At 45.7% G+C, this 72,089-nt stretch overlaps 1 protein-coding gene across 1 annotated transcript; it reads right to left on the bottom strand.

Annotated features, from left to right (window-relative positions):
- Nucleotides 1–21,003: 21,003 nt before the first annotated feature.
- LOC145354239 (spondin-2-like) lies at nt 21,004–58,741 on the bottom strand. The gene is made up of 5 exons (XM_080205319.1): nt 58,561–58,741; nt 55,317–55,531; nt 44,646–45,147; nt 29,060–29,467; nt 21,004–21,143 (listed from the first exon to the last, which is right to left on the bottom strand). The coding sequence occupies exons 1-5, from the start codon at nt 58,739–58,741 to the stop codon at nt 21,034–21,036; spliced, it is 1,416 nt and encodes a 471-aa protein (XP_080061445.1). The 3' UTR covers nt 21,004–21,033.
- Between the last annotated feature and the right edge of the window lie 13,348 nt (nt 58,742–72,089).

The raw sequence follows: 72,089 nt of genomic DNA, 5'->3' as shown, positions 1-72,089 counted from the left end.
GTGGTAATGGTCGCACAATTATGTTTCAGTCATGTTGACTGATGGATCAATATTGACCAGGACATTTTGGAAAACCATTCCCAAAAACATTGCCTTGGGATTTCTGTTAGCACAGCTAAGAGAGCCTAAGTTTCACACGCCATCTGAAGATCGCATCTCTCACAATGCAAACACTTCCCCAGGGACATAAGTCCAGATTTTATATTGAATAAAGTAAAGCTTATTTATTAGGCACAAGTAGGCTTATATTAACATTGCAATGAAGTTACTGTGAAATTTCCCTGGCCACCATGCTTCAGCTCCTGTTCAGGCCAATGCACCTAACCAGACTGTCTTTCAGTGTTTGCATTGTGAGAGATGCGATCTTCAGATGACACGTGAAACTCAGGCCCTCTTAGCTGTGCCAACAGAGATCCTAAGGCAATGTTTTTGGGAATGGTAGGAGGAAATCGGAGCACCCAAGGAAACCCACGCAGACACAGGGAGAACATGCAAACTCCACACAGACAGTGACCCAGAATCGTGGCGCTGTGAGGCAGTGATGCTAACCATTGTGCCACTGTGCTGGAGTGGGACTTGAACCCACAATCTTCTGATTGTGACAGAGCTACCCAATGAAATACAGCAGACAATGGAAGGAAAAGTAGACAATATAATGCAATGTAACACCAGTCTGCTGAATCAGCTGCAGACTCAAACACAAGGCGGGTTAGACACATTCCATAGGCAGCAGTTAAAGCTGATTATCATCAATATCTCCTTTTGTGTGAATTCAGTGAAAATTCCTCTCTTGTGAAAACACTTCACATGAAGAATAATAAAGTCATTGCTTCTGTTGAACCTCGTCTTCCACTGTTTGACTTGCAACCATGCAAAGTTACCCAGTGCAATTGTTTTAAAATAGTTTTTAAACAGCGCTTTTTCTCTCTGCAACCTTGAATTGATCAAGTACTTTTCACATTCAAAGGGCAGCCCAGAGTGTATGACGGTCAGTGCATTTCTTTTCATTTTTAAGTGAATGACCAGTAAGGTTGTCCCAACAAATGTAAATCATAGAATCCCTATGGTACAGAAGAAGGCCATTCGGCCCAAAGTTTGGCCAGAATTCCGCCACACTCCGGTGCCTGTTTGGATACACTGAGGGAGAGTTTAGCATGGCCAATGCACCTAACCAGCCGTCTTTTGGAGCGTGGGAGGAAACCAGAGCATCCCAGAGGAAACCCATGCAGACACGGGGAAGACATGCAGAACCCGCCCAGACAGTGGCACTGTGAAATAGCAGTGCTAACTACTATGCCACCCTCCCAGGATAGGAAATCTTGATGCTGCTGGACTGGACTGGGTTAAAAGACTGGGATATGGGACCTTGTCAGAGAGCACCACAGAGATCATTCATATACCTGAATGGGGACGTTTAGAGTCCTGGTTTAATATGGCAACCACTGGAGAATACCAGACAAACAAAATCACAGTGGGAGAAAGACATGCTGGTTTTCAAGGAGGCTGGGCCTGAGTTACAATAACTACTCTATCTACAAGGTATGCTTGAAGTAATTAGGGAGACTATTAATGCCGCTCTCCCAAATCAACTGGAATCTACCAGTCAGCAGGTCCCAAATTGATCATCTGATCGATTTGTTAAATTAAAAAGATTTGATAGGGTAATGTGTGGGAGAACTAATTCAGGGAGTCAAAGGGGATGTAATTTTATAGTTAGTGAGAGGCCATTTAGTAGGGAAATCCAGAAGTGTTTTTTCACACAAAGAATAATGGAAATCTAGAATGTTCCTCGGAATGCTATGGATACTGGGAGAACTGGAGGTTTTATGAGAGGGGCTGAACTGCTTACTTCTGTTCCTAACATTTCTACAATAGCAGCCAGCATAATCAAGGACCCCACACACCCAGGACATTCTCTCTTCCACATTCTTCCATTGGGATAAAGATACAGAAATCTGAGGTCACATACCAACTGATTCAAGAACAGCTTCTTCCCTGCTGCCAGTAGACTTTTGTACCTTATGTTAAGTTGATCTTTCTCTACACCCTAGCAATGGCTGTGACACTCTCCTTTCCTTCTCTCCTATGTACTCTATGAATGGTATGTTTTGTCTAAATGGCGCGCAAGAAACAATACTTTCCACTGCATTCCAACACATGTGACAGTAATAAATCAAATCAAGTTAAATAAATAGGCAGTTTTCCTGATAGTACTGGATTGGAACACTGCTTCTCTCTGGACTCAGAATTTGGTATTTATTATTGCGATTTAATTCTCCACCGCTTTCCAATTTTGTTCCTGGGTAAATGGGCACTCCCAGGGGGCAAAGGTCACGAAAATCGGGACTAATACTCCAGATCTGTGTGGGTCAGAGGAGTAAGGTAAACAATGAGTACAGGTTAGCAACGACAAGAATATAAGATTATCGGGAAAGGGAATGTTTGATTTTTTTTATATTGCAGTGTTTTATCATAAAGGGTCAGTCCTAAGAAATGTGTGTTAAGTGTCTCACGGACAAACACATTATAGCTCTGCCATGTTTTAAACTTGGGGCCTCCAAGACAGGGGAATGTTATTGCTTACATGTATTTAGAATCGTTTTAAGGCTTTATGGTTTACACAAACGTACTAATAATACACAATTTCTGGAGAAACAGAGACAGATTTCTGCACTCCAGATTATGATGACCTCTGCTTGATTAATTTCTGATGTCAAGAAGTGTAAACAGCAGACACTATTTTTCAATTTCTCCATCCCCTGATGATGAGAATTTGGGAGACGAAATCTAAATTGCTTCCCTTCACTCTGCGCCCCCTCCACCATACACTCCTCGACTGCTTTATCAAACGGATAAGCATTCATAAACTGACCTTTGACTTCTGACCCATCAAATTCCCATCAAGACACTAACGGCAACCTTGTCTTCACAAAACCAGGCCGAAAGACTGTGCGTGCAGGCCAGAGTTTTACTGACAGATGACATCTCCCTATCTCTCCCAGTCTCTGTTGCTTCAAAACCGTGTGCTGGCTAACGTCAGATGAATTATCAGATTAATCTGTGCTGGGTTTAATCCTTGTTGAATATCTGACTGCCTGTAGGCCTCAGGCCTCTGCCCTGTATCAAGTAACTGAGTGATAAGGCTTCACCTGGGTGGATTCTTATACTGGTAGGGATGTGGAGGCTCTATCCCTTGTTAGTCACACCAAATTCAATACAATCATCTGATAATCTTATCTCTTCAACATTGTTTACAGCTTGCCTGAGAAAAATATGCACGGGCAAAGATGCTTTACATTGACATCATGGAACAAAGAAAACAGACACTGAAATCCAGGAAGCAATGTTTTTCTCACCAATGGATTCCCCTCCAATCCTGAGGACCTTATCCCGTCCCAGTGCAGCCAATATAATCTTGACAAAGTGTTGTTTGGGAGCCTTAGCTGGCAACATTGTTGGGTGCAGAGTTTTTTTGTAACATGAAGAAGGGTCAGTATTCGAAGAAGGGGTAGATGGACCTCACGTATAGCTGTTTCAGAAGGCTGGCGCAGCCGTGATATGCCTAGTTGCATCCTTCAGCAATGTAAAATTCTTCATTTGTATGCCTGGGCAATGAGTCAATTTTTTTTGATTTGGTTTATTATTGTCACATGTATTAGCTTGTCTTGTCCTATTGGCAGGATTAACCTCAAGGGGTGGCAACATAGTCCAGAGGGTGTGGCCCTGGGAGCACTGGGCATTGACTTTGGACCCCATGAAGTTTCATTTGATTTGATTTGATTTATTATTGCCATGTGTATTAGTATGCAGTGAAAAGTATTGTTTCCTTGTGTGCTACACAAAGCATACCATGCATACAGAATATCATCATAGAATCCCTGCAGTACAGAAGGAGGCCATTCAGCCCATAGAGTTTGAACCGACCACAATCCACCCTGGCTCTATTCCCACAACCCCATGCATTTTAACCTGCTAATGTCTCTGATGCTTACGATCAATTTGGCATGGCCAATCAACCTAACCCACACATCTTTGGAGGAAGAAAGGAGAGAGTGCAGAATGTAGTGTTACAGTCATAGCTAGAGTGTAGAGAAAGATCAGCTTAATGTGAGCTAAGTCCATTCAGGAGTCTGATGACAGCAGGGAAGTAGCTGTTCTTGAGTCAGCTGGTATGTGACCTCAGACTTTTGTGGTTTTTTTCCCACTGGAAGAAGGTGGAAGACAGAATGTCAGGGTTGTGGGGTCCTTAATTATGCTGGCTGTTTTCCGAAGCAGTAGGAAGTGTAGACGGAGTCAATGGATGGGAGGCTGATTTGAATGATGGACTGGATTTTATTCGCAACCCTTTGTAGTTTCTTGCAGTCTTGGGTAGAGCAGGCTGTCAGCAAACTGTTTATTTATGGATATGATTTTCCGGCTGCGTCACATAAGAACATAAGAACATAAGAAATAGGAGCAGGAGTAGGCCATCTAGCCCTTCGAGCCTGCCCCGCCATTCAATAAGATCATGGCTGATCTGTCGCTGCTCAGTTCCACTTTCCCGCCCTCTCCCCATAACCCTTAATCCCCTCTCTTATCAAAAACCCATCAACCCGCTTCTTAAAAATATTTAGCGAGGCAGCCTCCACCACTTCAACGGGCAGAGAATTCCAGAGATTCACCACCCTTTGAGTGAAGAAGTTCCTCCTCAACTCCGTTCTAAACCGCCTCCCCTTTATCTTGAGGCTGTGCCCCCTAGTCCTACTGTCTTTTTTGAGCGGGAAGAGTCTCTCCACCTCTATCCTATCCATCCCATTCATCATCTTATACGTCTCAATGAGATCTCCCCTCATTCTTCTAAACTCTAGCGAGTACAAGCCTAGTTTATTCAGCCTCTCCTCATAGCTCAACCCCCTCAACTCCGGTATCAGCCTAGTAAACCTCCTCTGCACTCCCTCCAGGGCCAAAATATCCTTGCGCAGGTGCGGCGCCCAAAACTGCACACAGTACTCCAGCTGCGGCCTCACCAATGCCCTATACAGCTGCAGCAAGACCTCCCTACTTTTATATTCAATCCCCCTCGCTATGAAGGCCAGCATCCCATTCGCCTTCCTGACCACCTGCTGCACCTGCAAGCTGGGTTTTTGCGACTCATGCACAAGGACCCCGAGGTCCCTCTGCACCGTCGCCTGCTGCAGTTTTTCGCCACGTAAGTAATAGTCCTTCCTACCATTCTTCCTACCAAAGTGGACCACCTCACACTTGCCAACATTAAATTCCATTTGCCATTTCCTGGCCCATTTGCCCAGCCTATCTAGATCCTTCTGCAGACTCTCCACACCCTCCGCACAATTTGCCTTTCCCCCAATCTTGGTGTCATCAGCAAATTTCGACACCCTGCACTCGGTTCCCTCCTCCAGATCATCTATATAAATGGTAAATAGCTGAGGCCCCAGCACCGACCCCTGGGGCACCCCACTAGTCACCAACCGCCAATCCGAATAGCACCCATTGACCCCCACTCTCTGCCTCCTATTTGACAACCAATCCTCTATCCACGCTAACACCCTACCCCCAACTCCATGTCCCCTGACCTTCTGCAATAACCTCTTGTGAGGTACCTTGTCAAACGCCTTCTGAAAATCCAGAAAGACCACATCCACCGGCTCTCCTCTATCCACTGCCCGAGACACATCCTCATAGAACTCCAGTAAATTTGTCAGACACGACTTCCCTTTAATGAAACCGTGTTGCGTCCGCCCTATCAAGCAATTCCCTTCAAGATGCCTCGCAATTTCCTCCTTAATGACGGATTCTAACATTTTACCTACCACAGACGTTAAACTAACCGGCCTATAATTCCCCGCCTTTTGCCTGGCACCCTTCTTAAACAACGGCGTAACATTAGCCGTTTTCCAATCTTCCGGCACTTCCCCGGAATCCAGCGACGTCTGGAAAATAACCACCAAGGCATCCACTATCACCTCCGCCATTTCTTTCAGAACCCTCGGATGCATTCCATCCGGTCCTGGGGACTTGTCCACAATCAGCCCCTCCAGTCTGTCGAGCACCACCTCTCTAGTAACAGTAATGTCATTAAGACTCTCCATTCCTACCACCTTTCCATCGCTAACACCTGGCAAATTATTCACGTCCTCCTCCGTGAAGACAGAAACAAAAAAGTTATTCAAGACCTTAGCCATATCCCCATCCCCTACCACTAGCTCCCCTTTCTCATCCTCTAAAGGACCAACGTTCACCCTAGCCAGCCTCTTCCTTTTTATATATTTATAAAAACTCTTGCTATCCTTTTTTATATTAAGTGCTAACCCAGCCTCATAGCTTCTCCTACCCTCATCTGGGCACAGAACATGTTCGTGTGGAGCGGGGCTGGAGAATGTGGGTGAGTGGTTTAACGTGTTCTGCACTGTCACGAAACCTCGTCAGTATTTTCCCGCCCACTGCTCCCTGACGTAATCTGTTTCCCGCCCAGTAAGAGAACCAGGAGTGGGGCTATTGAAGCCCCCAGTGGTTGGGGACATAGATGGGCATTGCCCACCTGGCAGTGGCAGCCGGATAGTGTCAAACTGGCACTACCAAGTGATACCCTAGCACTGCCAGATGGGCAATGCCAAGTGAGCACTGCCAGATGAATTGCAAAGGGGGTTGGGGCATGAGGGGGAGTCATGAAGAGGGCATTAAAAGGCATGAATGAGGGGGCCATGGGGGCATGAGGGGGTATCATGAACAGGGGGATCATAAAAGGGAGTCTTGCAGGGGGGAATGATGAAGGGGGACCCATTGGGAGGACCCCAATGCCCTGATGCCAGCAATCTTTGTTGAGGGGGGATGTCAGTAAACATTCTTTCAGTGGCTAAAGGTGGGGGTGGGGGGTTTGTTGTTGAAGGGGGGGGGTAGGTATTTAAATTTAGGGGCCCTCAATTTAACTTTGTGATCTGGGCGCTCTGTGAAGTGATGCCTGAGCTCGGTGAAGCCAGGCTTACTGATTCCCACGGCAGGTGGGATGGTAAAATTCCAGCCGTTAACACTCCCTCCACAAATGGGGCCAAACCTGCTGAGTTTTTTTCCAGCATTTTCAGTTTATATTTTAGAATATTTGCAGTATTCAGAGTTAGAGTAGGCGAAAGTAAGACATTAGACGGGGTCAAAGTAAGGGGGAAAGTTTCAGGATTAAGGTGCATGTATGTGAATGCACAGTGTGGTTAATAAGATTGATGAAGGACAGGCACAGTTGGCAAGTGGAGTTATGATATTATTGCTCTAACAGAGACCTGGCTTAAAGATGGGTAGGACTGGGAGTTAAATGTCATGCCTCACATGCCATGGCAGGCCGTAAGAATGGGACAGACACCTGGTCAGCCATGTTTGATGTTTTCTATGTTCTATGTTTAGGAAAGAGAGGAAAGGAAGTGAAGGGGCAAGTGACAGTATTGATTGCGGTATTGGAGAGAGAAGGATGTTCCTGAGGGGTCAAGGGCAGAATCTATCTGGCTAGTGGTAAGAAATAAAAAATGTGCAATGACATTAATTAGTGTCATATATAAACCACCAACTAGTGGAATGGATGTAGAGAAATACATTTGCAAAGAAACTACAGAGAACTGCAAGAACTATAGAGCAATTATAACAAGGGTCTTCAGGTATTCAAATACAGACTGAGATAGGAATAGTGCAAAGGGACCAGGAATGTGAGAGTTCCTGGAGTGTGTTCGGGATAATTTTCTGTGGTGTTACATTTCCAGTCCCGGAGAGAGCAGGCACTGTTGAACCAGGCCTAGGCGGATCAGATATCAGTGGGAGAGCATTCAGGAAACAGTGACCATTGTATCACAAGGTTTATGTTGGCAGCACTCAGGCAGACCACTGCATCACACTTAATTGACTTTTGAAGGTGATGGACAGGTCTTAAGGGGTCAAAATGCAGAGAACCAGCTCCTGTAGCAATCCTGTAGTTACAACGTTATACAGCTATTCCAGTTAAGCTTCTGGTCAATGCCAACCCAAGATGTTGATAGTGGTTCCATTGGTGATTAAGAGAGTTGAAGAGATTTGGGTCGGAATTTTATCATCCCACCTCCCCGGGAATTGGAGCGGGCGAGGGACGGACAATGGGAATGTCCGTTGATCTCAGGCGGGATTTTATGGTTTCAGGATGAGTGAGGCTGTAAAATTCCGTCCTTTATTTCCTGTTTGTGATGGTCAGTACCTGGTACTTACATTGCAGGAATCTTCTGTCTTTTTGTCAGATGAAGACTGGATGTTGTCCAAATCATACTGTAGGTAGCTCTGGACTACAGTAGTGTGTTAATAAAAGAACTGTGAATGGAACTGGACATTGTAGAATCAATAGTGAACAGCCCTTGTCCTGAAGTTATAAAACATAGAACATAGGGCAGTACAGCACAGTACAGGCCCTTCAACCCTCGATGTTGTGCCGAGCTTTGTCCGAAACCAAGATCAAGCTATCCCACTCCCCATCATTCTGGTGTGCTCCATATGCCTATCCAATAACCACTTGAAAGTTCCTAAAGTGTCCGACTCCATTATCACAGCAGGCAGTGCACTCCACACCCCAACCTCTCTCTGAGTAAAGAACCTACCTTGGACATCCCTCCTATATGTCCCACCATGGACCTTATAATCATGCACCATAGTTACATCCACATTCACCTGAGGAAATAGTCTCTGAGCATCCATTCTATCTATCCCCCTCACCATCTTATAAATCCCTATTAAGTCGCCATTCATCCTCCTCCGCTCTAAACAGAAAAGCCCCAGCTCCCTCAACCTTTCCTCATAAGACCTACCCTCCAAATCAGGCAGCACCCTGGTAAATCTCCTCTGCACGCTCTCCAATACTTCCACATCCTTCTTATAATTGATGGATCGGTGAAGATTGTAGAAACAAGGACACTTCACTGATGTTTTGGGTTTTTTTTAGTGATGTCTAACAACCACAACCATCCTCCTCTGTGTCAGGTATGACTCCAACAAATGGAGGGCTTTCTCTTTGGCCTTCATTAACCATCGATTTTATTTCAAGATTGAACGCTGCCTTTGAAGTCAAGGTAGTAATTCTCATCTCTTTAGCATTTAGTTGTCATGCCAACTCCTGAGGAAGGCTCATAATACGTTTCAGACGGATGAAAGAAAAGAGTGGAGATGGAGAGGCAGTGTTAGTAAAATAGGCAATGGATGCTGCAGACAGTATTGATGTACAGATGGAGGGAGAGTCAAAAGAGTTAGAATACAAGATGGGTTTGTTCCATCACAGTCATGAAATTTTCCAATTGTGGAAAGGAAATAGGGAAGGATATCCTCAGTTAAATTTAAGAGATAAGTAACAATATCAAAACTTTCATTCAGCAAGATTTTAATTATGCTTGTGTTGACAGACAGGAGCATATGATCAGGATAATGGGGTTATTGTATGAAGACCAACATGGTCACCCAATGCCATTACTTCTCGTCCAGAAGTTTAAATTTCTTCGCAGCTTCACTCCCCTCGATGACTATAACCTCCTCCAGTCCTTCAATGTTTTGGTGCAGGGTCAGAGGGGAGTTTAGGGGAACTTTTGTAACACGGCACGTTGTTGTGATCTGGAATGCACTCCCTATAACTTTAGTGGAAGCAGTGGTAACTTTCAAAATGGAATTAGATAAATACTTGTAAAGGAAAGGTTTGCTGGGCTGTGTGCAAGAGCAGGGGAATGTGAAATAACTGCGTAGCTGTTTCAAAGAGCTGGCACAGGTTCGATGGGCTGCATAGTGTCCTTAACTTCTATGGTACTAGCACACCCCAAAACTGATTTTGATTTGATTTGATTTATTATTGTCACATATACTAGTATACAGTGAAAAGTACTGTTTCTTGTACACTCTACAGACAAAGCATACTGTACATAGAGAAGGAAATGAGAGTGCCGAATGTAGTTTTACAGCCAGAGCTATGGTGTGGAGATGCCGGTGTTGGATTGGGGTGCATGCAGTAGGAAATCTCACAACACAGGTTACAGTCCAACAGGTTTATTTGGAATCATGAGCTTTCGGAGCACTGCTCTTTCACCTGTTGAAGGAGCAGCGCTCTGAAAACTTGTGATTCCAAATAAACCTGTTGGACTTTAACCTGGTGTTGTGAGTCATAGCTAGGGTATAGAGAAAGATCAACTTAATGCGAGGTTAAGTCCATTCAAAAGTCTGATGGCAGCAGGGAAGAAGCTGTTCTTTAGTTAGTTGGTATGTGACCTCAGACTTTTGTATCTTTTTCCAAACAGAAGAAGGTGGAAGAGAGAATGTCTGGAGTGCATGGGGTCCTTATTTATACTGGCTGCTTTTCCAAGGCAGCGGGAAGTGTAGACAGAGTCAATGGACGGGAGGCCGGTTTGCGTGATGGACTGGACTACATTCATGACCTTTTGGTAGGAGTCAAACCAAGCTGTGATACAACCAGAAAGAATGCTTTCTATGGTGTGTTTCTTTGATTCTGAGTTTTGTGCATTCTCCCTTCAGCTCACTGTTGGCAGCTGTGTGTGTAGTTGCCTATGCTTAAAGCTCTGGAGCGTTCTGCCTAAAACCCTCCAATTAATTCCCTCTCCATCTTTAAGACCCTCCATAAAATCCTCCTCTTTTGACAAAGCTTTTGATAACCTCTCCTAATATTTCATTGGTGGCACAGTGGTTAACACTGCTGCCTCATGGTGCCAGGGACCATGGTTCGATTCCTGGCTTGGTCTGTGTGGGGTTTGCACATTCTCCCCATGTCTGTGTGGGTTTCCTCTGGGTGTTCCGATTTCCTCCCACATTCTGAAAGATGGGCTGGTTAGCTGCATTGACCCAAACAGGCGCTGGAGTGTGGCGACTAGGGGAATTTCACAGAGACTCCATTGCAAAGTAAAGCTTTACTTGTAACTAACAAATAAACTTTATTTTAGTTTTGTCTCAGTGTTGATTTATTTCTGATAACGCCTCCGTGAGTGCCTTGAGCCCTCTTTCTACATGAGAGTGAGTATATATTGTGTAGTTGTGTAACCACTTTATAATTTGTATCATTGTTTCACTCAAATTACACACAGGAATAAACTAACAATAGCAACACTTTCATAGAATTCTATCACTCGTTTCCAACTTTTTTAGGAGGCTTTAGCCAAGGAAGATGAATGAAAGGTGTGGAGAAATCAAGGTGTGGGTTGTCCAATCTATTTGACTCACTAATCCCCTGAGAAACTGTAGGTGTTAAGACTAGTTCTTATGTTTGGTTCAAGGAATCCTTGGAGCTTTATGCCCAGATAGTATTGCAGCTGTACCATGAGCTGACAGTATGATTTGTTTGGACAAGGCCAAGCGGAGTTTACACAGCGCTGCACATTATTACAACCTGTTAAAGGTTGAAAAAAAATCTTACAAACGTAGAAATTAGGAGGAGGCCATTCAGCCCCTCAAGCCTGCTCCGCTGTTTAATAAAATCGTGACTGATCTGATTGAAACCTCAATTCCACAGCCGGAATTTTACCCCCTGGCTCGCCCCCCATTCCAGGGTGGGCGAGGCTCGCAGAATGGAATTCTTTGTTGGCCTCAGGTGGGATCTTACGAGCTTTCCGCAGGATAATGTCATCTACAGCTTTTCTCTTGTAATGATCACTCTGTGCCCACTTGCAGCAAGACTTGATCAATATTCCGGCTCAGGCTGTCAAGTTCTCACAACATAACTCATGGACAATGGCCACCTCCAACAAGAAAGAGTGGAAATATCTCCCCCGACATTCAATAGCATCACCACTGTTGAATCTCCCACAATCAACATCCTGGGAATCACCATTGACCAGAAGCATAATTGGGCCAGCCATATAGATAGAGATTGTGGCTATACTGATGCTACCACAGTCTGATAGATGAGGCCAGGTAAATGTAAAGTTAAAGTAAAGTTTATTCATCAGTGTCACAAGTAAGCTGACATTAACACTGCAATGAAGTTACAGCAAAAATCCCCGAGTCACCACACCCCGGCACCTGTTGGGGTACACTGAGGGAGGATTTAGCATGGCCAATGCATCTAACCAGCGTGTCTCTGGACTGTGGGAGAAAACTAGAGCATCTGGGTGAAACCCACATAGACACGGGGAGAATGTGCAGACTCCACACATACAGTGACCCAAGCTTTGAATCGAAACCCAGTCCCTGGCACTGTGAGGCAACTGTGCCACCCTGCTGCACTCATCCAGGCAAGTGGGGATTATACCTTCAAACTCCTGCCTGTGTCTTGCAAAGAGTGAACAGGCTTTGGGGTATCAGGATGTGGATTACTCACTGCTGGATATTCATACTCTAACCTGCCCTTGTAGCTGCAATTTCACAAGTTGAAAATGGTTGGATCCAGGGTGCTAGTCTGCAGAAAGACTTTAACGATGTCTTGGGGCTGAGACAATTGGCCTCCAACAACTCTAACCATCTTTCTCTGTGCTTGATATGACTCCAACCGGTGGAATGATTTACTCTTGATTACTGCTGACTTCAGTTTTGCCAGGGCTTCTTGATATTGCAGTTGGTCAAATGCAGTCACTCTCAACTCATCTCATCTCCTGAATTCAGCTCTTTTGTCTGAATTTGGACAAAGGCTGCAATGAGGTCTGGAGCTAATTGGTTTTGGTGAAACACAGAACATTGCTGAGTAAGATCCGTTTGATAGCACTGACAATAACACCTTCCATCACTTTACTGACCATTGAGAGTAGTCTGCTGGAGCAGTAGTTGACTGGAGTCGATTTGTTCTGCCCTGTCTTTTCTGAACAGAACATACCTGGAACAGCTTGGTAAGAAGTCTCACAACATCAGGTTAAAGTCCAACAGGCTTGTGCTACCAAAGAAACCTGTTGGTCTTTAACCTGGTATTGTGAGACTCCTTACTGTGCCCACCCCAGTCCACCACCACATCTTGGAACAGCTTAACTAGCGGCGTGGCTCATCCCAGTGCACAAATTTTCACAAATGCCCCAATCCACTGTTGTTGTTGGACATTGAGGTCCCACATCTAGATTAGATTTGATGCACCACAGAGCTTCTTCCAAGCTCTGTTCACCGTGGTGGAGTTCTGGTTCATCAGCTATGGGAGGGGGGTAGATGGCAATCTGAAGGATTGTTTGACCTGATGACATGAAGGCAGTACCGGACCAAGCTTAGAACCCCCGTCTCGCCATACAGGCCCCCACCGACTAAGGCAAGGTCTGTAAGACACGACAGGTCTGTAAGACGTGAAATCGCTGGCACCAACACACCTCTCCCTGATGAGCTCAATGCCTGTTTTGAACAAGAGGTCAGCGAGAACATGCCCTCCACCCTGGAAGCCCTGGATGAAATTTTATCTGAGGTTACCATTGCAGATGTCAGAGCAGCTTTGTTGTCCAACAAGGGGCATACACGCGGTGAGTCATGCAAGGGCTGCTCTTGGATGTTTTGAGAGTAGCCTAGAGCTTCACGTCATTAGTGTATGCTTGGACTGGACCAGCTGATGGGCAACACGACAGCTCAGTGACTATCACTGTTTGCTGTGCAGATACATGGATTTGGGCCAGTGTTTGTGGGAGTTTGCACATTCTCCCCGTGCTTGCGTGGGTTTTCTCCGGGTGCTCCGGTTTCCTCCCACACCCCAAAGATGTGCTCTTAGGCTGATTGGTGTAACAAATTGTCCCTAAATTAGTCTCCCCTCAATCTGGATTCCAATGTGGAGTGCCATAAGCGTAGACATGGGTCATGGGTGGAAGAGGGAACTCACAATGTTAAAATGGTGGCGCGGGCTCGTTGGGCCGAAGGGCCTGTTTCCCGTGCTGTGTTGTTCTTTGTTCTTTCTCGAAAGTCAACTCATGGAGAGCAACTGGTCCGGATGGGGTACCCGACAAGCAATCAGATCCTGTGCAAACCAACTAGCAGGAGTATTCACCAACATATTCAACCTCTCTTTACACCAATCTGAGATCCCTATCTGCTTCAACAAGATGACCATCATGCCGATGCCAAAGAAAAGCCAAGTAGCGTGCCTTAATGACTATTGGCCAGTGGCTCTGACATCCATCATTATGAAGTGCTTTGAAAGGTTAGTCATGGCACAAATCAATTCCAGCCTCCTGGATTGCCTGGATCCACTACAGTTCAACCATCAGCGCAACAGGTCCACAGTAGACACCATCTCCCCGGCCCTGCACTCAACCCTAGATAACAAGGACACCGATGTCAGATTCCTATTTATCAACTGCAGCTCAGTCTTCAACACCATTACTCCCACAAAACTTATCTCCAAACTCATGGCCTGTACCTCCCTCTGAGACTGGATCCTGAACTTCCTAACTCACAGACCACAATTAGCAAGGGTAGGCAACAACACCTCCTCCACGATCATCCTCAACACCAGTGACCCACAAGGCTGTGCCCTCAGTCCCCTACTATACTCGTTATACACCTATGACAGTGTGGCCAAATTCCCCTCCAACTCAATTTTCAAATTTGCTGATGACACCACCGTAGTGGGTCGGATCTTAAACAATGACGAGACAGAGTACAAGAATGAGGTAGAGAATCTGTTGATCTAGTGCAACGACAATGGTCTCCGTTCAATGTCAACAAAATGAAGGAGATAGTCATCGACTTCAAGAAGCGTAGTGGAGAACATGCCCCTGTCTACATCAATGTGACAAAGTAGAAATGCTTCAAATTTTTAGGTGTCCAGATTACCAACAACCTGTCCCAGTCCCCCCCCATGCTGACACTATAGTTAAGAAAGCCCGCCAACACTTCCAGTTTCTCAGAAGACTAAGGACATTTGGCATGTCTGCTATGACTCTCACCAACCTTTACAGATGCACCATCGAAAAGATTCTTCCTGGTTGTATCACAGCTTGGCATGGCTCCTGCTCTGTCCAAGACCGCAAGAAACTACAAAGGGTCGTGCACAAAGTCCATCACTCAAACCAGCTCTCACCCAGTGACATTGGGCAGTACAGTGGCACAGTGTTAGCACTGCTGCCTCACACTAGGGACCCAGTTTTGATTCCCGGCTTGGATCACTGTCTGTGTGGAGTTTGCACATTCTCTCCATGTCTACATGGGTTTCCTCCATGTGCTCTAGTTTCTTTCCACAATGTGCATATAGGTGGATTGGCCATGTTAAATTGCCCCTTAGTGTCAGGGGGACTAGCGAGGGTAAAATGCATGGGCTTACAGGGATAGGGCCTGCGATAGCGGTCGGTGTGGACTCGATGGGCCTCCTTCAGCACTCTCGGGATTCTATGATTCTACACTTTCCGATGCCTTGGAAAAGCAGCCAGCATAATTAACCTCACGCAGACCGGATATATTCTCTTCCGCCTTCTTCCGTCAGGAAAAAGATACAAAATCTGAGGACACATAACCAACCGACTCAAGAACAGCTGCCTTCAGATTTTTGAATGAATCTATCTTGCATTAAGTTGATCTTTTTCTACACCCTAGCTACGACTGTAATACTATATTCTGCAGCCTCTCCTTTTCTTCTCTATGAACAGTATGCCTCCTCTGTATAGAGCGCCATAAACAATACTTTACACTGTATACATGTGACAATAATAAGTCAAATCAAATCAAATCAAACTTCATGGGGTCCAAAGTCAATGCCCAATGCTCCCAGGGCCATACCCTCTGGGCTGTGCCTCCACCCACGATTGGTCTATCATGCCAGTAGGAGGAAGGCACCCCCAGGGATGATGATGAAGTAGTCGGGGACTTTGGCTGAAAGCGAAAGGTGTGATTATATCAACATGACAATGCCAGGTTGTTTCTCGACTAGTCTGAGGTCCAGTCCTCCCAATTTGGAGACAAATCACTAGGTGCTGGTGAGGTGGTTGTTGTGGAGTTAGGCTGAGTGCACAATTGTTGTGTCCAATGCACATAGATCAATGCTTGGGTGGTTAGTCTGGGTTTATCGTTCTCTTTGCTTTGCTCGGCCATTTCAGAGGGGCAGCTGAGAGTCAATGTGGGTCTGGTCAGGCCAAACTAGGTTTGGGCAGAAGATTTATTTCCTTGAAGGACATTAGCGAATAGTGAATCTATCACTCATCGTATCACAAGCAGCTCATTAAACATTGGGCTGTAAGATAAACAAATCACAATCCAACATTTTTCAGACAGATTTGAATTCAGGCATTTCAGTTACAAGCTGCTGCAAGCTCCTCACTATTTGAGGGTTATTGCCCGTGAAAACACACAATCCTCTATTCAGCTTTGGATGCCAAGGTGTTTGTTTCTCTGACTAATATTGATTGGGGAGTATTTTCCATTTGAAAGCGTGATTATTCCTTTCTCGCCTCACTGTAGGGTCAATTCGAAAGGTGGACAATAGCCCTAATTAAAATCGCTCAACACTGGTTAACTAAATGGACAAACCTCACCTGGTGAGTAGTTGACAATCTGTCATACACTGTACAGTCATAACTCTCGTTGAACAATATCCGTCAAACAGCACTGCAGGATATCACATTCGGTGTTTCCCAGTCATGGGCAGATGTAACATCAATGGCAGAACTGTGCATATAAGCGAGGAAGCAAGTGCTTGGAAACTGGTAATGTTATTGATAATGCCACGGTCCTGTGGGGAACACTCTGCTCTCCTCTGAGTCAGAAGGATTCATGCCCCACCCCAGATTAAATCTAGGCTGACACTCCATTGCACTATTAGGGTCCTGCGCTGTCAGAGGTGGGGTGTTTTTTTGGATGAGGTGTTAAATCGAGACTTTGGAGAGGCTCAAGAACAGCTGTCAGACTGCTGAACGGACCCACCTCACATTAAGTTGATCTTTCTCTACACCCTAGCTATGAATGTAACACTACATTCTACACTCTCTCCTTCCCTTCTCTATAAACGGTATACTTTGTCTGCATAGTGCGCAAGAAACAATACTTTTCACTGTATGCTAATACATGGGACAATAATAAACCAAATCAAATCAAATCAAATCCTCCAGGTGGAAAGTGACTCAAGATGGGAAGGTATGTCTTACCAGGTGTCTTGGTTCAATCTCTCAATCAACATCAGTAAAAAGCAGCTGATCTGGTAACTGGACACAGATGAACTCCTGAACTGAAATGATACTTCATTCTGATACTGCAATATTGCTTCATTGGCTGTTAAGCTTCTTAGGAAAGCCCTGAAATTTGTCAGAGGCGCTACATTAATGAAAGTATTGTCTTTGGATCTGGTAGTTGTCATTTTGTATCTTTTGTGAGGTTCCCGCTTGTTAATCTTTGGAGATTTTGCTCAGAAATGAGCTGGACCCGAAGTAATGAATTCGGTCTCCTGCAAACAACTGCAAGTCTGATCCTCCCCTTGCCCTGTGCGTGTGAGGGTGCATTCTCTCTCTGAGTGTGAGGGTGCATTCTCTTGTATCTGTGAGGGTACATTCTGTATGTGTGTAAGGGTGCATTCTCTCTCTGACTGTGAGGGTGCATTCACTGCGTGTCTGTAGGGTGGATTCTGTGCGTGTGTGTGTGTGTGAGGGTGCATTCTCTCTCTCTGTGAATGTGAGGGTGCATTCTCTCTCTGTGTGAGGGTGCATTCTCTGTGTGTGTGTGTGAGGGTGCATTCTCTGTGTGTGTGTGTAAGGGTGCATTCTCTGTGTGTGTGTGTGAGGGTGCATTCTCTGTGTGTGTGTGTGAGGGTCCACTCTGTGAGTGTGTGGATGCATTCTCCCGATCCCCCTGTGACCATTCATGTGACTGGAATATGAGTGGGCCTCGTTTTGCCCCTTCTGAATAACAGTTGCTGCAATTTAATAGTTTAATTGTTTTTTTTTACACACACATGCCCTGGAGTACTAAGGGCACTAGAATAGGGGCACTTTCTCTGCGTGTCGGCGTGGGTTTCCCCCAGGTGCTCCAGTTTCCTCCCACACTCCAAAGATGCACCGGTTAGGTTGACTGGCAACACGGTAGCACAGTGGTTAGCACTGCTGCTTCACAGTGCTAGAGACATGGGTTTGATTCCCGGCTTGGGGTCACTGTCTGTGTGGAGTTTGCACATTCTCCCTGTGTCTGCGTGGGTTTCCTCCGGGTGCTCTGGTTTCCTCCCACAGTCTGAAAGACGTACTGGTTCGGTGCGTTGGCCTGGACTGTGGTCTCTAGGGGAATTTAACAGTAACTTCATTGCAATGTTAATGTAAGCCTTACTTGTGACTAATAAATAAGCTTTTAACTTTAAATTGCCCCTCAGTGTCAGGGGGATTAGCAGGGTAAATGTGCGTGGATATGGGAATAAGGCCTGGGTGGGATTAGTCAGTACAGACTTGATGGGTGGACTGGCTTCCTTCTGTACTGTAGGGATTCCATGATTCTATGAATAAAGCTCCCAGTAATTTAGTGTACACTGAACAATCAGGTCGACAGCAGACAATTCGTTATATAGCACACTGCTGCTGCAACTTGCACAGTTCAGCCCATGTCAAATCCTCACTGTGGTGTGTTAATGTTCTCACCTTCCACTCAACCCTCACCCCTCCAAACATCCATTTCGGTAGGAATAACAACAGAATGGACTATTATTTAAATGGTATAGCTATAGATAGTCTAAGTGAGTGGGCAACGGTCTGGCCCTATCCCACAACCCCACACATTTACCCTGCTAATTCCTCTAACCTACACATCCCAGGGGCACTAAGGGACAATTTAGCCTGGCCGATAAACCTAACCACATCTTTGGACCGTAGGAGAAAACAGGAGCACCTAAAGGAAACCGACACAGACATGGGGAGAATGTGCAAACTCAACATAGACAGTGACCCAAGCCAGGAATCGAACCCTGAAGCTGTGAGACAGCAGTGCTAACCACTGTGGCACCCAAGTTGATCGTTATTGAATGACATCTTCAATTCTTCATTAAGAGGGAAATTCCAAGTGTTCCTGAGGCTGAAGTAGTCGGAAAGATGGTTTACCTGGAGTCACTGATTGTCTGCTGGTGAGGCAAACGGTTAAGCAATTGATGCTTAGGTTTTTCAGTAAACACCTATCAGTACTCTGGTTCGAGTGCAACCTTTGTCGAATAGCACAAATTGATGTTGGAATGATAGTCTTCCCATTATTTAAGTTTTTTGAGGCTATTTTTTGCTACTAAATTGCAATCGTGATCAGTGGAATTAACTTCAGTTACAAGCTGGCACATTGTTCCCGTGCTCACACTCCCAAATATTGCAAGTGAATTACAATCCATTCGTCCAGAGACCCAACTGTGAATCCATTGTCTTTTTGCCATTTTTGATTTGATTTATTAATGTCACATGTATCAGTATACAGTGAAAAGTATTGTTTCTTGCACGCTATGCAGACAAAGCATACCATTCACAGAGAAGGAAATGAGAGAGTGCATAATGTAGTGTTACAGTCATAGCCAGGATGTAGAGAAAGATCAGTTTAATGCGAGGTAAGTCCATTCAAAAGTCTGACAGCAGCAGGGGAGAAGCTGTCCTTGAGTCGGTTGGTACGTGACCTCAGATTTTTGTCTCTTTTTCCTGACGGAAGAAGGTGAAGAGAGAATGTCCGGGATGCGTGGAGTCCTTAATTATGCTGGTTGTTTTGCTGAGGCAGCGGGAAGTGTAGATAGAGTCAATGGATGGGAGGCTGGTTTGTGTGATGGATTGGGCTACATTCACGACCTTTTATAGTTCCTTGCGGTCTTGGGTAGAGCAGGAGCCCATACTAAGCTGTGATACCACCAGAAAGAATGCTTTCTATGGTGCACCTGTAAAAGTTGGTGAGAGTCATAGCTGACATGCCAAATTTCCTTAGCCTTCTGAGAAAGTGGAGGCATTGGTGGACTTTCTTGATTATAGTGTCGGCATGGGGAGACCAGGACAGATTGTTGACGATCTGGACACCTAAAAATTTGAAGCTCTCGACCCTTCCTACTTCGCCCCCATTGATGTAGACAGGGGCATGTTCTCCTTTACACTTCCTGAAGTCGATGACAACCTCCTTCGATTTGTTGACATTAAGGGAGAGATTATTGTTGCTGCACCAGCTCACCAGATTCTCTATCTCATTCCTCTATTCTGTTTCGTCATTGTTTGATGTCTGACCCACTACAATCGAATTGGAGAGGAATTGTGTGAAGAGCTTTCTGAGCTCAGCCCTACATTCAGCAGTTAGCCCCGTGTCCCCTTGTTCCATGCTGAGAGTTTAGTTTAAAGCATTGCTCTGGATTTCTCTTTTCCACTTGTTAACTGTCTATAGGCCTCCACTTACCTCTCAGGAGCTTCCAGAGGGCACAGGTTCTTCCAGTCCGTCCTGATCACTGAACTATGAGGATGCAGCCTCGTAGCTCTTGCCTGACCTACATTGGTGACTAGAATTGAGTGCAGCTTGGTCTTGTTGAGAAAAGCTATACCATGGGAGTGCAAACTTATGGGTGAATTTTCTCGTCCCGCCCACCACAGAAATTGAAACGGGCGAAGGGTGACCATGGACCTCGTGCAGGATTTTCTGGTTTCAGGGTGAGCGTGGCCAGAAAATCCTGCCCAAAACTCTACAATATATCCAAAGCCTGTGTCTCTGATATTATCATAGAATCCCTACAGTGCAGAAGGAGACCATTTGGCCCATCGAGCCTGCACCGACAACAATCCCACCCAGGCCCTATTCCCGTAATCCCACATATTTACAGTCCTAATCTCCCCCCCAACATGAAGGGTCAATTTAACACGGTCAATCAACCTAACACGCACATCTTTGGACTGTGGGAGGGAACCGGAGCACCCGGAGGAAGCCCATGCGGACATGGGGAGAATGTGCGAGCTCTACACAGACCGTCATCTGAGGCCGGAATTGAACCTGGGTCCCTGGCTCTGTGAGAGAGCAGTGCTAACCATTGTGACACCGTGCCGCGCCCACATGCTCCACATTTTTCAAGTTAACCGAAATCACACTCTACACGCAAATGCTTAACAAACAACTTTAATTATTTTCATCGTCTAGTTCATCAGAACCAGTATGGGGAGACTGAAGACTTCAGCAAATCGGGGAAATTCTTTATCCATCCTCTTCTGTTGCTGTGGTTGAGGTTAGGTTAGTGAAGGCCTGATCAGTAGAAGCATTTGGAAGTTCAATGGACTTAGCCTCTGAGATCTCCTGGCTTCCATCTGCAGGTGAGGGAGAGAGAGAAATATAAATATAATTAATTGTCATGTGAGCTGGAATAACCTCAGGGAAAACAGTGATGTAGTGATAAAGTCATTGGGCTTGTAATCCAGCGACCCAGGCTAATAAAACTCATAAACCTGCATTATAAAGGCATTTACACTGAAGCTGGTTCACTAATGCTCCTTAGGGAAGGAAATCCTTCTACATTGTGGCTTACTCTAACTGCTGTCTGCAATGGCACTCAGTTCAAATGGACAATTAGAATGGGCAGCAACAAATGCTGGCCCTGTCAGTAACACCTTCTTCCCATGAAAGAATTGAAAATGCTTTAAAGCAATAAACGGCCCTCAAATTTGAGTCATCTGTTACTGATATCCACGGGTGAAAGTACCTTCTAGTTTGGAACTGGTCTCGACAGATGTAACAAGGGAAAAGGTCATTTCCAGTTCGTTGCTTTTAATGAAATAAATGGCAGTTGATTGGATATTAGTCACAGTGAAAATTACTACTCCCGCAATCTGTCTGAAACTGCACAATCTATTGTGAATTATTATACAGTTAATGTCACACAGGGTTAGCATCTGGCCTGCTGTGAAGGATTTACACCATGTTGCACTCAAAATGGACTCATACCATACCTCGCTACAAAAATTACCCCAGGCCATTGTTGACGAGACTTGCAAAGTTCAGATAGTTCAAGGGTTGAATTTTGCCAGTGCACAGAATATGTTTTGCAGAATCATAGAATACAACATAGGAGGAGGCTGGTCAGCGCATCAAGTCTATAAAAGCTTTATTAATCCACTTAGTGCCATTCTTCCATTGCTTCCCCATATCCCCGCAGTATTTTCTCCTCCAAGTATTTATCCAGCTTCCTTCTGCGGCCTTTTATTAAATGTGTTTCCCCCCAGCCTATTAATCATTGCACTCCAAATCCTAACCACTTACTATGTAAAAATGTTTCCCTTGCCTGCTCTTGTATTAGATTGTTATCTGAAAAGGAAGAATGTGCAGGGTTACAGGGAAAAGGTGAGGGAATTGCTACTAGATGTGTTGCTCGTTCAAAGAGTTGGTGCAGACACAATGAGCCAAATGGCTTCTCTCTGCTGGTTTAATGCTGCATGGTGGGAGCGATGCTGGTAGATTCACAGAGTATATCTACAAACTACTTCAAATTTACAGTTTCATACATTTTTAGTCATTTTAGTTTTGATTGTCCTTGCTTATCTAATATTACTATTTAGTTCCCAGGTCCTAAAGTAAAGTAAACAAGGTCAACAGTCACTGCAGTAAAAGATAAATGTTTATTAAAAACTCTATTTTTCTTCCCCTGAAAATTCAATGGGTCAATGCATTGCCCATAAGGAATCTAAACCTGAAGACCAGAGTCATCCTGTTTCAATCTCAATCCTTGATCATGGAATCCTACAGTGCAGAAGGAGGCCATTTGGCCCATCGAGTCTGCACCGACTACAATCCCACCCACGCCCCATCTCCATAACCCCATGCATTTACCCTAGCTAGTCCCCCTGGCACTAAAGGGCAATTTAGCACAGCCAATCCACCTAGCCCACACATCTTTGGAGTGTGGGAGGAAACCGGAGCACCTGGAAGAAACCCGTACAGACATGGGGAGAATGTGCAAGTTCCCCATAGACAGTGACCCGAGGGTGGAATTGAACCCGAGTCCCTGGCATTGTGAGGCAGCAGTGCTAACCACTGTCCCAACCCAAGCTTGGGGCTTCAGATCCCCATGGTTCCTACTCTCCATTACTATTAACTGATCCCTGCTAGAAGTGCAATTGTACAGATATTGATTGAGAATTGACTATGTGCCTTTATGGTTGAACACTTGATTTTATTCACCAGCTAAACTTGTGCATAAAGAATAGCTATTTGGTTATAGTTGATGAGGCTGGTAGAACCAGAATTTGGTGGGGTCATAGAAGTAAACCTCTGGAGTGATATGAAACAAAGTTTGGTTATGTAAGTCTCAACATGGCAGCCATGGCTCAATGGGTAGCCCTCTCACATTTGACTCAGAAGATTGTGGGTTCAAATCTAGCTCCAGAGAGTTGAGAACAAGAGTTAGGCTGGCACTCTGGTGCAGTGTAAAGGAGTGCTGCACAGTAAAAAGGGTTGTCTCTCTGATGAGATATTAAAATGAGGCCCCATCTGCCCTTCCAGATGAATGTCATTGGCAGGGGAATTTTCCCCATAGAGCATGCCAATATGGATCCTGCAACCAACAGATGATCTGGTTATTATCATATTGAAGGAATTTCATAGAATCATAGAACCCTACAGTGCAGAAAGAGGCCCTTCGAGTCTGCACCAGGCCCTACCAGTTTAAAATAAGTTGAAAGCACTTTGTTCTTTGTAGAACTGTTTAAAGCATTTACTTATTGTATTTACTGCTTTAAGAATTGTGAGGGAGTGATTATCAGGCAGTTGTGGCCCATCAGCTTTAAATCAGCGCCAAGTTTAAAAGGAGGCCTGGTGTAGATAGCGGGCAGCGGAGTGAGAGGGAAGCAGAGTGAGCTATTAGGGCTTAATATCAAAAAGGGCTTGGAGGAAAAAAGGCCAGGTGGAAAGAACAAGGAAAAAAAAAAATTTTTTTTTCAAAACTACTACAGCAAAAAACAAGGAAAAAATTTTTTTTCCCACAACAAACTATATTGAATAATGGAGGGGCATGTGATGTGCGGTTCCTGTATGATGTGGGAACTGGTGGACCCCAGGGTCCTTCCCAGTGGCCATGTCTGCAGTAAGTGCAGGTTGCTGGAGGAGCTCCAGCTCAAGGTGGATGAGCTGGCCTCTGAGCTACAGACACTGAGGCTCATCAGGGGGAGAGAGGGTGTCATTGTCAGTGGGGTGCAAGTGACATCCACCCCCGCTAGACTGGCTAAATCTAAGGGTCAGGAACAAAAGGGGGCTGCTGGGAGGAGGAAGGGGGGTGAGGAGCGGAGGCCTCAGCCTCTTAATCTGCATAACAGGTTTGAGGTTCTTGCTTCCAGTCTGGAAGAGGACGAGGCAGGTGAGGTTGGTGAGCAAACTGCACACGGTACAGTGATGCAGCAGGACATAGGCAAAGAGAAGGGGAAAAGGAACGTAGTAGTGATTGGAGATAGTGGGGTGAAGGGTATTGACACTGTCCTTTGTCACAATGACAAAGTGCACAGAAGGGTGTGTTGTCTGCCTGGTGCTCGGGTACAGGATGTCGCAGCTGGGCTGCAGAGGAATCTGGAGTGGGAGGGTGAGAACCCGGTTGTGGTGGTACATGTGGGTGCCAGCGACGTAGGCAAAGTGCGGACTGAGGATCTGGGGAGGGAGTATGAGAAGCTGGGAATGGAATTAAAAAGTAGAACCGACAAGGTGGTCTTCTCTGGGCTACTGCCTGAACCGAGTGCAGACGGGCGTAGGGTTGACAGGATAAAGGAAGTGAATGGGTGGCTCAGAGATTGGTGTGGGAGGAATGGGATCGAATTTATGGGGCATTGGCACCAGTATTGGGGTAGGTGGGACTTGTTCGGGCGGGATGGGGTTGGTCTGAATCGTGCTGGGACCAGAGTGCTGGCGAATCGAGTAAAGAGGACTGTAGACAGGGCTTTAAACTAATTAGGGGGGGGGAGGGTGCGAGGGTAGGTGATGTTAGGAGGTCTACAGTTAAGGATAGGGTACAGGTAAGGGAAGAGGCTGAGGATGTCCCAAGTGGTGGCGTTACGGCAAATAGGGTCCAGAAGAAGGCTGGGATGAAAGCGCTTTATCTGAATGCACGAAGCATTCGGAATAAAGTGGATGAGCTGGTGGCGCAGATCGACACAAATGGATACGATCTGGTGGCCATTACAGAGACGTGGCTGCAAGGTGACAGGGACTGGGAGATGAATGTACAGGGCTATCAAGTGTTTAGGAAGGATAGGCAGGAGGAAAGAGGGGGTGGCGTAGCTCTGCTGATTAAGGACAGCATCAAGGTGGTAGCAAGGGATGATATCGGAGCCAAAGAGCAGAAAGTGGAATCGTTGTGGGTGGAGATTAGGAACAGCAAAGGGAGGAAGACGCTGGTGGGTGTCGTCTATAGGCCCCCGAATAATGATCTGGAGGTGGGGCGGGCTGTTAACGCGCAAATAAGTGCGGCGTGCAGGAATGGGACGGCAGTAGTTATGGGGGATTTCAATCTGCATATTGATTGGTCGACCCATGTTGGACGAGGTGGGCTCGAGGAGGAGTTCTTGGAATGCTGCCGGGATAGTTTCCTGGAACAGTGTGTGTTGGAGCCGACGAGGGAGCGAGCTATCTTGGATCTGGTGCTATGTAATGAGGCGGGTAGAATTAGGGACCTTGAGGTGAAGGATCCTCTTGGAGAGAGTGATCATTGTATGGTGGAGTTTCTGTTGCAGATGGAGGAGGAGAAAGTGGGTTCCCGGACACGTGTCCTTTGTTTGAATAGAGGGGAGTATGGTAGGATGAGAGAAGAATTGGCGAATGTGGACTGGGGGAGCGCGTTGGAAGGTAGGTCTGCTGAGGAGCAGTGGAGGATCTTTAAGGAGATCTTTCTTGGTGCTCAGCAGAAATTTATTCCGATGGTTAAAAAGGACAGTAGGAAGAGAGGTAATAAGCCGTGGATAACGAAGGAGGTGAAGGAAAGTGTTAAATTAAAAGCGGAGGAATTTAGAGTAGCTAAGAGCAGTGGGCGAGAAGAGGATTGGGAAAGGTTTAAATGTCAACAAAGATTGACAAAAAAGTTGATAAAGGAGGGTAGAAGAAGCTATGAAGCTGGGCTAGCACTTAATATAAAAAAGGATAGCAAGAGTTTTTATAAATATATAAAAAGGAAGAGGCTGGCTAGGGTGAACGTTGGTCCCTTAGCGGATGAGAAAGGGGACCTAGTGGTAGGGGATGGGGATATGGCTAAGGTCTTGAATAACTTTTTTGTTTCTGTCTTCACGGAGGAGGACGTGAATAATTTGCCGGGTGTTAGCGATGGAAAGGTGGTAGGACTGGAGGGTCTTAATGACATTACTGTTACTAGAGAGGTGGTGCGCGACAGACTGGAGGGGCTGATTGTGGACAAGTCCCCAGGACCGGATGGAATGCATCCGAGGGTTCTGAAAGAAATGGCGGAGGTGATAGTGGATGCCTTGGTGGTTATTTTCCAGACGTCGCTGGATTCCGGGGAAGTGCCGGAGGATTGGAAAACGGCTAATGTTACGCCGTTGTTTAAGAAGGGTGCCAGGCAAAAGGCGGGGAATTACAGGCCGGTTAGTTTAACGTCTGTGGTAGGTAAAATGTTAGAATCCGTCATTAAGGAGGAAATTGCGAGGCATCTTGAAGGGAATTGGTTGATAGGGCAGACGCAACACGGTTTCATTAAAGGGAAGTCGTGTCTGACAAATTTACTGGAGTTCTATGAGGATGTGTCTAGGGCGGTGGATAGAGGAGAGCCGGTGGATGTGGTCTTTCTGGATTTTCAGAAGGCGTTTGATAAGGTACCTCACAAGAGGTTACTGCAGAAGGTCAGAGGACATGGAGTTGGGGGTAGGGTGTTAGCGTGGATAGAGGATTGGTTGTCAAATAGGAGGCAGAGAGTGGGGGTCAATGGGTGCTATTCGGATTGGCGGTTGGTGACTAGTGGGGTGCCCCAGGGGTCGGTGCTGGGGCCTCAGCTATTTACCATTTATATAGATGATCTGGAGGAGGGAACCGAGTGTAGGGTGTCGAAATTTGCTGATGACACCAAGATTGGGGGAAAGGCAAATTGTGTGGAGGGTGTGGAGAGTCTGCAGAAGGATCTAGATAGGCTGGGCGAATGGGCCAGGAAATGGCAAATGGAATTTAATGTTGGCAAGTGTGAGGTGGTCCACTTTGGTAGGAAGAATGGTAGGAAGGACTATTACTTACGTGGCGAAAAACTGCAGCAGGCGACGGTGCAGAGGGACCTCGGGGTCCTTGTGCATGAGTCGCAAAAACCCAGCCTGCAGGTGCAGCAGGTGGTCAGGAAGGCGAATGGGATGCTGGCCTTCATAGCGAGGGGGATTGAATATAAAAGTAGGGAGGTCTTGCTGCAGCTGTATAGGGCATTGGTGAGGCCGCAGCTGGAGTACTGTGTGCAGTTTTGGGCGCCGCACCTGCGCAAGGATATTTTGGCCTTGGAGGGAGTGCAGAGGAGGTTTACTAGGCTGATACCGGAGTTGAGGGGGTTGAGCTATGAGGAGAGGCTGAATAAACTAGGCTTGTACTCGTTAGAGTTTAGAAGAATGAGGGGAGATCTCATTGAGACGTATAAGATGATGAATGGGATGGATAGGATAGAGGTGGAAAGACTCTTCCCGCTCAAAAAAGACAGTAGGACTAGGGGGCACAGCCTCAAGATAAAGGGGGGGCGGTTCAGAACGGAGTTGAGGAGGAACTTCTTCACTCAAAGGGTGGTGAATCTCTGGAATTCTCTGCCCGTTGAAGTGGTGGAGGCTGCCTCGCTAAATATTTTTAAGAAGCGGGTTGATGGGTTTTTGATAAGAGAGGGGATTAAGGGTTATGGGGAGAGGGCGGGAAAGTGGAACTGAGCCACGACAGATCAGCCATGATCTTATTGAATGGCGGGGCAGGCTCGAAGGGCCAGATGGCCTACTCCTGCTCCTATTTCTTATGTTCTTATGTTCTTATGTACCCCCATATCCCTACATATCATACCCATTAATCCCTCTAACGTATGCATCCCTGGACACTAAGGGGCAATTTCTTAGCGTGGCCAATCAACCTAACCTGCACATCTTTGGACTGTGGGAGGAAACCCATGCAGACATGAGGAGAATGTGCAAACTCCACACAGACAGTGACCCAAGCCGGAAATCAAACCCAGGACCCTGGAGCTGGGAAGCAGCAGTGCTAACCACTGTGCTACCGTGCCACCCACAAATTGCCAAATGCAAATTGGTTGCTTTATTAAAATTGATCGGATATTAGTCACAGTGAAAATTACTGCTCCTACAATCTGTCTGAAACTGCACGATCTATTGTGAATTATTATACAGCGAACGTCACGCAGGGTTAGCACCTGGCCTGCTGTGAAGGATTTACACCATGTTGCACTCAAAATGGACTCATACCACACCTCTCTACAAAAATTACCCCAGGCCATTGTTGATGAGAATTACACAGGTTCAGATAGTTCAAGGACTGAATTTTGCCAGTGCACAGAATTTGTTTTGCAGAATCATAGAGTACAATACAGAAGGAGGCTGATCAGTGCATCAAGTCTATAAGAGTTGGGCTGACTAACTTCCCACTGGTTTGAGCTTGAACATTCTGGCATGCACGTTTCCACATTCATGGTGGAACAATGGTTAGCATTGCTGCCTCATAGTGCCAACGATCTGGGTTCAATTCCTGACTTGGGTCACTGTCTCTACAGAGTCTGCACGTTCTCCTCGAGTCTCTGCAGAGTCCGCACGTTCTCCGTGGGTTTGCTCCGGTTTCCTCCCACAGTCTGAAAGACGTGCTGGTTTGGTGCATTGGCCGTGCTAAATTCTCCCTCCATTTACCCGGAGTGTGACGACTAGGGAATTTTCACAGTCACTTTGACAAAGGGAAGACTCAAAATGTCAGCTCTTTTCTCTTCTTATAGATGCTGCCAGACCTGCTGAGATTTTCCAGCATTTTCCCGTTTGGGTTCACAGTAACTTCATGGCAGTGTTAATGTTAGCTTATTTGTTCAGTAATAAATAAACTTAAACATTCAATGCACTTGTCATTTTGCAACAGGTACAGAAACAAGAAGACGAATATTACTATTTACTTCCCTAGAGTCAAATGTCCAGGTCAATAATCACTGCAGTAAAAGAGAAATGTTTATTAAAAACTCTATTGGCCTTTCCTGGTGTATTTGATCCAGGAAAGAAGGGCAGAAGTAACTTACTTGTGAGTTTCAGGAATTGGTTTCTTTCTTGGCCTTGCATTGAGTCAGGGTAAGTTTGTGCTGTGATAGTCTCTGGTTCAGCGGCTGTTTCGTTTTGCTGTGGTAGGGGCACTTTCAGTAAGTTAGAGTCTCCGCTTTTGTTCAGGTTCGTCCCAAAGTGTGTCTTTGCAGCTCCTTCTGTTGGCTGTGAAACACTGACGTTGCCGTTTGTCGGACAAGGAGATTCCTCGCACTCTTCCTGGATCAGCAATGGTGGGCAGCTCTCCCCATCATTGGCAGGATGCTGCAAGATGAACCGTGTCCTCTCCCGGATGCCAATCCCACAGCTGTGACTGCAGAGACCCCAGGAAGACCAAACAGAGACTTCGCAGTCCAGGGGTGTGCTGATGAATTCCTTTCCTTGGGAATCTGAAGGGTAACAAAAAAAACACCCTTGTTACTTCTACCTTACAATGTAACTGCATTCAGTCTTTACTGCTCAGAGCTTGGGTGTGCATTTTGACTTCCCAGTAAGGTGCTATTGTTGCGAGTTCACAAGGGATTACTTTGACACCTGGATTTATCACTTAAATTCCCAATTCAATAGAATGCTTTAACCCAGCGTTGTTCAATGCGTTAGTCACTAGTTACATGTAGCTAATTGGGAATACAAATGTGCCTAATTGGATTTCTGGTAAATAAAGAAAAAATGAGTAATAGTAATCACAATTGGTTCACAAGAGGTGTGAAACCGAAAGAGAAAATGTTGGTTTGGGAGCATCTGTAAGGACAGAAAAGAGCTGACGTTTCGAGTCCAGATGACCCTTTGTCAGGCTGAATGCCTTTGACTGCTGAAGTGTTCCCCAACAGGAAGGGAACACTTTTGCCTGGTGATTGTCGAGCTGTGTCCATTCATCTGTTGTTGTACCATCTGCATGGTCTCAGGGCATTCAGCCTCTGATCTTAGAACCATAGAAAATTTACAAAGAGAACAACAAAGAACAACACAACACAGCACGGGAAACAGGCCCTTCGGCCCAACGAGCCCGCGCCGCCGTCCTACTATCTCAGTGACCTATTCATGATTTTAGTCTACGCCTAACGTGCGAGGATCAGGGAGGTCCAATTTAGGGACAATTTTAGTACCCAATCAATCAGCCTAAAAGCACATCTTTGGGGGATGTGGGAGGAAACCGGAGCACCCGGAGGAAACCCACGCAACCACGGGGAGAACGTGCAAACTCCCACAGACACAGGCCCAAATCCATGTGTCCGCACAGCAACAGAGATAGTCTCTGAGCTGTCATGTTGCCCTCGAGATGGTCCAGTTTAAGCACACTAACGACATGAAGCAATAGGCAACTCCCGAAGCAACATCCAAGAGCAGCCCACTACAACCTGCCGCCTGCATGCCCCTTGCTGGACTTAAATGCCTGTGGAGACAAAAAAATTCATTATTAAACAGGCAAAGACTAACATTCCTGAGGCAAAACATATTCCCAAGCCTACAATGTTCAGTAAGGCCTACTATATCCCCCTATATGTAGCCTGCTCATATGGCTGTCTAAGTGACTCTTAAACAACCCTAGCGTGCCTGCTTCCACCACCTTACTCGGCAGTGCATTCCACCCCCCCACTACCCTTTGCGTGAAAAACTGCCCTCTAATATTTGTCTTATACCTAGCCCCCCTCACCCTAAGCCCGTGACCCCTCGTTCTATCCATTTCTTGTAGCGGAAAAAGCTTACCACCATTTACTCTATCTATCCCCTTCATAATCTTATAAACCTCTATTAGATCCCCCCTCAGCCGACGTCTCTCAAGGGAAAACAGCCCAAGTTCATCCAATCTTTCCTCGTAAGACAGCCCTTCCATACCAGGCAACATCCTGGTAAATCTCCTCTGCACTCTCTCCAGGATCTCTACATCCTTCCGGTAGTACGGCGACCAGAACTGGACGCAGTACTCCAAGTGAGGCCTAACCAACGTTCTATACAACTGCAACATCAGACTCCTACTCTTATATTCTATACCTCTTCCTATGAAGGCTAACATACCATATGCTTTCCTCATCACATTCTGCACCTGTACCGACACCTTCAGGGACTTATGCACTTGCACCCCCAGGTCTCTCTGCGTATCTATACTCCGGATAGTTCTACCTTTTATCGTATAACTCCCCTCCACATTATTTCGGCCAAGGTGCATCACCTCGCATTTCTCCGGATTAAATTCCATTTGCCATCTATCTGCCCAATCTACCAGCCTGTCTATGTCCTGTTGCATTGCCAGGCACTGCTCCTCAGTACCCGCCAATCCAACCATCTTGGTGTCATCAGCAAATTTGCTGATCACACCACCTACCCCCTCTTCCAAGTCATTAATATATACCACAAATAGAAGAGGTCCAAGTACTGAGCCCTGCGGCACACCACTGGTGACAGGCCTCCAATTGGAAAAGGAGCCTTCCACTACTACTCGCTGTCTCCTCCTCCCAAGCCAGTTCTCCACCCATCTACATACCTGGCCTTGTATCCCATGAGCCTTCACCTTTTCTATCAGCCTACCATGAGGGACCTTGTCAAACGCCTTACTGAAATCCATATAGACAACATCAACGGCTTGTCCTTCGTCAACCGTTTTTGTCACCTCTTCAAAAAATTCCACTAGATTCGTAAGGCACGACCTCCCTGTAACGAAGCCATGCTGCGTATCCCTGATCAGATTGCAGCGCTCCAGATGTTCATACATCCTATCCTTGAGGATCCTCTCCATTAGCTTGCCTATAACTGAAGTCAAGCTCACCGGCCTATAATTCCCTGGGTTATCCCTCTGACCCTTCTTAAACAACGGTACTACATTTGCAATGCGCCAATCCTCTGGGACCTCACCTGTGTCCAAAGAAGAGACAAAGATTTGCGTCAGAGGCCCAGCAATTTCATCCCTCACCTCCCTTAACAGCCTGGGATAGATGCCATCAGGCCCCGGAGATTTATCCGTCTTTATACTGTCTAAAAGTCCCAACACCTCTTCCCTCGTGATGACTATATCCCTCAACGGATCCTCAAACTCCTCAAGCACAGCACCAGACATCAGGCCCCTCTCCTGCGTGAATACCGACGCAAAGTATTCATTCAGGATCTCCCCCATTCCCCCAGGCTCCAAGCATAGTTCCCCTCCTCTGTCCCTGAGAGGGCCAATCTTCCCTCTAACCATCCTTTTATTTCTAACATAGGAGTAAAATGCCTTAGGATTTTCTTTAATCCTACCCGCCAAAGCCATTTCATGGCCCCTTTTTGCCTTTCTGATGCCCCTTTTAAGTTCTCTCCTACATTCTCTGTATTCTTCTAACACTATCTCTGTCCTCAAATGCCTAGATCTAATGTACGCCTCCCTCTTCCTCCTGACCAGGTCCTCAATATCCCTAGTTACCCACGGCTCTCTAATCCTACCCTTCCCATCCTTCCTCTTGACCGGCACGTGCCTTTCCTGCAAAGATTTTAGTTTTCCCTTGAGAGACTCCCACATACCCAGCGTCGACCTGCCATCAAGCAGCTTACCCCAGTCCGTATCTTTAAGATCCTGCCTAATCCGGTTGTATCTAGCCCTCCCCCAGTTTAACACCCTCCCCTTAGGACAGGCTTCATCTTTATCCATTAATATCTTAAACCAGACAGAGTTGTGGTCACTGTTAGCCACCTGCTCTCCTACTTCAACGTCAACCACCTGCCCAGGCTCATTCCCCAGAACCAAGTCCAGTATAGCCCCCTCCCTGGTCGGGCTATCCACATACTGCTCCAGGGATCCTTCCATTACACACTGTACAAATTCCTCCCCGTCAGCACCCTCTGATCTCGGCACCTTCCAGTCTACCCCGGGGAGATTAAAATCTCCCACTACCACCACCCTATTCTTCCTGCACTTATCTAGAATGTCCCTGCTTATCCCTTCTTCCACAGCCCTCGGGCTGTTGGGTGGCCTGTAGTACACACCCAACATAGTAACATCTCCCTTCCTATTCCTCAACTCCACCCATAGCGACTCGATTCCTATATCCTCTATTCCTCCCTCCCTCTGCACTGCTATGATGCAATCCTTAACTAACAACGCCACTCCCCCACCTCTCTGCAACCCTCCCCTATCACGCCTGAAGCACTTATACCCGGGAACATTCAACTGCCAGTCCTGCCCTTCCTTTAACCAAGTCTCTGTCACCGCCACCACTTCCAACTTCCTTTCGAACATTATTGCCTTCAGTTCATCTGTTTTGCCAGTCACACTCCTAGCATTGAAACACATGCACCGAAGACCCTCAGAAACAATCCGATCCTTCTTCCTACCCTCAGAAACAGCTCAGAAACAGGCCTTTTGGCCCTCCTTCAGGTAACCGTTCTCCAAGGTGGCCTTCAAGACACACAACAACGCAGAATCGCTGAGCAGAAACTGATGGCCAAGTTCTGCACACATGAGGACGGCCTCAACCAGGATCTTGGGTTCATGTCTCACTATCTGTAACCCCCACGACTTGCCTGGGCTTGCAAAATCTCACTAACTGTTCTGGCTTGAGACAATCCACATCTCTTTAACCTGTGCTTAACCCTCTCTCCACTCGCACTGTCTGCACCTGTAAAGACTTGACTACCTGTTAAGACTTGTATTCCAACCATTATTTGGTAATTGAGCTTGTGTCTATATGTGCCCTGTTTGTGAATCCAACTCTTCATTCACCCGATGAAGGGACAGCGCTCCGAAAGCTCATGATACCAAACAAACCTGTTGAACTTTAACCTGGTGGTGTCAGACTTCTTACTGTGCCCACCCCAATCCAACGCCGGCATCTGAGGTGTTAAACATGTTTGTCACATTTAATTATTGATGTATTCTTTTAAGGCCAGTAGTCTAAAACTCAGCGTGGGTTTCCTCCAGGTACTCCAGTTTCCTCCCACAGTCCAAAGATGTGCGGGTTAGGTTGATTGACCATGCTAAGAAATTGCCCCTTAGTGTCCTGGGATACGTAGGTTAGAAGGATTAGTGGGTATAATATGTAATAAGAACATAAGAACATAAGAAATAGGAGCAGGAGTAGGCCATCTAGCCCTTCGAGTCTGCCCCGCCATTCAATAAGATCATGGCTGATCTGAAGTGGATCAGTTCCACTTTCCCGCTCTCTCCCCATAACCCTTAATTCCCTTGTCTATCAAAAACCTATCTACCCGTGACTTAAATATATTTAGCGAGGTAGTCTCCACCACTTCAACGGGCATAGAATTCCAGAGATTCACCACCCTTTGAGTGAAGAAGTTCCCCCTCAACTCTGGTCCTGCTGTCCTTTCTGAGCAGGAAGAATCTCTCTACCTCTACCCTATCCACCCCCTTCATTATGTTATACGTCTCTATAAGATCCCCCCTCATTCTTCTAAACTCCAACGAGTACAGACCTAGTCTATTTAGTCTCTCTTCATTGTCCAACCTCCTCATCTCCGGTAGCAGCCTAGGGAACCTCCTCTGCACTCCCTCCAAGGCCAAAATATCCTTGCGCAAGTGCGGCGACCAAAACTGCATACAGTACTCCAGCTGCGGCCTCACCAGTACCCTGTACAGTTGCAGCAAGACTTTTATATTCTATCCCCCTCGCTATAAGGGCCAAGGTAGGGATATGGGGGTAGGGCTTGGGTGGGATGGTACAGGCTCGATGGGCCGAAGGGCCTATTTCTGCACTGTAGGGTTCTAAGATTCTAAGATCACAGGGTGTTGATCTGAGGAAGTCATAAGGCCAAACAGAGGGTAATCATTTTTTTGCCTTTGGATGTTTCTCTAAATTGGCAACTTCTCCTGTTGTCATCTCAACAATATTCCAACAGTAGAAGGAAATAAGTAGGAGCCAGATTAGGTGGGACCTGGGAGTTTGGCTAGGATTGAGAAGGGAGTGGTGAGATTATCAATGTTAATTTGACCTTTTGTAGCAATGTTAGAGTCGTTGCTGACTCATGTCAAGAAGTTTTAGCAAAGCAACTCATAGAGCCATGGAATAGGGAGGCATCTGTTCCTAGCTGTGACTTCCCAAAGGGGTCAAATATCCAATCTCCAGGGGGAAAAGTCAACTAATTAGAGCCAGGTCTTTCCGGGATGGTCAGCATATCTTCAACAAGCAAAGCATAGGGGACATTTGGAACTCTCTTCCACAAATAATAGTTGATGCTAGGTCAGTTATTAATTCCGTATGTCACTGAATTTGAGACTGATAATGAGGGGCATTAAGGATATGGAGCAAAGGCTGGATTATGGAGTTAGAATCCCTACAGTACAAAAGGAGGCTATTTGGCCCATTGAACCCTATTCTCATAACCACATACGCTTACCCTACTAATCCCCCTGAAACTAGGGTCAATTTATCACAATCAACCTAACCTGCATATCTTTGAACTGTGGGAGAAAACCAGAGCACCCAGAGGAAAGCCACGCAGACACAGAGAGAACGTGCACACTCCACATAGACCCAAGCTAGGAATCAAACCCTGGTCTCTGGTACTGTGAGGCAGCAGTGCTAACCACTGTGCCACCGCCATAGATCAGCCATGATCTCACTGAATGGCAGGGTGGAACAGACGGTAGGAATTAAATGGGCTGGTCCTGTTCCTGTGTCAGTACTGAGGGGTGAGCTGACGGGAGATAAATCACTTGCCCACACCTTTTCTCAAAAGACGCTTGGGATGGGAGGCCTAATATAAATCAAATAATCGGGACTGAGAAAAGAAATCATTTGGTTCTCCTGGAGGTTGTTGCTGGTGAATTAATTGCCTGCTGAGGCTGTTGGCTGATAACCTTGTGTTAATGTATTGGTTTATGCAGGTTGTCCGATAATCCCTGGCTTTAGACAGCCCACCATTAGTGGTGCAGTACAAATACTAGTACCGCAGAAAGCATGCAAAGCTGCCCAATGTCAATGAAGAGATAACACTTGTCAAAGGAAAAAAGTGCTTGGTTTTTTCTGGTGAATTTTTGCACTCATCAGTTTTCAGATGCTAAGATTGAAAACACGATTACAAGTTTTTACACTCAGCATGGAATGGGTCCAGGTTGGTGATTAGGGTCCGCAATCCAACAGGATTAGAATCTCCAAAAATCAAATATTAATCTCCAGGGCACTGCCAAGAGCAACCAGCAGGAAAGTTATTTTCACAGAATCGCTACAGTGCAGAAAGAGGCCATTTGGCCCATTGAGGCTACACCGACAATCCCACCCAGGCCCTATCCCTGTAACCCCACATACTTACCCTGCTAATCCCCTGACTCTGGGGTCAATTCAGCATGGCCAATCAACCTGCATATCATTGGACTGTGGGAGGAAACCAGAACACCCGGAAGAAACCCACAAAGACATGGGGAGAACATGCAGACTCTGCACAAACAGTGACCCAAGTCGGGAATCGAACCCAGGACCCTGGCGTTTTGAGGCAGCAGTGCTAACCACTGTGCCTCGATGCCACCCTATTTAATTTTATTTGAATATTTTTATCTAGTAGTTCGAAAGTATTGGACACTGGGAGAGTTGGGAGAGAAAGTATGGTTGGTTCGATAGACATATACGGTCTGTTCTCTATCTAATTAACGTGGGAACGTAGGCCACCCTCAGGATATCAGGTGGAAGCTTTGGAGTGAGGGGGGAAGGTAGCTGGGAGGTTTGAGGTCATGTGATGAAATGTCCAGGAATATGGCCAGCCAGACAGATCAGGTATATCAGGAAAGGAGATTACATGATTGTCACTGGACTATTAATCCAGAGACCCCAAAATCTGGGGATCTGGGTTCAAATCGCAGGTTGAAATCCGAATTCAATAAAAAATAAATCTGGAAATAAAATTTGAATGATGACTATGAAATCATTGTTAATTGTCATAGAAGAACCATCTAATTCACTAATGGTCTTAAGGGAAGGAAATCTGCTGTCCTAACTGGGCCTACATGTGATTCCAGACCCAATGCAATGCGGTTGACTCTTAAAATGTCCTCTGAAACATCCTGGCAAACACTACAAAGGCAATTAGGGATTGTGATAAATGCTGGCCCAGCAAGTGGCGCCCACATCTCACATAGGAATTAAAAAAAAACTGCAGGCGTCAATTTGGACTTACGACCACCTAGTCTCGAGGTGAAGGTATCCTGCTCACCACCGCCAAATCCATGATTTTGAGGCCCGAGCGTCATCAGAGAAACCTGATGGTGCAGGTTGCCAGAGTCGGTGAGGGAAATTGCACTTGAAGCTGTCCATAGGAAGGGGGCGGCATTGTGGCACAGTGGTTAGCACTGCTGCCTCACAGCGCCAGGGACCCAGGTTCAATTCCGGCCTCAGGAGATTGTCTTTGAGGAGTTTGCACGTTCTATCTATGTGTCTGCGTGGGTTTCCTCTGGGTCTCCCACCGCCCAAAGATGTGAGGGTTAGGTGGATTGGCCATGTTAAATTGACCCTAGTGTCGGGGGATTAGCAGGGTAAATGTGTGGGGTTACAGGGAATAGGGCTTGGGTGGGATCGTGGTTGGTAGAGACTTGACGGGCCAAATGGCTTCCTTCTGCACTGTAGGGATTCTATGATTCTAAGTGGGGAGGAGAGAAAAGACTGGGTGGAATCACAGAGGGTGTGTCCTGGCGCAGTAGTGACTAGGAATATTTCCGTGATCACCAGAAGAGCATTCCTGCTGCTGCAGGGGCCTAACATCATCCATGGGACAAGCTACAGGTGGAGCAGACTGACTTAAAGTCCTGTCTTCATATTGAAAGGGGACTATCGCCTGAGTCAGATGGGTAATTTGGATAACCAACCCTCATCCGATTTTAAAATGGGGCCAGCCACGTTGCAGGTGTTAACAGGATTATGAAACTACTGACACCAGATTGAAGCCATTACCAACCCATTAATGCCAGACAAAGACAACCTGATTTGAACCTCAATTATCTTGTCAATGCACTAGTCAAGCAATGCTGTTTAGTGGCACCCACCCACCCTGGAGGCTAAACGCAGGGTGGCAAAACGGCAGCGTGTTTAGCACTGCTGCTTCATAGCGCCAGGGACTCTGGTTCGATTCCCAGCTTGGGTCACTGTCTGTATGGAGTTTACACATTTTCCCCGTGTCTACGTGGGTTTCCTCCCATAGTCCAAAGATGTATGGGTTAGGTGGATTGGGCATGATAAATTAACCCTCGTATCAGGAGCTTAGCAGGGTAAATATGCGGGGTTGCAGGAATGGGGCTGGATGGTCAGTACTGACTTGATGGGCCAAATGGCCTCCTTCTGCACTGTAGGGATTCTATGAAAATTTTAATACATAAGTTCCCCGCCTTGCCACAGGGCTTCACTTGGCAGTAATTTCCTTAACCTCCAGCAGAGGAGACGGGCCAGGATTCTCTTAGGTTGCACAGCAAAGCTCAAGATGACAATCTAAGCCCAAGTAGAAACAAAAAACATGCTCCTGTCATCAGTAGAAGTCAATAAATCTCTGGTTTCTTGTAGCTCTAGAAAGTAACAGTGGGAGTTGCTGAGGAATTTTTTTGTTTTGGCACTAGCAGATCTTTCCTGTTTGTAGCTACAGGTTTAGAATTCAGTCCAGTGTTCTGTGCTTTGGAATGTACAGGACTGGGGAAAAGCAACCCAGTGAGGCCTATCCTTCTGATCGCCAGTCACTTTCCTTCATTCTACAATCTTCAGACTTTTAAAATCCAATTTTTGTTTCCCCTTTAACTGTTTATACCCCTGATGGGGTGGCACGGTGGCACAGTGGTCAGCACTGTTGCCTCACAGTTCCAGAGACGTGGGTTCGATTCCCGGCCTCTGGTCACTGTCTGTGTGGAGTCTGCACATTCTCCCTGTGTCTGCATGGAGTTCCTCCGGGTGGTCTGGTTTCCTCCCACACTCCAAAGATGCACGGGTTAGGTTGCTTGGCTATGCTGAATTGCCCCTCAGTGTCCTGGGCTGTGTAGTTAGAGGGATTGGCAGGGTAAATGTGTAGGGTTAGGGGGGATAGGGCCTGGGTGGGATTGCGGTTGGTGCAGACTCGATGGGCCGAATGGCCTTCTTCTGTAGGGTAGGATTCTATGTTTTCTAACGATAGCTATCCTGCATAATGGGTCTTGAACATAAGAATGTTACCTAAGGACTAGGAACAGGAATAATACAGCCCCTCACTTTGGTGATTTCCTCAGTATTATCTTTACAATCATAGCGTAACAACTGTGCATAGAATACTGTTATGGTGAGTAACAGAAAAAATGATGTACCTCAGGTTTTGACACATAGAATGATAGAATCCCTACAGTGCTGACAGCCCATCAAATCTGCACCGACAACAATCCAGCCCAGGTCCTATTGCCTTAACTCCACATGTTTATCCCTTTGACACTAAGGAGCAATTTAACATGGCCAATCCACCTAACCTGCACATCTTTGGATTGCGGGAGGCGATGGTCGAGTGGTATTATCGCTAGACTATTAAGCCAGAAACTCAGCTAAGGTTCTGGGGATCCGGGTTCAAATCCCGCCAATGCAGATGATGGAATATGAATTCAATGTCTGGTATTAAGAATCTACTGATGACCATGGAAACCATTGTCGATTGTCAGAAAAAAACCATCTGGTTCACTAATGTCCTTTAGGGAAGGAAATCTGCCGTCCTTACCTGGTCTGGCCAAGGTGTGACTCCAGAGCCACAGCAATGTGGTTGACTCTCAACTGCCCGCAGGCAACTTGGGATGGGCAATAAATGCTGGCCAGCCATTGACACCCATGTCCCAGGAATTAATAAAGTTAAATTAAAAACTAGAGCACTCAGAGGAAACCCACGTAGACAGGGTGAGAATGTGCAAACTCCACACAGACAGTAATCTAAGACTGGAATTGAACTTGGGTCCATGACACTGTGAGACAGCAGTGCTAACCACTTTGCCACTGGGACACAGTGAGAATTCAGCTAGGAGGCAGCCTGGGTAGGACGGTGCATTAACATCATAACTGTGAGCAGTTTTGGGCCTCGTATCTAATCCTGGAACACCTAGATAACAAGGACACCTATGTCAGACTCCTATTTATTGACTACAGTTCAGCCTTCAACACCATTATTCCCACGAAATTCATCTCCATACTCCGTGGCTTGGGCCTTGGCAGCTCTGTGACTGGATCCTGAACTTCTTAACTCACAGACCACAACCTGAAAGGGTAGGCAACAACACCTGCTCCACGATCATCCTCAACACGAGTGCTCCACAAGGCTGCGTTCTCAGCCCCCTGGCTATACTCCTTATACACCGATGACTGCGGCCAAATTCCCCTCCAATTCGATTTTCAAGTTTGCTGACGACACCACTGTGGTGGGTCGGATCTCAAAGAATGATGAGACAGAGTACAGGAATGAGATGGAGAATCTGTTGAACTGGTGCGGTAACAATAATCTCTCCCTCAATGTCAACAAAACAAAGGAGATAGTCATCGACTTCAGGAAGCATAAAGGAGGGCATGCCCCTGTCTACATCAATGGGGACGAAGCAGAAAGGGTCGAGAGCTTCGAGTTTTTAGGTGTCCAGAGTACCAACAACCTGTCCTGGTCCCCCCATGCCGACACTATAGTTAAGAAAGCCCACCAACACTTCTACTTTCTCAGAAGACTAAGGAAATTTGACATGTCAGCTACAACTCTCACCAACTTTTACAGATGCACCATAGAAAGCATTCTTTCTGGTTGTATCACTGCTTTGTATAGCTCCTGCTCTGCCCAAGAGTGCAAGGACCTACAAGAGGTGGTGAATGTAGCCCATCATGCAAACCAGCCTCTCATCCATTGACTCTGTCTACACTTCGTGCTGCATCGGCAAAACAACCAGCGTAATTAAGGACCCCATGCATCCCAGACATTCTCTCTTCCCCCTTCTTCCTTCAGGAAAAAGGTACAAAAGTCTGAGGTCATGAACCAACCAACTCAAGAACAGCTTCTTCCCTGTCAGACTTTTAATGGACTTACCTTGCATTAAGTTGATCTTTCTCTACACCCTAGTTATGATTGGAACACTACATTCTGCACTCTCTTGTTCCCTTCTCAACGATCAATATAGCGCGCAAGGAACAATACTTTTCACTGTATGTTAATACATGTGACAATAATAAATCAAATCAAATAAGGAAAGATGTGCTGGCCTTGGAAAGGGTCCAGAGGAGGTTCACAAGAATGATCCCTGGAATGAAGAGCTTGTCATATGAGGAATGGTTGAGGACTCTGGGTTGAGGACTTTGGAGTTTAGGAGGATGAGGGGGGATCTTATTGAAACTTACAAGAAACTGCGAGGCCTGGATAGAGTGATTACGGAGAGGATGTTAAGAACATAAGAACATAAGAAATAGGAGCAGGAGTAGGCCAACTAGCCCTTCGAGCCTGCCCCGCCATTCAATAAGATCATGGCTGATCTGTCGTCGCTCAGTTCCACATTCCCGCCCTCTCCCCATAACCCTTAATCCCCTCTCTTATCAAAAACCCATCAACCCGCGTCTTAAAAATATTTAGCGAGGTAGCCTCCACCACTTCAACGGGCAGAGAATTCCAGAGATTCACCACCCTTTGAGTGAAAGAGTTCCTCCTTAACTCCGTTCTAAACCACCCCCCCTTTATCTTGAGGCTGTGCCCCCTAGTCCTACTGTCCTTTCTGAGCGGGAAGAGTCTCTCCACCTCTATTCTATCCATCCCATTCATCATCTTATACGTCTCAATGAGATCTCCCCTCATTCTTCTAAACTCTAACGAGTACAAGCCTAATTTATTCAGCCTCTCCTCATAGCTCAACCCCCTCAACTCCGGCATCAGCCTAGTAAACCTCCTCTGCACTCCCTCCAATGCCAAAATATCCCTGCGTAAGTACGGCGCCCAAAACTAGAAAAATCTAGAACCAGAGAGCGATGATCCTTTAAAACTGAGATGAGGAGGAATTTCTTCAGCCAGGGAATGATAAATCTGCGGAACTCTTTGCTGCAGAAGGCTGTTGAGGCCAGGTCATTAAGTGTCTTTAAGACAGAGATGGATAGGTTCTTGATTAATAAGGGGGTCAGGGGTTATGGGGAAAAGGCAGGAGAATGGGGCTGAGAAAAATATCAGCCATGATTGAATGGCGGAACAGACTTGATGGGCCGAGTGGCCTAATTCTGCTCCTATGTCTTATAGTCTTATAAGAGGAACAACAGAGGAAATTACCTGGGTGTACCGTACATAGCAGTAAAAGGAAAAAAACTTGCATTTCTGGAACACTTTCCACAACCTCAGGATGTCCCAAAGTGCTTTCCCATCAATGAGGTAGTTTTGATGTAGGCAACATGGAAGCCATTTGCACACAATAAACAGCATTGTGTCAGTAATTTGATTATCTGCTTTTAGTAATATATGACTTAATGTTGTCCTGGACACTGGGGTTACGGCTCCAGCCTTTCTTCAAAATAGTTTTTTTCATCCAACCATGAGGGTCGTTGGGGTCATGGTTGAATGCTAAAACTAAAGAGACAGGATCTCTGACAGTACAGCATTCAGTACAACGCCGCAGAGTGTTAGCTTAGATTTTGTGATCAGATCCATGCAGTGGAAGATAATAGAGGGAAAAAAGGATCAATTCCATGATTTTCTACTTGCAGCACGGAATTCACTTTCGAAGGGAGTACAGATCAGAGGTGGAGCAGCAATATTATGTGGCTCTCTTTATAGAAGCATTGGTTACAAAATAGGTTTATGACTTCCAATGGTCAAATGAATCTTATGAATTGACACTTCTGTTGCAAAGTTTAATGGATGGAAAGTCTATACAAATCCTCTGTCTGAGTTCCCAATATTATGTGGCTCTCTTTATAGAAGCATTGGTTACAAAATAGGTTTATGACTTCCAATGGTCAAATGAATCTTATGAATTGACACTTCTGTTGCAAAGTTTAATGGACGGAAAGTCTATACAAATCCTCTGTCTGAGTTCCCAATATGTGATCCCAGTGGATAAGCTCCAGATCATACTGTAGCTGCCTTAAGCTATTCTCAAATGTAAATAAATGAAATGTAACAAGATAATTTGTGTAGTAGATATTCTTTTAGTTTTGCCTATCAAATGGCTGGAGAATTCCTCGGAGTTGCTCCACCAAAAGTGCACTGGAAACCTAACAAACTCAAGGCAGGTGAAGATCTGAAGAAGTTCTGAGCCAACTACCACAAATTGGAGCGGCGCGGTTACACAGTGGTTAGCACTGCTGACTCATAGTGCCAGGGACCTGGGTTCGATTCCCAGCTTGGGTCACTGTTTGTGTAGCGTTTACATGTTCTCCCTGTGTCTGCGTGAGTTTCCTCTGGATGCTCCGGTTTCCTCCCCAAGTTCAAAGATGTGCATGTTAGGTGCTTTGGCCATGCTAAATTCTCCCTCAGAGTACCTGAACAGGCACCAGAGTGTGGGGTATAGGGGATTTTCACAGTAACTTCATTGCAGTGTTAATGTAAGTCTACTTGTGACTAATGAATAAACTTAAAAATAATTGGAGTCTAACAAGGCTTAGAGGATAAATGACAAAGACGAGGTTACATCAGCTTGTCTTCATAGTGCAGAAGGAGGCCATTTGGCCCATTGAGTCTGCATCAATCACAATCCCACCCAGGCTCTAGTTCTGTTACCCCAAATATTCACCCTGCCAATCCTCCTGACGCTAGGGTCAATTTAGCATGGCCAATCAATCTAACCTGCACATCTTTGGAGTGTGGGAGGAAACCAGAGCACCTGGGAGGAAATCCACAAAGACATGGGGAGACTGGAAACTCCACACAGACAGTCAATCAAGGTCAGAATTGAAACCTGATCCCTGGCACTGTGAGACAGCAGTGCTAACCACTGTGCCAATATGCTGTTGTACTTACACATTTAGGCATTTAGGGGTTGATCTGATTGAGGTGTCCACACCTTTAAATTGATCCATTAAAGTTTATTAGTCACAAGTAAGGCTTACATTAACACTGCAATGAAGTTACTGTGAAATTCCCAAGTCGTCACAGCGCAGCGCCTGCTCAAGTCAATGCACCTAACCCCAACACGTCTTTCGGAACGTGGGAGGAAACTCGAGCACTGGGAGGAAACCCACGCAGACACAGGGAGAATGTGCAAACTCCACAGACAGTGACCCAAGCCGGAATCAAACCTGGGTCCCTGGCACTGTGAAGCAGCAGTACTAACCACTGTGTTATCGTGCCACCAACATCTGATGCGATACGGAGAAACTGTTTCCTCTAGTGGAGCAATTATGAATGAGGGGACTTTGTTTTAACATTACAGCCAGTTATTCAGCAGTACAATCAGGAAGCACTCATTCACACAGAGGGTAAGGAGAAATGTGTGATCCTCTGCTCACACAAAACTGTGGATACTGGGGCATTGGAGCTTGCAAGTTTGAAACTGATGGATTTTTGTATGGCTGACAGTATTCAGGGGTGTGAAATTAAGGCAGGTCAGTGGAGTTAAGGATCAGATCCACCTTGATCTAATAGAATGGCAGAAGGGGCTCAGAAGACTGAATGTTGTTCCTATCCCTGTGAGCACATGGTCCAGATAAGGTTATCACTTACACTTTCCACTTGCGTTGTACCTACTTCCGAGCTCCTTCTTCAAGGGTTTTTCAAGCACGTCATTAAAAACATTGTCGACTTTGAAGAGCTCAGCTTCGGCCTTCGTCCCATTCTCAGTGAATGTCCAGTTGGACTGTGGAAGCTCTGTCAAGTTTTGTTTCCATCCTTGGGTTGCTTGTGTTTGCTCAGTTCCCTGACTGGGCGAGACGGTGGAGAGCAGAGTGAACTCCGAGCAGCCCATTCTGGGCAAGGTTTCCAGGCGTGGGTAGTGGAAGGAATTGGCCGGATGGGACGGGTGCTTGGCCGTTATTTGGAATATTGTCTCCTGAGGGATGGTGGCAAAGTCTGGAGATGAAAATGTAAATCCACTGTCTGTCCCAGCATCCCAAGGGAATAGATCCAAGGTGTAGGATTCTTTCCAATTATTATTCTCACACAGGTTGATACTGTCAGCACCAAGAAACCAATCGGGACTGGGAATTATACGCACCAAAAATGACACCTGGACAGCAAAGTGAAAAGCCCAGTTAGTTCCTCAATCTTTGTGTAAACTCAAATAAAAGAAATAAAGTCTGGATAAAAGAAAAATATAAAGTCTGGATAAAAGCAAATGACTGTGGAAACTGGAATCTGAAACCAAAAGAGAAAATGCTGGAAAATCTCAGCAGGTCTGGCAGCATTTGTAAGGAGAGAGAAAAGATCTGATGTTTCGAGTCCAGATGACCCTTTGTCAAAGCTAAAAGGCATAGAAAGTGAGAGATATTTATACTGCAGGGCGAGGGAATGAAAGATGAATATTCATAGAACCCTACAATGCAGAAAGAGGCCCATCAAGTCTGCACAGAACACAATCCCACCCAGGCCCTACCCCCATATCCTTACATATTATACCCACTAATCCCTCTAACCTACGCATCCCTGGACACTAAGGGGCAATTTCTTAGCATGGCCAATCAACCTAACCCGCACACCTTTGGACTGTGGGAGGAAACCGGAGTACCCGGAGGAAACCCATGCAGACACAAGGAGAATGTGCAAACTCCACACAGAGAGTGACCCGAGCCAGGAATCGAACCCAGGACCCTGGAGCTGTGAAGCAGCAGTGCTAACCACTGTGCTACCATGCCACCCAACTGATACGTCATAGCCACAGAGACCAGGGAAACCAGCTAATAGCTGTCCACAGAGAGAATAAAGGGTGTGAATGGCCAAAAGAAGCTAAAATGAAGGTGTTGGGGGAGGCAGTGGCGGGGGTGGGGGAGGAAAATGAATGAAACAGAGGTAAGATTTAGAAAAGAAGAAACAAAAGGGGAGAAAAGGGAAGGAAAGGGGTGTAAAGTGGGGGGGGGAGGTGAGGAAGAAAAATGAAGAAAGACAATAAGACATAAAAGGTAGAGAACAGTAAAAAATTAAATGAAATAGAATGAAAACAAAGTGGTTGAGGTGGGGTAGAGCTAATCATCTGAAGTTGTTGAATCCAATGTTGAAACCGGAAGGCTGTAAAGTGCTGAGCTGGAAGATGAGATGCTGTTCCTCCAGTTTGCATTGAGCTTCACTGGAACATTTCACCAAGGCCATGTGCTCACAGGGATAGGAACAACATTTCTCTCCTTCCAGATGCTGCCAGACCTGCTAAGAAATAAAGTCTGACTCACAACAGGAAAGAATTAAAGAATCTCAACTTTCTTTTTAAAATTCATTTGCCCATCCCTGTTTGTCCCTTGAACTTAGTGGCACAGAGGGCAATTAAGAACCAACCACATTTCTGTGAATCTGGAGTCACATGTAGGCCAAACCAGATAAGGACAGCAGATTTCCTTCCCTAAAAGACCGCAGTGAACCAAATGGGTTTTTACAATAATCAACAATGGTTTCATGGTCATCAGTAGATTCTTAATTCCAAATTTTTACTGAATTCAATTTTCACCATCTGCCATGGTGGGATTCGAACTAGGTCCCTAGAGCATTACTCTGGATCTCTGGATTATTAGTCTGGTGACAAAACCATGATACTGATGCCTCCCCTGTCCCCTACCATCCCTGTTCCTAAGGGATGAAATTCACCCTGGGGGCAGTGCAAAGCAGGTGGTGGCAAATTGGCAATGAGGAGATTGGTGCAATCTAAAAGAAGTTGCTGAGTTACTCCCACCTTACAAAGCAGACCCTTTACCCCTCCACAACCTCATTATCTCTCCTCTTCCCTGAAGTCACTGACCCATCAGAGGCCATTTTAACCTAACATGCCTGCCAAGATTACACTGCGTTGTCCACCTGTTTTATTCCCGGATTGGGTTTACCATTGGAGTTAGTGGTGAGTAAGATCGGGCGAGGTTGTAAAACTGCCTTGAATCTTCGAGTTTTCTCATGAAACTGACAGGGCAAGGAACCATCCACAGCCTATCTTTCTATATGCATGTCAGTACTTTATTTGGAGCTTTGTAGTCCAATTCTACTTCCCCACCCTTTCTCTCTAATCTCCTCTTCCTTTGCAAATACTTCTTCAATTCATTTAAAATGTTGCGATCACAATACATTTACTGAGTCCTCAACTGCTATTTCAGAAGGTGGGCCCCATAGATGGTGATGCAGTAGCAACCCACCCATTTCTGATATTCATGGAATCATGGCCCCACATGTTTAGCCACTAATCCTCCTTGGGACATTAAGAGGCAATTCAACATGGCCAATCCACCTAACCTGCACATCTTTGGACTGTGGGAGGAAACCGGAGCACCCAGAGGAAACCCATGTAGACACGAAGAGAATGTGCAAACTCCACACAGACAGTTATCTGAGGTTGGAGTTGAACCAAGGTCCCTGGCACTGAGAAGCAGCAATGCTAAGCACTCTGTCACTATGCCATCCTAGTCTAGCAAACCTTCCCTGAACTGCTTCTAACGCATTTACATCTTTCCTTAAGTAAGGACACCAATATTGTGCACCAACTTGATTATGTTCACTATCACTATCTTCATAACAATGCACAATATATCCAAGTTTCATGTCATCTTTAAATTTTGCAATTGTTTTTTGTACTCCCAAGTCTATGTTATTAATATAAAGCAAGAAAAGCTTTGATGCTATTACCAACCCCTGTGAAAGCCTGCCTTATAACCTTCTTTCAGACCAAGAAACAACCATTCACTCTACTCTCACTCAGCCAATTTTCTATCCATGTGGCCATGGTCCCTCTTATTCCAACATTGTTGACAAGCCTATTATGTGGCACATCATCACTTGTCTTTTGAATGTCCAAGTACATGACATCAACAAGATTGACCTCATCAACTCCTGTACGGCCTCATAAATGCTGGGGCCGTATGGTAACACAGTGGTTAGCACGGCTGCCTCACCTCACCAGGGCATTGTGTTCAATTCCTGGCTTGGGCCTGTATGGAGTTTGCATATTCTCCTTGTGTCTGCGTGGGTTTCCTCTGGGTGCTCCGATTTCCTCTCATGGTCCAAAGACATGCTGGTTAGGTGCATTGGCCATGCTAAATTCTCCCTAGGTGTACCCGAACAGGCGGCGGAGTGTGGCAGCCAGGGGATTTTCACAATAACTTCATTGCAGTGTAAATGTAAGCCTATTTGTGACACCAATAAATAAATTTAAAACAAATCAAATCAACATGATTTGCCTTTAATAAATCTTTGCTGCATTTCCTTAATTGGTTCACACTTGTCCAAATCATTGTTTAATGTATCCCTGATTATCTTTTCTAAAAGTTTTCTTATCACTGAGGTTAAGCTGACAAACTTGTGGTTGCTGGGTTGTGCCCACACCTTTGTTTTTGAATAAGGGTGTAACATTTTTGGATTCTGAGTCATTAAATGATAGGGTGCATAATAGATACTTTTGCACTCACTCTGATAGTGAAATTAACAAGTGTTGACGGGTCAATCCTGTTCTGCCCGACATCCACACACACACTTCCCAGTAGAATTGTACAATGATCAGAAGTGGCAAACCCTAGGTAATATCATTTCTCAGTAACCCAATCGTAACACAGTAAGTAGCCTGGCAATGCCAAACGCAATCCTAGCTCGGATCATCTGAAGGATAGCACCCTTGGCAATGCACCCAAGCAACAGACAATCAGCATTTGAAAGTCTGGGCAGGCACCTTATGTGCCCATTTGTCTGTCTAAATCAACCACAGATCAAGCTGGGGCTTTAGATAGGCACCAACACTCTTGCCTAAAACAGGTGACAGACTATTTTGATGTACACATTGAGGTTTAACAGCTGTGCTAAGACCCTGACTGCGATTTTCAAGGGGAAATGGGTGAAGCACAAATAGCCCATGCCAGTTTAATTTCTCCAGGTAATGAGAGACCTGGTCAGTGATCTTAAAGTGATTGTTGGATGCCTCTCTCTCTCAAAGGGTGGGATCTGGGGGTGGAGTGGGGGGGGAGGCATTTCGATTAAATTTTATTGTAGGATCACAAAGTTCAAGAACTCGCCACCGAAACCTTTGGCCCACCACCGACCTGTCCTTGCCCCCCCTCTGGCAGCTCACCAAGAAAGTAATGGAGGGATTGGAACCTAAAAATGGTTCCAAGCTCCGAACTGTTGTGTTGGGTGTGTACCATAAGAACATTGCCATTATTGTGCCCACTTGATAGCCAAGGCAAAAATCTCACCCTATGTGTTATTTACCCACTGAGTATCTGAGGAAGGATGTCCTTGCTATAGAGAGAGTACAGCAAAGGCTTACCAGGCTGATTCCTGGGATAGCAGGTCTGTCATATGAGGGGAAACTAAGTCAGTTAGGATTACAGTCCCTGGAGTTTAGAAGAATGAGAGGGGACCTCATAGATACCTGTAAAATTCTAACAGGGTTTTAGACATTAGATCTTGCCCGTCATACAGACAAAGCATAACGTTCATAGAGAAGGAAAGGGAAGAGTACAGAATGTCGTGTTACAGTCATAGCTAAGGTGTAGAGAAAGGTCAACTTAATGCGAGGTAGGTCCATTCAGAAGTCTGATGGCAGCAGGGCAGAAGCTGTTCTTGAGTCGGTTGGTACATGACCTCAGACTTTTGTATCTTTTTCCTGACAGAAGAAGGTGGAAGCATCGTGTAGTTTTAAGGTAACATATTTTCATTTGCTCTTGACAACCACGATGTCAGTAGAGGTTCCATCATGCCTTTATCCTCGTAATGGAATGTCACAGTTGGGCATGCATGACTACTGTCAAAATATGTAATCTTAAAGTAAAAATAAGATTGATGTCTGATACTAGGAATGCATGGTTCTGATTGACTGGGCTTGACATCAGTATTTATGTCTGAATTTCAAAAGGAGATGGGGAGATTAATCGGCAAACTATCCTTTTTTCATTAAAATAAAACATATTTCAAGAAACTTCTCGACACGTGAGAAGGGTAAATAACAAAATCTGGACTGGATAACAGTATAAGACGGAGCTCAAAAAGGACTGGCTAAGACCTTGCCAGCTTTGATCATTCTAATCCTTTATATCTGATATCTGATTGATGCTGAAGATTTTCAATTAGTAGAAATGTTACATTTCTGTACATATCGAGGCCCCTTAGGCCTGATAAACAAAAAGAATATTATGCAAACTTTACAGCATTTCCAACACCATAACAGCAGCTACACTTCAAACGTACATGGTTGTAAACTGCTTCTGGATGCCCTGAGGCTGTGAAAGGTGTTCTATCTAAGTTGCTTCTTTCTTTTTAATTCCGTCACTGCGTTTTAAACAAAAACCTTGCGCAGCTCAGTGAGTAATACTCTCACCTCTGAATCCGAAGTCCTGGGTTCATTCTCACTCTGTAGACGGCACCCAGCTCCTGGGCTGTGCTGAGGGAGTGCTGCAATGCCTGAGGTGACATCTTTTGGATGAGAAGTCAAACCAAGGCCCGTCCTCCAACCTCGATGTCAAAGATCCCAAGGCACTATTTCAGAAGACAGTCGGGTGGCCCTCATGTTCTGTGTAACATTCTCACCTTGGGTCACTGTCTGTGTGGAGTTTGCACATTCTCTCCGTATCTGCGTTTCCTCCCACAGTCCAAAGATGTGTTGGTTAGGTGGATTGGCCATGCTAAATTGCTCCTTAGTGTCAGGAGGAATTCATGGGCTTATGGCCTGGGTGGGATTGTGGTCAATGCAGATTCGGTGGATCAAATGGCCTCTTCTTCACTGTGGGATTCTATAACATTTATCCCTCAAATAACATGACTATAAAACAAATTTCGGGTAATTGCAGAGCGTAGGGTCTGGACACCATGTCCTACGGTCTGCAATTGCCGCCTTAGACCTCTTCACCTCTGCCATCCTTTCTCCTTTAAGATGCCCCTTAAAACTATCATTTTGACACCTAATGCCTCCTTATGTGTCTCCTGTGTCGTACCTGAGGCACTTTAGTACATTAGAGTACAAACCAACACGCTGGGGGTTACTATCAACCAGTATCTGAACCGGACTTTGACATATAAATACTGTGGCTACGAGAGCAGGTCGGAGGCTGGGAATTCTGCAGAGTAACTCACTTCCTGATTTTTCAATCCTTGGCCACCATCTACAAGGCTCAAATCAGGAGTGTGGTAGACTATTCTACACTTGCCTGGATGTAGAACAAAGCAGCCCTGCTTGATTGTCTCCCCTTCCACAAACATTCACTCCCTCCACAATTGTCAAAGAGCGGCAGCTGTGTTTACTATCTACAAGATGCGCTGCAAGAACTCACCAAGACTCTTTAGTCTGCACCTTCCAAACCCACAATTATTACCACCTAGAATGACAATGGCAGCAGACACATCACCACCTGCAAGTTCCCCTCCAAGCTATACTCCATCCTGATTTCAAAACTTATCATTATTCCTTCACTGTCGCAGGGTCAGGGTCCTGGAATTCCTTCCCTAACAGCACTGTGGCTGTACTACATCACATGGACCACAGTGGTTCAAGAAGGCAGCTCACCACACTTTCTCAAGGGCTATTAAGGATGGGTAATAAATGCTGACCGAGCCAGCGATGCCCACATCCTATAATGAATGATGTTGTTGAGGTTGTTCTGATCATATTTAAATTGTGTCAGCTTATTGAAACCCTCAATGTCTCTACTTACTAAGCGTTCAGTATCTGAATGGCTAATGGAGACTTGGGAAACTTCAGTTGGCCAATGTGTTTAATATGGGACTATACTCATTGGAATTCAGAAGAATGAAGGGAGATCTTATAGAACCATACAAGATTATGAAAGGAATAGATAAGATAGAAGCAGGGAGGTTTTTTCCACTGGCGGGTGAAACTAGAACTAGGGGGCATGGTCTCAAAATAAGAAGCTGCAGATTTAGGACTGAGTTGGGGAGGAACTTCTTCACACAAAGGATTGTGAATCTGTGGAATTCCCTGCCCAGTGAAGCAGTTGAGGCTACCTCATTGAATGTTTTTAAGGCAACGATAGATAAACTTTTGAACAGTAAAGGAATTAAGGGTTATGGTGAGCGGGTGGGTAAGTGGAGCTGAGTCCACAAAAAGATCAGCCATGATCTTATTGAATGGTGGAGCAGGCTCAAATGTTCAGATGGCCGACTCCTGCTCTTAGTTCTTATGCTCTTAACATGGGATCAGTCACACAATATCTTCGTGTTTACATTCTAAAATAAGATGTTAATTTGGTGTTAAAAAAAATCTTTCAAGTGGCTTATAAAAAGTAAGCCAGTAAGCACGGAACTATGCAAAATAATAATGCACTTTATTCAGTTTGGGTGCCTAAACTGATAAGAAATGTTTTGTGCAGTTTACCTGATATGGCTATCTGTCTGTGATAACCGAGAGTGGTGACAGTGGCAGGGAATTGTTTTGGGTTTCTTGTGTTTTTTTTGTCTACAGGCTGTAATTTTGGCTACTAAGAAATTTGGAATGAAAAGTTAACAAATAAATTCTGCAAAGCCAGGCAATGGGCCTTATACATCCAGCAACCCTTCCCAGCAAGCACTCTGACTGCACGTGGGGCCTTGTCAGTGGCATGAGGCCTGACAAAATTTGTCTTTATCTGCATGTCATACACTGGTCAAAAATAAAAATGGGATAAATAATGCACTTGATGCTGATTGCAGCTGCAAAATCTAGAAAGTGTTTCACACTGATGTACCTCACCTTGAGGAGCAGAAAAATATCGAGGATAAGAACACGACACAGCTGAATGAAGCCCCTTATCAGATGATGTCTGTGGTAAGTACTTGGGAGTTATGTGACCTCACCTCAATCATATGATAAAACCACAACCTTTGAACTGGCTCATTCATCCCATAAATACTCTTCTTAACTCCATAGCAGGCTCATGAGAAAATACAGACGCAGTGTTTCTATGGAGTTCACTGTCTTTCGACTTTTGCAAAATTGTCACATTTTTCTCACACATTTCAAACATGCCAACATAAAAAAAATTGCTTGTTCATGTGGCCATTTTATCTCCTTGTTTGTAGAAAGCCTAAAACAGCCCCTGCCACACCCAACATGGCCGATAGTGATTCCACAGACACTAAAATTACAGCTCCTGCCCCACTCAAGATGGCAGTCTGTCATTGGACTCTGATTATGTACAAAGTAAAACACTTTTGTGCTATTAAGGAAGATTTAGTGTTAAGTACTATTCACCAATCCTGAGATACTGAAGCTGTTTTCAGCAAGACCAGGCCAATATTCAGGCTTAGGCCGATAAGTAACAAGTGACATTTGTGCCACACAAGTGCCAGGCAATGACCATCTCCAACAAGAGAGAATCTAACCATACCCCTTTGACATTCAATGGCATCACTATCGCTGAGTGCCCCACAATCAATGTCCTGGGATGGGGGTGTGGGGTTACCAAAGACTGAGGGTTGGGGTTGGGGAACTAATCAGATAGGGGGTAGTCAAGAACTAGGGGTCAGTCTGCTGGTCGTCAAGAGTTTGGGGATTGGGGAGAATTGAAGGGGATTGGAGGATCAGCTCTGTTGTTACCTAGGAGACTATGAATTTTCTGTCTAACGTTTCCTGATTGGCTATCCCAGTAAGTTAGTTGGAACACTCCAAAATGAGTAGGAGACTTTTGCAGAGTTTCCTGGGGAGTAGGGAAATTAGCATTGGAAGTTCAAACTTCCTGGGTAATCCTCTCGGAGATCAATGTGTCAGGACATTCACAGGGTCCCATTGCGCACCTTTAGTTGCACATCTGGTCTCTCATGACCCAGAAACTGGAATGTCCAGGCCAGAGAATGGTTGGAAACAGAACGGAGGCTGTTTGGCCCATCTTGTTCCTGGTGCTCCTCTGCAAGATAATCTCAGCTAATCCCACTCCAAGCCTTTTCCCCAAAGCCTTACAACTTCTCTTAGTTTCTTATCCTATCCTTTTTAAGGATAAGGATTTCTCATCCTTAATTGCTTATCCTATTCCCTTTTCAAAGCCCCAGTTGCCCTTGCCTCCACCACATCCAGGCAGTGCCTTCCAGTCCCTAACCACTTGCTCCATGTAAAAGTTTCTTGTTGTTACACCGTTGGTTTCTTTGCCAATCAATTTAAATGGCTGGCTTCTTCTTCTCAACACCTCCACCAGTGGGAATAATTTCCCTCTCTAGACCTCGCAAGAGAGAGGATGTGCCACCATATCAAAGAAACATAACTTATACTGAGTCAAAATTCTCAGGCGTTTGGTTCAATCCCAAATATGGTGATGGGTTTCTGAAGGTTTAAGCACTGGATTAACAACAACAAAACAATTGGCCTCAATGTTTCTGAGCTCGGAAAGGAGAAAAAGAACCGAAATGTGTTGCTGGTTCTGCCTGAAAGAAAGAGAAGAAAGATTTGCATTTCTATTGTGTCTTTCAGGGCTTCAGGCTGTCCTAAAGCACTTCACAGCTGATAAAGTACTTTTGAAGTGTAGTCACCAGTAGAATGTAGGAAATGTGCTGCAAGGTTCAACAGGCAGTGATGAAATAATGAGCAGATAATTTGTCCGAAGTAGTCATTACATTGGCACGCACAGAAATTTTGCTGGAAAGTATGTGTGTGTGTGTATGTACATATGTGTACACATGTGTCACGGGCAGGGAGGACACCAATGGCTTGGGCTGTAGGGTGCTCCATTGCCATCCTCATTGTCAAATACATTCAAATCTCATGGATGAGGAAGGGCCACTAGATACTGCTAATGGTGCTGCAAGCACTAACTACACATCAACAAGAGTCACTGCCTTCAGGAGTATACCAGAGATGTCTAAAAGTAGGGAGTGGATAAAGTACACACCCTCACAGACGACATGCTGGCACAGTGGTTGGCGATGCTGCCTCACAGCGCCAGGGACCTGGGTTTGATTCCTGGTTTGGGTCACTGTCTGTGTGGGGTCTGCACATTCTCCCCGTATCTGCGTGGGCTTCCTCCGGGTGCTCTGGTTTCCTCCCACAGTCCAAAGATATGCAGGGTAGGTGGATTGGCTGTGCTAAATTGCCCCTTAGTGTGTGGGGGACTAGCAGGGTAAATAAATACATGGGGTTATGGGGATAGGGCCTGGATGGGATTGTTGTTGGTGCTTGTGGTCAGACTTGATGGGCTTAGTGACTTCCTTCTGCACTATAGGGATTCAATGATTTCTATGATCACCCTGGAGAGTTACAAAACACGAGTTGAGGCAAAGAAGCTTTCTGTTCTTGTTACTTACCAGAGGGTATGTAGGAGTGACCGTAAACACTGTGCTGGATTTTCCTTCTCCTGCCGTGATGGGGTTGGCATGAAACCAGCTCTGCACAGTGCCCAGCGTAGTGTTCACCTCTTCCAATAGAGTTTTAAGTTTGCCATCCTCCACAAACATTTTAATGCCAGAAGAAGCCATGGCCCCTTCAGCCCACAGAGTGAAGTCATAGTTGTGGACACAGCCTGCAAAGGGCCAAGAATGAAGAGATATTGGATTACAGTCATGTGCGATCAAATGGCTTCTCATTGATCACTCATCAGTTATTCATTGTGAGTAGTATTCTTTCCCTTGACACCAAATGCACTGAGATTCTGAATTAGCACCATAAACTGTCACCATGGAGATGTAACCAAAATAATTAGCCAGCATTTCTTGGTATAATCTGATCCTGAGAGCAGGATCTGTTTCAATCCTATATGGAGTTGACATTCCTTCTGAATCCCAACTACAGGAAGTCAACTTTCCAATGCTCGCTCCGACATGACCCCTCACCAACCAACAAGCTCAAATGTTTATCTGTGCGCATTGACGTTCTGCACTGCCCATCTCCCTCACTCCGTGTATACTCCAGCACCATATTTCTATACATATTATTATATGTGATTTTTAAAATATGATTGCAAGTTGCAACGTAAATAATGTGACCCGATCCTAAAAATTCTGGGTTATTTTGGTGAAAATGGAGTATTGAACCTTGGTTCAGAAGCCAATCCCCCATCTATAATGTTGGCCAGAATTCTCTGACCTCATTACAGCTGGGATTCTCCAGTCCCGCTGCTGTGAATGGAGATTTGGCTGAGCCTCTAATTCTCCATTCTCACTGGCAGCAGTAGCGGGATGTGAACGGCCAGAGAATTCCGGCCATTGTTCTTACGGGAAAATCAGTTCCGAATTCCGGGAGGGTGATTCTCCCTGCCCGCTGTGCTGCTCCAGCAGTGCAACAGGCCGAGAGATATCAGAGAGGCCGTTTAGTGGACTTCCCGCTGGGTGCCACAGCCTGCGTGCATCTCGGTGTAGTTGATCTCCACATTTGAGTCTGTATTTGAATCCCATTAGCGAGACAGAAGACTCCGGCACTACTGGCCTCTTCTGCCAGGAGTGGTTCATTCCAGCAGGATTTACAATAGCTCCCCACTAATGGGAAGCTGGTGACCCAGACCCCTAGGGGGAACAGAGACCATTGAGGTTCTCCCCAGGAGCTTGTGGGTAACATAGGCCCCCTGGGCATTGCCAGCCTCGCAATGCCAGCTTGGTCCCCTGCCACTACCCAAGGGGCAAATTGGCAATGCTAAAGGGCAATTTGGCATTGCCCATGGAGCATCGGGCAGTGCCAAAGGGAGAAGGCCAGAGGAAACAGGCCATATTGGGATCTGGCCTATAAGGGGGAGATTGATGGGATCGTCCTGCCTCCATGGGTGGGGTTGGTCTGCCGGTGGGGGAGAGGGGGTTGGGGAGATTGGGGCTGGTGGGAGTTGGGAGAGGGGGGCATCTGTGCTGTCCCAGAGACGTCGGGAAGGCCAGCAATCGGGGGAGGGGGTGTGGGCAGGAATCAGAGGGGCAGGGATAGGGTGTTGCTGTGCTTGAGCTGGTCAGCGATTGGGAGGCCGGCAGTTTGGTGCTACTGCACATGTGGCGAATGTGGTGCTGCCAGATCGGCGCGCGCGCAGTGGCTCGCTCAGCGCTATGCTGCCAATCTCTTGGATGGGAATAGGCCCTGACCCGGATTCTCAGTGTGAATCTCCCTGAGGTACTCTGCAGTGCTCCGAGTGTGGGAGATTCATTTTGAAAACCCCACAAATGAAACCAACTGGGGTTACTCCAATTTTTGCGCGAATTTGGCACTTAGAATTTTCTGGGGAGAATCCTGGCCCTGAAGTTTCAACTTAAGATGTAGTTTTCTGAACCAACTGTGTCGTAAGTCCAAGGACTGCCTGTATTTTGTTTTTAATTTGATTGGATGACTTAGAAACAAATCAGAATAAAGAAAGACTAAAATTTATTTGCCGCACAATTTCCTATTTGTTCAAATAAATATCACAGTACAGTTTCCTAATGAGTAGACTGATTGAGTTATTCAACTTTCATACTATTGAGCGTATTGCAGAACAAACACTGGGCCCTTGGCAGCATTAAAGTGACTTATAGTGCTAACAAAGAACAATTTTTATCTACAGTTACTAAATTAAAGGTGCATTACCTAATGGGATTGTGATATGTTCACTGCGATGCAGTTCAATTGAATTTATGTCATCGTACGGGGTGATTGCCTGAGCTTCTCATCAGGGGGTAGGTGGAGCCATCTCATCACACCCCAGAAAAAAAACCTCTCAGAAAGTGAACGTCACTGGCAAGGCCAGCAATTTATTGTCTCTGTCTCGTTGGCCATGAGAAGATGATGGTAGCAAGCCTCCTTTTTGAGCCACTGTTGTGGTTTCATTCAACTGAGTGGCTTCCTTTCCCTCAGAGTGCATGTTGATGCTGGGACTGGAGATGGATACAGGTTAGGACAACGGGGGAGAGTTTTCCCGTCCTGCGCGCCATTGGAATTGTGGCGGGCATGAGGCAGACCGTGCAAGTGACCTCGGGCGGGATTTTCCGGTTTTGGGATGAGCGTGGCCGGAAAAGTATGCTTGCTTCCCGAAAGGACAATAGTGAACCATTGGAATTTCCATAACAATCCAACAGTTTCATGGTCACTTTTACTGATACCAGTTTTTCATTTCAGCTCAATTCAAATTCACAAACTACATTGATGGGATTTGAACTCTGAGCCCAGCCTTTTGGGATGGGGATTCTGTTTTTCTGGATGCAATCACCACTCTGTGCTTTCAGGGTCTCCCCACATTTGCAAAGGGGCCTCTCGATAGGCATTGCAGATGGGCAAACAGCTACATACCTACTGAAGAGCAGGGCTTTGGGTATCTCTCTTTTGGTTTCAATGAGTATGGCAGGCAGCCAGTTCTGGGGTGTGATGAGACGGCTCCACCTACCCTCTATTGCGAAGCTCAGGAAATCATTTTGCTCTTGAGAAATGGACGCAGCACTGTGGATTATCCAGGCCGATGGATTCAGAGGAGAAACAGTTCTCTCGTTAAATTCCTTTTCATTCATGGCTGGAGTGACTCAGCCTACTGGTTTTCTGCAATAAGATTTATTTGAAGCAGAATGAGAGACATCTTAATCACAAATGCAACCAAACCTCGTGACTTACCGAAAAGCATGGACCACTGGGCTGGAGGTCTGTGTGTCGGATATTGCTTTGGAAAGGAAAGGCTGTTCCACTCTGCCAGGAAGGTGAGGGAGTAGCTTGCCGGCTCCCTGGGTTGGCAGGCGATTGGGTCGGCAGTGATGGCCTGGGAGACGAGGAATGGCCAGATGAGAAGAGGATTCATAATACTGGCGTTTGGAATCCAGTGATCAATTCAGAGTGAGTTCTACATGGCGAAACGGAGCCTCAGCTCTACAGAACCCTGAATCAACAAACTCTTTGACCTCCTGGGGATGGAATTCTCTACTCGGGTTAATATTTACTAAAACCAAACTCTTGCAAAATAGATCCTCTCGAAGCTCCCATTTCATGCACCTTGGAAGGTGCAGGTCAGAAATTATCTTTCAAATAGGACTTTAGTTAGCTGGAGCATTGTGCCTAATTCTGGAGAAGTTGAGGCTATATTCTCCTCATGGTGCAGACGTTTAAGGGGAGATTTAATAAAAGTGAATCATAGAATCCCCACAGTACAGAAACCCTACTGATGACCATGGAACCATTGTCATTGTCGGGATAAACCCATCTGGCTTACTAATGTCCTTTAGGGAAGGAAATCTGCCATCCTTACTTGGTCTGGCCTAAATGTGACTCCAGAGCCACAGCAATGTGGTTGACTCTCAAACGCCCTCCAAGGGCAACTACGGATGGGCAATAAATGCTGGCCAGCCAGTGACACCCATGTCCCATGAATGAATAAAAAAAGCAGAAGGACACCATTCAGCCCATTGAGTCTGCACCGACAACAATCCCATCTAAGACCTACCCCCATTTTTACCCCACTAATCCCCTAACCTGGGCATCCTGGGATTCAAAGGTGCAATTTTGCATGGCCAATCCACCTAACCTGCACATCTTTGGGCTATGGGAGGAAACTGGAGCACCTGGAAGAAACCCATACAGACATGGGGAGAATGGGCAAACTCCCCAAGCCAGGTATTAAACCCAGATGTTTGGAGCTGTGAGGCAGCAGTGTTAACCACTGTGCCGCTATGCTGCCCTGCTTGAAACTTTGATGGAGTATATAAGGAGAAACTGATACCACAGGAAGGAGGGTCAGTAACCAGAGACAGGGCTCATGAGGGGCTCAGAGAGGCCAGGTAACATTTTCTGCAGTAGTTCCAGTGAAGGGTCGTGGGGTCAACTCCATTGAACAATATATCTAGGTGGACATTCCAGTGAAGTGCTGACTGAGTGCTGTACTATCAGAGGCACTGTCTTTCGGAGATGTCCAACCGAGATCCCATGGGATCTCTCATGTGAGTGCAAAAGATTCCTTGGCACTGTTCTGAAGCAGATCCGGGAGTTTTCCCTGCAGTCTAGGCTAATACTTTCAATTGAAATCACTGAAAAAGAGATTGGGCAGCTTAGGCCTGTACATTCTGGAGTTTAGAAGAATGAGAGGAGAACTAATTGAGGTGTACAAGGTGATAGAGGGGGATTGACAGGGTAGACGTGGAGTGGATGTTTCCTCTTCTGTGGGGCAGTCTAGAACGAGAGGTCATAGTTTTGGGATATGCGGCAGATAGTTCTTATGTTCTTAAGTTCTAAGACTAGGTTTCCTGGGAAGACAATGGCCTAGTGGCATTATCGCTAGATAATGAACCCAGAAACTCAGCTAATGTTCTGGGGACCTGGGTTCGAATTCCGCTGTGGTAGATGGTGGAATTTGAATTCAATAAAAAAAGTATGGAATTAAGGATAACCATGAAACCATTGCTGATTGTTGGAAAAACCTATCTGGTTCACTAATGTCCTTTAGGGAAGGAAATCTGCTATCCTTACCTGGTCTGGCCCACATGTGAGTCCAAAGCCACAGCAATGTGGTTGACTCTCAACAGGGATGGGCAATAAATGCTGGCCAGCCAGTGGTGCCCATGTCCCACAATGGAATGTTTTGCTGCTGTTTATGGGAGCTTCCCGAGCACAAATTGGCTGCTGCATTTTTGATGTTACAGCGGTGACGACACTCCAAGGAGGAGTTCATTGTTTGCAAAGTGCTCTGGGGTCTCGGGATGCTATGCAAGGTGGAATCTGAGTGCAGGTTAGTTTGTTAATCTTTTTACGAGAGTTGAGAAAGACCATTTGAAGGAAAATGTCGATGTAAAGAGATCATTGCAAAAATCAGTGCGGTGGATAGGTGATAGTATTGGGGTTGCGTGACGCAATTTCAGTCTCATGGATTCTTTCAACCTCATTACCTTATATGGTTCTTGTTCACCCGTTCTGTTTCTTTTGCATCAAGTTTCAACAAGATATATCTGATAAGGTTTTTTTCCTGTGTTCAAAAAATTACCTTTTTAAACATCTTCTTGTTTTAAATCAAGGCCTGTGCAGGCAATCTTATTTGGTAACAAGTTGTGATATTTCTGCAAATTCTGGTGTAATCTAAACTTGATTATTAACTGCACTGTAGAGTCCTTAATTCTAGATTCTCTTAAATATTGCATCTTGTTGGAAGACAACATTGTAGCAGTTGTCATGATGTATCTCTCTTGGTCACGGTTTAGTTCCAAACAAAAGATTAGTTTTATATCGAGCTTCCAGATAATTCTCCAACAAAGGAGGGCACTGTATGAAATGTTTATCACTGTGTTGCTGTAAGACATTATGGAATTATGGAATCGTGGCACTATGGAACCTACTTCAGCAATAAAAGGGGTGTGTAAAGCCATCACTGCAAGTCAGTCCTTTGTTCCCCTTTCCCAAATCAAGATACTGTTTCTTGGTAGTTCCTCTTCTCAAACCAGCTGTAGCCATGGTCATTAGTTTTACAACACAGTAAGAGTCCATTAGAAGATAATGAAGGGGATGGATAGGGTAGAGGTAGAGAGATTCTTCCCGCTTAGAAAGGATAGCAGGACTAGAGGGCACAGCCTCAAAAGAAGGGAGGGGCAGTTTAGAACAGAGTTGAGGAGGAACTTCTTCACCCAAAGGGTGGTGAATCTCTGGAATTCTCTGCCCGTTGAAGTGGTGGAGGCTACTTTGTTGAATATATTAAAGTCACAGGTAGAAAGATTTCTGTTAGACAAGGGAATTAAGGGTTATGGGGAGAAAGCGGGAAAGTGGAACCAATCCACTTCAGATCAGCCATGATCTTATTGAATGGTGGGGCAGGCTCGAAAGGCTGGATGGCCTACTCCTGCTCCTATTTCTTATGTTCTTATGTTCTTATATTTTAATCCTATTTTCCAGCAATTGATTCGGAGCCTTGGAATCATAGAATCCATACAGTGCAGAAAGAAGTCACTCGGCCCATTGCGTCTTCCCCGACTCCTTGACAGAGCACCTTACCCAGGCCCTATCCCCGTAACGCAATGTATTTATTTCATGAGTCCTCCAAATGCACACATCCTGACACACTGAGGGGCAATTTAGCATTGCCAATTCAGCTAGCCTGCATACCTTTGGACTGTGGGAGGAAACCCACACAGACACTGGGCAGCACGGCATTGCCACCTCACAGCACCAAGGATCCAGGTTCAATTCTGGCCTCAGGTCACTGTCCATGTGGAGTTTGCATATTCTGCCCATGTCTGCAGGGGTTTACCTCTGGGTGCTTTGGTTTCCTCCAAAGATGTGCAGGTTAGGTTAATTGGCCATGCTAAATTACCCTTTAGTGTCAGGGGGACTAGCAAGAGCAAACACATTGGGTTACAGAGCTAGTGTTACAGTGATAGGGCATAGTTGGGATAGGTGTCAGTGCAGGCTTGATGGGCTGAATGGCCTTTTTCTGCACTGTTGGGATTCTATGACACATGGAGAACATACAAATTTCACACAGTCACCCAAGTCTGGAATTGAACCCTGGTCCTTGGCGCTGTGAGGCAGCAGTGCTAACCACTTGTATGTTGTTGCATTTCAAGTGTTTAGCTAAATGCTCACTCTTCGCATATGAACTCTGGAATTATTTGACTTTGGAGTCCTTTGCTTTGCCTACTGTTTGCATTTTCCATCAGGACTCTGGTGCGAGATTAATAGCCCCTCAACTAGCTTAGGAGCTAAATGCATCTTGTGATGTGATGCCATGAAAGATAAATCAGGTCATAGCTTGCATTGAGGTCGACACTCTCAACCAGGATCAGAGTGAACCAGTACAGTTAACCACACCTAGTCTGGAGGAAGGAAAACAATCTTCAATTATAATTATCAGGAACAGGAACCCAGGTTGACTTTTCATTCTTTCAGTTTCAGATGAGATATTAAACCTGGGGGTCTTTGAGCATGAGTCGCAAAAACCCAGCCTACAGGTGCAGCAGGTGATCAGGAAGGCAAATGGGATGCTGGCCTTCATAGCGAGGGGGATTGAATATAAAAGTAGGGAGGTCTTGCTGCAACTGTACAAGGCACTGGTGAGGCCGCAGCTGGAGTACTGTGGGCAGTTTTGGCCGCTGCACTTGCGCAAGGATATTTTGGCCTTGGAGGGAGTGCAGAGGAGGTTCACTAGGCTGATACCGGAGTTGAGGGGGTTGGACTATGAAGAGAGGCTGAATAGACTGGGCTTGTACTCGTTGGAGTTTAGAAGGATGAGGGGGGATCTTATTGAGACGTATAAGATGATGAAGGGGATGGATAGGGTAGAGGTGGAGAGGTTCTTCCCGCTCAGAAAGGACAGCAGAACTAGAGGGCACAGCCTCAAGATGAGGGGGGAGCAGTTTAGAACAGAGTTGAGGAGGAACTTCTTCACTCAAAGGGTGGTGAATCTCTGGAATTCTCTGCCTGTTAAAGTGGTGGAGGCTACCTCACTAAATATATTTAAGACGCAGGTAGATAGGTTTTTGGTAGGCAAGGGGATTAAGGGTTATGGGGAGAAAGCGGGAAAGTGGAACTGAGCCACTTCAGATCAGCCATGATCTCATTGAATGGCGGGGCAGGCTCGAGGGGCTAGATGGCCTACTCCTGCTCCTATTTCTTATGTTAACATAGAACATAGAACATAGAACATAGAACATAGAACACTACAGCACAAACAGGCCCTTCGGCCCACAAGTTGCGCCGACCACATCACCTACCAACCTACAGACCTATCTATAACCCTCAATCTCATTAAACCCCATATACTCATCCAGAAGTCTTTTAAAAGACCCCAGCGAGTTCGCCTCCACCACCACTGACGGCAGCCGATTCCATTCACTCACCACCCTCTGAGTGAAAAACTTACCCCTAACATCACTTCTGAACCTCCCTCCCCGCACCTTAAATCTGTGTCCTCTCGTAGCGACCATTTCAAACCGGGGAAATAGCCTCTGAGAGTCCACCCTATCTATCCCTCTCAACATTTTGTAAACTTCTATCAGGTCGCCTCTCAACCTTCGTCTCTCCAGGGAAAAGAGTCCCAGCTCCCTCAACCTAACTTCATAAGGCATGCCTCCCAGTCCAGGCAACATCCTTGTAAATCTCCTCTGCACCCTTTCAATAGCTTCTACATCTTTCCTATAGTGAGGCGACCAGAACTGCGCACAATCCTCCAAATGAGGCCTGACAAGGGTCTTATAAAGTTCCAGCATTACCTCCCGACTCCTAAACTCAATCCCTCGATTAATGAAGGCCAGTACACCATACGCCTTCTTGACCACCTCCTCCACCTGCGAGGCCGATTTAAGAGTCCTGTGGACCCGGACCCCAAGATCCTTCTGCTCCTCAACACTACTCAGACTTCTGCCCTTAATAGTGTACTCGTTCATCCCGTTGGTTCTGCCAAAATGGACGACTACACATTTATCCGCGTTGAAGTCCATCTGCCACTTCTCCGCCCAGTCCTGCATCCTATCTATGTCCCGCTGCAACTTTTGCCATCCTTCCAGATCATCCACAACACCACCGACCTTCGTGTCATCAGCGAACTTACTTACCCATCCCTCCACTTCCTCATCCAGGTCATTTATGAAAATGACAAACAACAAGGGTCCCAGAACAGATCCTTGAGGCACTCCGCTGGTGACTGACCTCCATTCAGAAAAAGCCCCATCCACAACCACTCTCTGCCTTCTGCATGTTCTTATGTTCTAAACAAAGGTGGGGTTAAAAGATCCCAAAGTTTAACTGAGGTAAAATCCACAAAGGGCAGTAGGCACCCCTCTCTATTAGAGAGATACAGGTGGTTGTGTAGCTCAAGGGATATCACTCCACATCAAGCATTGGGCAGGGTAAGGAGACAGATATCCATGAACTACACATCCAGTACTGGGATTGAAGCTACACCGTTGGCATCATTCTACACCACACTCTAATCAACTGAGCTATCCAAACCCTAGAAGATCACAAAGCAAAGATTTGAATTTGCACTTAGGCCTTGGTTAGGCCACCTTTGGAGTATAAGAAGTAATAGCTTACGCGTTAGTAGTTATTTATCAAAATTCGCTGGACTCTGGGGAAGTGCCGGCAGATTGGAAAACAGCCACTGTTATGCCGCTGTCTAAAAAAGGTAGTAGACAAAAGGCAGGGAACTACAGGCCGGCTAGCTTAACGCCCGTAGTTGGGAAAATGCTAGAATCCATCATTAAAGAAGAAATAGCAGGACACCTGGAAAGGAACGGTTCGATCGAGCAGACGCAGTACGGATTCATGAAGGGAAAATCATGTTTTATGAATTTACTGGATTTTTATGAAGATGTGACTAGTGCGATAGATAGAGGGGAACCAGTGGATGTGGTGTTTTTAGATTTCCAGAAGGTGTTCGATAAGGTGCATCACAAAAGGTTGCTGCAGAAGGTTAGGGTACACAGAGTTGGGGGTAAAGTGTTAGTGTGGATTGAGGATTGGCTATCTAACAGGAAGCAGAGAGTTGGAATAAATAGGTGCTTTTCTGGTTAGCAGTTGGTGACCAGTGGCGTGCTGCAGGGATCGGTGCTGGGGCCTCAACTGTTTACCATATACATAGACAATCTGGAGGAGGGGGCTAAGTATAGGGTAACAAAGTTTGCTGATGACACGAAGATGAGTGGGAAAGCGAATTGTGTGGAGATGCCGAAAGCCTGCAGAGAAATTTGGATAGGCTGAGTGAGCGGGCGAGGACCTGGCAGATGGAGTATAACGTTTGCAAATGTGAGGTTATCCACTTTGGAAGAAATAATAGTAGGATGGAATATTATTTAAATGGTGAAAAATTGCAGCACGCTACTGTGCAGAGGGACCTGGGGGTCCTGGTGCACAAATCGCAAAATCTCAGTTTGCAGGTGCAGCAGGTGATCAAGAAGGCGAATGGGATGCTGGCCTTTATCGCGAGGCGGATAGAATATAAAAGCAGGGAGGTCTTGCTGCAACTGTACAGGGCACTGGTGAGGCCGCAACTGGAGTACTGTGTGCAGTTTTGGTCCCCTTATTTGCGAAAGGATATATTGGCCTTGGAGGGAGTACAGAGAAGGTTCACCAGGCTGATACCAGAGATGAGGGGGTTACCTTATGAGGAGAGATTGAGTAGATTGGGCCTGTACTCGTTGGAGTTTAGAAGGCTGACGGGTGATCTTATAGAGACATATAAGATAATGAAGGGGCTAGATAGGGTAGAGGTAGAGAGATTCTTTCCACTTAGAAAGGAAACCAGAACTGGAGGGCACAGCCTCAAAATAAGAGGTGGGTGGGGGGCAGTTTAGAACAGAATTGAGGAGGAACTTCTTCTCTCAGAGGGGAGTGAATCTCTGGAATTCTCTGCCCATTGAAGTGGTGGAGGCTACCTTGTTGAATATGTTTAAGTCACGGGTAGATAGATTTCTGATTGATAAGGGAATTAAGGGTTATGGGGAGCAGGCGGGTAAGTGGATCTGATCCACTTCAGATCAGCCATGATCTTATTGAATGGCGGGGCAGGCTCGAGGGGCCAGATGGCCTACTACTGCTCCTACTTCTTATGTTATGTTCTTATGTTCTTATTGCACATAGCTCTGATCGCCACACTACCAGAAGGACATGGAAGCTTTGGAAAGAATGCAAAAAGGTTCACCAGGATGTTGCCTAGTCTTGAGGGCATTGGCTAAGAGGAGAGGTTGAATAAACTAGGATTGCTTTTGTTTGGAAGGTGTTATCAGACCTTCCAATTAAGTCCTAATTTGATGTCGATTATTAAGGCACAGGCACTATCGGGCGGTGGAAAATTGTGTGTGGAGTTGAATCAAAGAAATAAATTTTATGAAGAAGCAGAACTCATGTCTCTTTCTCCTACAGCAGCTGAGAGGCTCAAACAGTTCTCACTGGAAAGACGGAGGCTATGGGGAGACCTATAGGGGTCTACAAAATTATGACAGGCATAGACTAAATGCTAGTTAGAAGCATTTTCCCAAGTTGAAAGTGTCAATTACAAGGGGGCACAGCTTCAAGGTGAGAGGGGGAAAGTTTAAGGGAGATGTGCGGGGTAGAGAGTGGTGGGTGTCTGGAACATTGTGTCAGAGGAGGTAGTGGAAGCAGGTACATTAGCAACACTTAAGAGGCATCTGGATGGTTACACTGTGTCACAGTAGTTAGCACTGTTGCCTCACAGCTCCAGAGACCTGGTTTCAATTCTGGCCTTGGGCGACTGTCTGTGTGGAGACTCACCTGATGAAGGAGCAGCGCTCCGAAAGCTTGCGCTACCAAATAAACCTGTTGGACTTTAACACCTGGTGTTGTGAGACTACTTACTGTGCCTAATCCAGTCCAACGCCGGCAACTCCACATCAGGGTTAATGTAGGCCTGCTTGTGACTAATAAATAAACTTTCAACATCATTATCTTTGTGTGTGTGTTTGTGTGTGTATACAGTTATAGATCTTATTTTTTTCAACAAAAAACAAGTGAAGAGATTAGAAAAATGGAATTTAAAGAACTCTTCACAAACTTCAGGAAAGGAGGGATTAATCCAGCGTACCAGGAGAACAAGTTGGCTCCTTAAGTGGTACTTATCAGCATGAATGCGTTATAATTACACCCTCACTAGGCAGGCCAGCACAAGAATGTCATAACTGATGTAGAGACAGTGAAGGTTTACAATTTCACTCTTCGAGGGTGGTGTACTACATGGGCACAAAATGCAAAATGGAAACAAACAAAAAAGTGGGAAAGCAATCAGTCCCAAAATTATCACCTTTGCCAATACTCTGCATGGCTAGTTTTCTTTTTGAAAGAGCATTGTGTGACTTTGATGAGACATGTTAATGGTGGAATATCTGGCATTGCATGTCTGCCCCGATTAAAAAAATCAAATATTTCCCTTAACTGTTTCTCCCAGTGAAAATCAAAAAGATTCCTGCTCAGTGTGTAAATGGTCACCTCACTGCTGACGTATGGCTGGGATTATCCAAAAAAATTCCAAGTGTCGAATTTGCTCGCAAGCTGGAGTAAATCCTATTGGTTTTTTTCAGTGGGAGTTTCAAAATGAATCTCCCATAGCTTCGTTGGCCAGGCCAGTATCTGTTACCCAGTATAGTGGCACAGTGGTTAGCACTGCTGCCTCACAACGCCAGGGATCCAGGTTCGATTCCCAGCTTGGGTGACTATCTGTGTGGGGTTTGCACGTTCTCCCCGTGTCTGCATGGGTTTCCTGCCACAGTCCAAAAATGCGCGGGTCAGGTTGATTGGTCATGCTAAATTGCCCTTAGTGTTGGGGGACTAGCTTAGGTAAATATGTGGGGATAGGGGTTGGGTGGGATTGTGGTCGGTGCAGACTTGATGGGCTGAATGGCCTCCTTCTGCACTGTGGGGATTCTATTCTATAACAGTCCCTAATTGTCCTTGAGAAGGTGGTGGTGCGTAACCTTCTTGTACTGCTGAAGTCCATGTGATGTAGGTACACCCACAGTGCTGTTAGAGAGGGAGAACCAGAAGTTTGAAGGGGCAGCGATATATTTCCAAGTCAGGATAGTGAGTGGCTTGGAAGGGAACTTGCAGATGGTGGTGTTCCCAGATGCTGCTGCCCTTATCCTTCTAGATGTTAGGGCTTGCAGTTTCAGAAGATGTTGTTGAAGGATGCTTGATGAGTTGCTGCAGTGCATCTTGTGGATGGTATACCGGGTTGCCATTGTGCGACAGTGATGGAGGGAGTGAGTGTTTAAGATGGTAGATGGGATGCCAGTCAAATGGGCTGCTTTATCCTGGATAGTGTCAAGTTTCTTGACTGTTGTTGAAACTGCATTCATCCAGGCAAATGCAGAGTATTCCATCACACTCCTGGGTTGCGCATTGAAGATGGTAGACAGGCTTTGGAGAGCCAGATGTTGAGTTACTCACTCTGGAGTTCTCAGTTTCCGACCTACACTTAGCGACAGTATTTCTATGGCTAATCCAATTTAGTTTCTGGTCAATGATAACCCCAGAATCTTACCCTGAATGAACCAAAGTAATGGAATGAATTAATTTTGATTGACTTTTGGTTATGATCTTGCTGCTTTTAACATGGCAACTTGAGATGCCCTAGCCACATCTGAAACATTTAAGCAGCTGGATGAGGCCTCAGTTTAGTGTTTCAATAGAAGGACAACACTGCCACTAATTCAGCACTGAAGCTTTAGTCTTAAACCGGTCTTACACTGTGATTTGAATCCATAACCTTGTGATTAAGAGGTGAACCCATCTGAACTAAGCTGGCATTATGGAGATTGCTGAAGAGTAGGACTTGAATTGTGCCTGTGATTCCTTAGAACGTCAAGCTCCCAATCTGAATCCTTGGCACAGAATGAGAATGGTTCATCATTTTCTTGGGCAAGCAATAACAATTGGCTGGGAAGCTCAAAAGTGTAGTAGGATACTCATAAGAACATAAGAAAAAGCAGCAAGTGCGGGCCATATGGCCCTTTGACTCCACTCCACCATCTAATGAGGTCATGGCTGATCTCAACACTTTTGTACCTGATCTCCACAAGCCTTGATTGCCTGAATGAGACTTTCTCAGTCTCGGTCTTGAAGATATTCAATGGCTAGGCATGTAGAGCCTCCAAAGGTAGAAATTTCAAAGGATTCACAGCCCTCTGAGGGAAGACATTTTTCATCATCTCAGTTGTAAATGGCTGATCCCTTAATTTGTGACGATGACCCTCCGATTCTAGACTCTCCAACCAAGGGAAATAGCCTACCAGTCTCTGCCCTGTCAAGCCTCCTAAGATTTGCATAAGTTTCAATGAAATCACCTCTAATTCTTCTTAGCTCCAGAGGGCATAGACCCATTCTACTCAATCTTTCCATATAAGACATCACTCATCTCAGGATACAATCTAGTGAGCCTTTGTTAGATTCTGCCTGAGGATATTAGAAGTTTAATTGAGTCAAAAAAATTCTTTGTGAATACTAAGATAAGTGACTTTTTAAAAAAATGAAACTATTCATTTGTAAGAAACACAGAAACTTAGGAGATAGCAGTAGGAGAGGCCATTCAGCCCTTCAAGCCTCCTCTGCCATTCATCACAATCATGGCTAATCATCCAACTTAATAGCCTAATTCCTGTTTTCTGCCCATAATTTTTGATTCCATTCACCCCCAAGTGCTTTTTCTATAGATGTGTGAGAAGTAGATGGAACCTAGACATATTCCTGCAAAAAAAGGGAGAAAGTTATCATTAGGCATCTCTCCTGACCTCCTTGTGTGTGGCTTATTATTGGTTCAGAGAGAGATTGGGGCAGACTAACTATCTTCTCTGAGATGTCTGAAGGACAAAAATAACCTTCAGAAAGAGAGGGCCAACATTGAGAGGATTCAATCCCCACTCCAGAGACTCGAGTATATAAAGTACGCTGACTCCCTGAAAACTTAGATTTAGATTGTAACATTGCTTATGGAAAAAGCTCCATACAAACTATGGTACGTATGAATTAGTTGCTTCATATGACACTGTGCTCCTTGGCAATGAACAGTAGAGACATGTAGGGCAGGAGAGTGCAAGGTCTGGTGCCTGCTATATTCTGGTTAGTTCTACATAGTTATAGCAATACAATGAGGTTCAGCATCCCTTGGTTAAGGAAGAGAAAATGAAGCCAGTGCGCCTGCTCTTCAGGAGTGTTAATGTTCATGTGTAGATGTATGTGGAGGTACATATGTGGCAATTATCATGCTTCCATGTTTTCAAATCCCCCTATTGTTGCCTCTCCATTCTCTGTAACCTTCTTCAGCCGATAATCCTCCGAAATATCCACACTCCTTTAATTCTGGCTCCTTGAGCATTTCTGATTTTAATCACTCCACCATTGGTGGTTGCAGTTTCAGCTACGTGGGCCCCAAGCTGAAGAATTCACCTCATTCAGCTCTCCACCTCCCAATCTCTTAAAACGCTCCTTAAAACCTTTTAGTTACCTGTTCTAATATTTTTTAAATTCATCCATGGGATGTGGATGTCACCAGCTGGGCCAGCATTTATTGTCCATCCCTAATTGCCCTGTTCAGCCATTTCATGGGGTATTTAAGAATCAACCACATTGCTGTGGCTCTAGAGTCACATCTAGGCCAGATCAGGTAAGGACAGCAGATTTCCTTCCCTAAAGGGCATTACAGAACCTGATGGGTTTTTACAACAATTGACAATGCTTTCACGGCCATCTTTAGACTTCTAATTCCAGATTTTTATTGGATTTAAATTTCACTGTGCCAATGGTGGGATTCGAACCCAAGTCCCAAGGGTCTCAGGGTTGTTAGTCTAGTGATAATACTACTACGCCACTACCTTAATACCGCCTTCTGTCATTCAATATCAAGCTTTGACTTATAATGCTCCATGAAGTGCTGTGGGACATTTTAATGTAAACAATGCCATATAAATAATGTTATTGCCTCTGTTGCTCCATCACAACATGAAGGAGCCTCTTGAATCTCAATCCAAACCTCACAAAGATAGAAAAATATTTGAGTAAACTATGGGAGAGCATTTTAGCACCAGTGGAACTCTATCGCAGCACTAATTAGTCCCTTCTCTATCCCAGAGAGAATTGTAAAGGCTCAGGGCAGGATCTTCCATCCGCGCTTGTCCCATGGATGGAAATTCCCACCCAAGGTCAATAGACCTTGGCAAGACCCATGCCCGCCCACTACTATTCCCGTGGGGGGCAAGACGGGACAATTCCACCGTTCAGTCTTTGAGTTTTAAAGTTAAAGTTAATTTATCAGTTACAAGTAGGCTTACATTAACACTGTAATGAAGTTGCTGAGAAAATCCCCTAGTCGCCACACTCTGGCACCTGTTTGGGTACACTGAGGGAGGATTTAGCACGGCCAATACATCTAACCAGAGCGTCTTTCGGACTGTGAGTGGAAACCAGAGCACCCGGAGGAAACCCACATAGACACAGGGAGAATGTGCAAACTTCACATAGACAGTGACCCAAGCCAGGAATTGAACTGAGGTCCCTGGCACTGTGAGGCAGCAGTGCTAACCACTATGCCACTGTACTGCCCCTTACCGAGTTTATTCAAGACTGAGACTGATAAGTTTTTGCACTGGGAATTATCCGGCTTTGCTGCTGTGGATGTGGCAGGCCATCCAAACTCCCATTCGCTTCGGCGGGACTGGAAGATCCCGCCATGC

Source organism: Carcharhinus amblyrhynchos, chromosome 17, assembly GCF_965287045.1.
Source record: "Carcharhinus amblyrhynchos chromosome 17, sCarAmb.v2.hapA, whole genome shotgun sequence".
NCBI classification, from domain to species: Eukaryota; Metazoa; Chordata; class Chondrichthyes; order Carcharhiniformes; family Carcharhinidae; genus Carcharhinus; species Carcharhinus amblyrhynchos.
Note: the sequence above shows the minus strand (reverse complement) of the source record. Positions and strands in the feature narration are given on the sequence as shown.

Excerpts from the sequence above, each read along its gene's own strand:
- LOC145354239 (XM_080205319.1), bottom strand. The coding sequence starts at position 58,741 with ATGAATCCTCTTCTCATCTGGCCATTCCTCGTCTCCCAGGCCATCACT. Across the intron at positions 29,468-44,645 it reads GTACAACGCAAGTGGAAAGT|ATTCCCAAGGAAAGGAATTC; the intron begins GTAAGTGATAAC and ends GTTACCCTTCAG. Across the intron at positions 21,144-29,059 it reads CCAATTCCTGAAACTCACAA|ATGGAAGCCAGGAGATCTCA; the intron begins GTAAGTTACTTC and ends CCTCACCTGCAG.